We start from the raw sequence: 72,089 nt of genomic DNA, 5'->3' as shown, positions 1-72,089 counted from the left end.
AGAGTCAGAAGAAGTCTTGGTCTGAAGCTAAGAAGGGACATGGTGGTGGTGTTCCGAAGTCAGAAGCCTCCAACTCTGATGAGAAGAAACATCAGAAGGGAAATGAGAAGCTTGACAAGAAAAAGGTCAGTGAATCTCTTCCATACAAGAGAGTTTCTTTGAAGTGGGCATGCAACTTACAGAACGCTCAAGATATTGTCAAGATATCAATCCACAACAAATTATGTACACCACCACTATATATCTTTCTTGTAAAAACATTTGCATGTGTTAAGCATATAGCTAGTGTTCCTTCTAAGCTAGGATCAAACTCTTTTTTTTAGTATGATTGGACCCTATAGTGGGAGAACACGGTGAGCCAAACTTACTATTTCATATCTTATCAATTTATGTCGAGCGTCTTTAAAACTTTTATGGACCTTGCTTCTCTTATTCTTTATTGATAGAATAGAACAATAGAAAGATAAGCATGTGCTCCTAAGTGACTTCTGTAGTATAGAGAGCCACTCCAATTGCATGATCAATATTCGCCTTTGTACTGATGCACTTCTTTTATGATTAATGGATTAGGGTTCAGTTGCCTATTAATAAGACATCTCCACCCGAATGCCTTGATTTTGCAAGGTACTTTTGAACCCCAATTCAAAGCCAACACCTTATCGAATTCACCAACCGTACCAAAAGGAATGTAAACATAATCGTATCAATATTATTTGAAATTATTTTTATTAAACATATGGTATGAATAGTTATTTAATTAAAAATAATTATTTTGATTTAATTAGTGTTAATGGGGAGATTTTATTGAATAGTTACTGAAATTACCATTTTTTTAATAACCTCCCACAAATGATACGGTAAGTGATACCATAAATCAGATAACTGAACATGTCATTGGTTGTTAGTCACCGGCGGTTGCTCGTGCAAGGTTGTTAGTCACTAACCAACATTCAACTAATCCTTTTTAGAATTGTTCGATTGAATCTCTCAGCTAGACTATTTTGCTGAGGAGTACCTACAGTAGTCTCGAGCAAAATTGATTATACTTTTCAGAATTGATTCTACTTGAAACTAGAATTTGTAGTTTTTAATCAAACGTGATTTTTAAATGTGATTTTTATACTAGAAATTATTGTTCAACTCACTTTTGCAAAAATATAAATATACATTATAATTATTCTCTATAATTTTTCATGTTCTAAAAATATTAAATAATTTTTTATTTATTTTCAACATCAATAAAAATATCTCTCTTCAATGTAAATAACTAAACAATATAATAATTTAACTATCATCACCTATGTTATTTTGCATCCAATTTTGTTAATATTCATAGTAGAAAAGGTTTTTTCAATTGTTGCAGTTAATAATTATATTAGAGATAACTTTAAAATCAAATATGTCATTCGCACACTAATTTCAAACAAGCACTACAAACTCTAACAATACATTTTCTATTATTTTTTTTTAATAAACAATTTGGACCTAGCGGGTTTCGAACCTGACATCTTGAGAGGAGCACACTCTCAATCTCAAATTCAATAAGGTAACTATATCTTTTCTTTCTCATTACAACAATAAAAATAAATATATAAATTTATTAAGATTAAAATTTTAAAAAAAGAAATAGTTTTAAAAAAATCAATTATTAAGAAGAAAATATTAAGAGTGACGCTTTGCAATGAGAAAGAGTAAATATTTGTTTGTGCTTTGAAATAATAAGAGAGAATTAATAACGGAAAAAGAAAGTGGGTTACTAATTATTTATTAAATTGAATTAATTGAAGATTTTATGGTTCCACTATCATTTAGACCATTTCTTACTATCCATTCAATAACACACGTTCTCTCCATTTATATACTATATAGTATAACCTCTCATTAATTATTAACTGTAAGCATCTTGGTAACTAAGGGCCCACCCCACTCCTATTTTCTTTCTCCACTCACACCACTCTAGTATCTACAACCATACAACCATTCACTTCAAACGTATGTATAAATAATTATTCCATATTTTAGGATTAGTTTTCTTCTATTCACATCACTTTTTGTTTCTACAGGTAATACCATTTTCACCCAATTTTTTGGTACTATAGAAACACAACAAAAAATTATGCATGTGTTTTTTCTACTCAGGTATGGTCAAAGATAAAAATTCAAAGCGGCAACGAGAAGACGATGACGGATCAATTACGTCACGCTCCAACCGAAACAAAAAGTTGTTGTATAAAGGAAGTCCTTTGGTCATATTGGATAGGTATTCATCTTATTTCTTATAATGTGTTTACAATAAATTTATAAATGATGAATGCAATATATTTTATTTAATGGGAGCACATGCATATAAGATTAATGTATGACTTCCAATATTATTCTATTTTTTTAATATATATTTTAGTACTACATGTAAATTTATTAATAACTTTGAAATTTTTATTACAGGTTGATGAAGGGACAAGGCTGAAGATAGCATTGGACTTGATATTGCATCCTTCCAACAACTTGAATGAGGAAATTTTGAGTCTGGCAAAGGAAACAAGAAAAGTTGAAGAATGCAATAAAAGTTGATTAAATTTTATTAGCTTTGAACTAATTGATTTTATTATTCATAATCCTAGTTATATTCATCCGCTAGAGTTCTTATTTAATGGTTTTGTTATCCGAATTATTTTTTTTACCCTTTCTAATTATATAATATTTTGTTTTAATATTTTTCCTCTAAATTAACTTTTATAGATAGATTAAATTGAATTATTATTTTCAATTAATTAGCATTAATTAAGGGGTCTTATTGAACCATAATAATCAAATTACATTAAATTCATTAATTCATCGTAAGGATACAGGAATACAACATCCAAGTGAATTTCATATAAAATGCAAATCATTCAAACTTCACAAAACAAATATTATTTTATAATTTTAATTTAAGGTTATTCATTGTTGATATTTAAATTTATTACAAGAATGTGGAAAAACTTCATATAAAATGGAACCAGGGCAAGTAATTTAAATTTAGTATAGTAATGAACTCTAAAACATATGAAATATATCAATTTAATATATATTTTAAATTAAAAAATAATGTTATTTTTTAGCATCTTAATAGCATCAGTAAAATTTACTAATTTTCCATACTTTATCAACTACTTAATAAAAAAAGTACTTATTATATTTATATAATTTTAAAAATAAAATTAAAAAACAAATATTATTTTATAATTTTAATTTAAGGTTATTCATTATTGATATTTAAATTTTAAATTTATTACAAGAATATATTTTATTCATCTTTTTAAGACCAAGAGTGAGTAGATAACATATAAGGATTCAAAATTGTATCTATAATGTTAAGTTAAGATATTTCACATCAATTTTATTAAAAAAATATAAATATAAATTTTTGAAAATAAATCAGTAATTATTGATGTAGCGAAATATATAATTTTTTCAAGTAAAGGAATTAATTATAAATGCAGCTACTTAATATTAATTATAGTTTTTTTATATCAAAACCATATAATTATAAAATTCTAAAAATAAATCATTAATTATAGGCTTTTTATTTTGTTGAAAAGGCAAAAATAATTCATTACCAGTAGGCATAAGTTATGCCAAAAACAGTAGAAAAAACAACACAAAATAGCAAATAGCTAATACATCAGATTTCTTTCATAATACAGCACCACCACCAACACATTAAGAGATGTTTTATAACTATCAAATCTTTTTATGAAAGTATAGTTCAACTGATATTTTAAAAGTGGAATATTTCATTGTTTAAGCTAATTTCAAAGCTAGTTGATACTATACACCATTATCGATAACTAACTGAACCATGCCAATTCAAACAACTCTAATGCTCAAAACTTTTAATAAATGTCTTTGCCAATCAAAACAAGTATGCCAATACATTTCGGTAAATTCAAAAATATATAGAAGAAATCAGATAAATTATACTGACCAACTACGTTTCCCAAAATAAAATAAATCACATCACAAAAACAGCTCCTGCAATTACTATTGAAATAGGATCCTCCATTACATCCGGTTGAAATCACAAAAACACTCAGTAGAAGAAGCCAAGGACCTTGCCACCAACATTCTTCCTCCTAGCCTCTTCGTGATCCATGATGCCAGCAGAAGTGGTCAAAACGATGTAACCAAACTGCATATATTTTTGAATTACCAAAAGGTAAGGGATAACAGAAGAAACCATACACAACATAAAACACCAAACGTCCAAGTTCTCAATTAAAAAGACAGTCTGAGCTCAATTGAAAACATAGTGTGAGTTCAAATGAAAAGACAGTCTACAATTCAACACGAGAAACAAAAACATCAACCTTGATACCCAAGCCACCCACCAATCAAATGAATAATACTTCTACAATCTAGAAAATCTGATTAGACAAATACAACAAATAACTCAAGTAAGACAACTAACAAGAAAAAGAGAAATCGCTTCTGCCAGCCTCCAATCAACCTCAGCTACTCAGCAAAACAAAACAAAAAACAAATAGAGGATACAACAAAACAAAACAAAAAACATCATTTTGGATACCTGTCTCACCGATTGCGATTTGTGGGTTTGGAATCTTCATTTTCACCTTTGTTTCTAGTGAACTTTGCAGAATGTTCCATCTCCTTCAATGTGCCCATAAACTAACATAAATAGAGGATACAAATTAGAGAGAAAACGTATTTGACGACCAAAAAATACATAATTAATAACAAGATTGTGTTTACTCACATGCGTACTATGTGGAATATTATGTGATCTGTTATATAAAAGAGAATTTGAATGTGATGTGAAGTTGTCTACTAATGGAAATTGAGGGAAAATTGATGCCCTTTGATTTGGAACGAATTGGGGGAAAATCAATGAACTTTGATTTGGAATAAATTGAGGGCGAACCAATGCACCTTGATTTGGAACAAATTGGGGAAAGATTGATACACTTTGATTCGAAACCCCATTATAATGAGTACCATATCCCACACCATTGTGCCACGTTGCATTAAAACTTTCCATTTTGATAGGAGAGTCATGTCCCATAACATTCTGAAATAAATAAGAACATGCACATAAAGGTAAATATATTATTATACCTTTAAAAACATCTATTCCCATAAAATTTCAAAAACTAACTCCTTATAATTTCAGTATTCAAAGCGTGATTCGGAGTGACAAAAGCACTTACAGTTGGACGAGTTTGTCCATTTGTATCCGCCATGTTTACCTTTGGTCCACTAGATTTCTCTTTTTCAACCTAATAACATATAATAAACTTTTCAGCAACATGTAATGGATATAACTTACTTAGATTCAATTAAAAGGTAAACAAATTAACAATGTCACTTCACTTGTTTAGAAGTTATTTTATTGATAGAGTCTTGTGTTGAAAAAGCAACATTGACACCTTTTCCCTTTTGTTTACTACCACGAGCGTTATCTACACCCTGCACTAACAAATTGAATTGAAATTGAATACAATATAACATGAACATATAAAACTAGATAACAATGGTGAGTGTAAACATGCCTTGTTTTTATTTGAGACTTTTAGGGAGTCTATGTCGTCATTGATACTATGACCTATGGACACCTAAGTGTAAACCAAATATATATATATATATATATATATATATATATATATATATATATATATATATATATATATATAAATACAAGAATATAATATTAAAGAATTTTTGAAGTATATAAATTAATTAAAATTAATTAAAATAAACCACAATAATTAACTTACATTAAAATTCATTGATTCATCAATAGATTGGTCGGATGAAACCTTATCGTCAACCTGATGTAAATCATCACGTGCAGCTAGTACCGGGCACTTCCGTTTTGTGTGATCTGGTAGTTTACAATGAGAACACTGTCTTGACTTCCATGACTTTTTTTCTTTACGAATAGCACCTTTTGTCTTCCACAATTTTTTTTTCTTATGAGGGGCACCTTTTGTTTTAGCCTCTACAGGATCACCAATAACCGATGGATTAGACTTTCGTTTATCATTTACTTCATGACGCTTCTTTATATTTTCACATAATTTGTAAACTCCTTCTAGAGCCTCTTTATATGAACCCGAATCTTTACAAGAAACATCACACAAAGTGTTGAATGCAGCAGACATTGCGCCTCTACGAAACATGAACAACTTTTCAGAATCACTTTCTTCAGAAAACACCGACGCAATGTGATCATCCTTGGCTGATTTAGTCCATCTCTTACAAATCAAACTTTTTGGAAACATATTCATATGCTCATGCCTCATGGCACAAATAATGTGAGAGCACGGAATTCCTAAACGTTCAAACAGTCGACAATCACATAAAAATACAGTCTCCGTCTTCTCAAGAGAAACTGAAAATTCAGAATTTGGATTGCAAAATCTATTCATCTTCAATGTCACGTTATTACCAATCTCAATTCTGTCAATGATATTCAATGCAGCTGCACCTTCTATCTCATTTTTAACATCCCTAAATTTTTTACATGTAAATATCTCTGATGCTCCAGTCTCAATTCCTTCTAAAGCACTTGTCAACACGGGTTCATAATAGAACGACTTAAAATCAGACAATAATTCGTTATGTCTGTATTCTTTCAAAGCTCTTTCAAAATTATGCATGAAATCCACAAGACTGTTTTTATTGTCCACATACCCCTGGATAAATGAATTGATACCTTCACACATTGATGTAGTTCTTATACCACAAAAAAGTGTGTCTCGCATGTACGCACTCGACCACATTTTCTTTATTTCATAAGTTTTCTTAACCCATTTGTTCTCTGATAGACCATTATCATCAATAATCCTCTTCCACACATCTTCAAATGTCTCGGGGGTATAGTTAGCATATATCAATGACTTAAACTCTTCTAGGAACTTTGAATTCTTGACATTCTCAATAGCATTTTGATGTAAATGCCATAAACAGAGGCGATGTGACGCATTTGGAAATTCAACTCTAATAGCTTCCCGCATCGCACCATCTCCGTCAGTAACAAATACATTTGGACATTTATGGAACATTGCTTCAGAAAAGGCATTTAAAACCCACTTATATGTCTCTGTCTTTTCGTCTGAAATTAAAGCACACCCAAATATTGTAGTTTCACCATGATGATTGTACCCACAAAAAATAACAAAGGGTTTGTTGTACCTGTTCTTTTTGTAGGTCGTGTCAAATGCAACCACATCACCAAAACATTCAAAGTCAAATCGGCTAGTTCCATCTGACCAAAATAAATTTTGTAGACGGCCATCCTCTGTTGTGGTAAACTTCGAAAAAAACATCGGATCATTGTCGGCTTTAGCTTGTAAATAAGACAAAGCAGCAAAAGCATCTCCATTTTCTCTTTTAGCCTTGGCTCCATTACTAAAATAATTATATAGGTCCTTCTTGATAAATCCCAAATCTTCATGACCACCTTTCTGACCCAACATAAAACCCAAAATATGACATGTTCTAACACCACATGTATGCAAGCCATCAACAAGCGCTTTATCAGCTTCACTCAGTCGACGATACTTAGGAATAAAATGAACAAACCGCTGTGGAGTTAACTTATGATTATGAGCGGATTCAAATGCAACAACTCTCCAACTTCTAGTCACTACATCATATGCCACACGTAACCGAGCAAGACAACCTGTTCGAGTGATTGGCCTTGGCCCCCTATGTCGATCCACCCTTAACATATGTTTCTTATGTCTTTTCCCCTCTCTATTACAAACTAATTGGCGCATAATAATATTTTTTTTGAAATCACGGTCAATCTCATCTCTTCTTACCGCAAACCCATGATATTCTGCATATGTTTCATAAAACTCACAAGCTTTTTTCTCTGATTCAAATTTCATATCTCTTATATCATCATCTGAGATTTCACCTATATCTTTGTAATCATCCAAATCCTCTTTTCCTTCTTCATTATCCACATAACTACCATTGTTCCTCCCGACATCATCAGCATCTTCACCATTATCCATGCTTGCTACACAATTTATAATCTTTATGAATTGAATGTCTACTTTACAATCGTTACTCCTACCGCATTTATTGTCTGCACCACATGAAAAAGTAATAACCTTAAGTGTTGGTATGCCAAAAGAAATCACAAAACCAAAACAAACAAAAAGCAAAGTGCATAGAATATAAAAACAAATAAGTAGCAGGTGTGGAGAAAAAACTAAATGACTCATTTGTTTTCAAGTTCTGACCTTGATAATTTGTTGCTTTCTTACGGTGTTTTAATGCAAAAGCACGAAGGGAATGAATATAAAGTAACACTAACAAACCTATCACCAAACCAACAACAACGCAATACATATATGAGACAACCATGGATATTTGGGATTTCGTTTTTTAAGATTTGATTCAGTTTAAGATTTAATCCCTTTTAAGAAGATACGGTTTGAGATTGATCACATGACAACAATTAAGCATAATTTAGGACCATAAGATTAAAACAAAATCAATAGTTGTGAATTGGAGTAACACTTTTAATTTACTCTTGGAGTACATATATATATATATATATATATATATATATATATATATATATATATATATATATATATATATATATATATATATATATATATATATATATATTAGAATGAGCAAATACTCTCTTGTGGAGAAGACTAAGATTATTCACGCTACCATTGTTCCTCTCTTGTAAAAAGTAACAATTTATTTTTATTTATATCTTACAATTGATAAAATATGTTTTTTGTTAGCAAGATAACAAAGAAGTAGCAGAGACAAACTAGTGTTAGATACAAGAAGTCCCACTAATTGTAAAGGAAGATATGCTTTGAGCCAAAATTGCATTGCCATATAATATGCAAACAAGTGAACAACTAATCCTGAAACTCTTGCATTATGATGTTTCATGTCTTAAATATACAATAGTGCACTAAATCATCAAATGGTTTTTCTTCTTTTTTTAAATGAAAAAAAGACATGTTATTTTAGCATAAAAAATATAATATTTTTCTTGCTTGTATTGCGATCCTATTCCTATATTTCTCTCCACATCTATGCGTTGCTTGTTTTCGAGAATGACACTAGTAACTACTAACATGATAGGTTGAGTGCATGTTGGAATTTGGTTTGTTCTGTTTTTCTTTTCTGAACAAGTATTTGGTTTTGCCTTTGTACAACACTATTTCCTGACTGTCGACCGATACATGAAATTCTGTGGCTGATACGGAATATCATACTAAATTTTCAGTATGCTAAGTTTGTTAAGCCTGCCTTCGATGATTTTATTCTTCCATCCAAAAAGTATGCTGACATAATCATACCTCGTGGGGGAGATAATCGTGTAGCAATTGACTTGATCGTTCAACATATCCGCACTAAGCTTGGCCAACATAACCTCTGTAAGATATATCCAAATTTACATGTGATACAATCTACTTTCAATTTGATATATATGAGAGTGTATTGGACTGAACCCTCCCGAATTAGATCGGTCTTGTTATTAGAACTTCTGGCGGATCCATAACAGCCACCCTACCTAGAATCACCATAATGAACACCTTTCGCTAATAAGTTGTTCTATCATTTCCCTTTTTAGAAATACAGATTTACCTTTATGAAAAATCTAGTTACCAGATTTTGTTCCCATCTAGTATGACTATGAATAATGATTCATATATCACTTTCAAGTAGTTGTTTCATAAATAACGTTGAATAAAAGAAAGGTTCCAAACTTTCAATCTCGATTACGTGTGAAAATCGCAGAGAAGAAAATTATTGAAAGTGATAGATCATAGATGTAATTATAAAAGAAGAAAAGTTTCAATATATATTAGAAAATTTTGTCACTAGTGTTCAATGACACTGTTTCTCCGCGTCATTACATGGAAAGATAAAAAAAAAAGACATCCTAATAATACATGTTCAAGAATAATTGTTAGACAGTTCCATTTCATTTGAGTTTCTTGTGTAAAATTACACACTCAACAATAATTCATAAAAAAATATGATTCCAAATATCCCAACTAACAGCTTCTTAAATCACCCTTTATTATGGAGATTTACAGGATTCATATCAAGTATAACTGGACTACTCTCTTACGCACTAAGCTCCTCTTTCAAACGTCTATTTGGAGACTGGAATTTACTGAAGATTTTTCTCTACGTAATTGTAAGTTTCATCACGTGTAGCTTTGTGTTACTCCCAAAGAAATTCCAACTATCAAGGAGTCTAATATTAAAAGCTCACATAGCGTTTTTGGTTCTGATGCTAACTTCTGTTTACTCATGTTTCTATGACAAAAAAGTGAATGGAAAATCAGATGTATTAGGTTTGATTTCATGTGTTGCTTTTGCTTTGATGTCGTTAAGTTTGTCAAGACAAATTGACATTGGATTTGAGGTTGATTGGCTTAATTTTTTTCTTGGATGTCTTATGGTGCAGCTTATGAATTTTAATTTTAATTTTAATTTGATGTTTGCTTTTATTGAAGTAAAGGTGGTGGATTGATGCAGGAGTTGAAGCTAATCGTGTAGAAGGTGTTCTGTACATAGTGTATTCGAATTATGATTCTGAGTCAGAGATTTTGCTCCATCTGAAAAAGGAAGAGGATCGTGAGAAGATTAAGAATTTGGAGGTGGGTTTTATGGCCGTCATTATGCTTTGGTTCCTGAAGGAGTTTGGTTGCGTGCTCTTAAACGGCGAGTGTCGACTCTCTGCCTCTATTTCTTTTCAATAGGTTATAGTTATGACTTTTAGGTACTGTTATATTGAAACTATGAAGCAAAAAATTGAGGTCTTAATTGTTTATTATGCATTTAGTTGTACATTTTTTATTTTGTTGATGCACCGGTCTTTATGGGTGTGTATCTGCGCTACATTTAAGTGATGTGCCTGGTGTGACTAGTGTGTTTATGCAAACAGATGATTTCTCTAACTTAGTTATGATATAATTATTTGTTTACAATTCTATATTAAGTGGTTCTAGTCTTACATGGCTGTGCATAGAAAGGTAATCAAGTGTAAAACTAGTCACGGAACAGTAGGATTCCCTGTTTGTTAGGACTTTAAGATTATACTGCTTGGTGTGTATGTCCGTCTTTAATGCCAGTTTAATACTAAATACATCCATCATCAGGTTTAGTCACCCATGGTGTTACATGTTGTGCATAGGAAGATGTTGAAAGTGAATGTTTTCTACGCACTTTAATTGCCTAGTTTATTATTCTAAGATATTTTAATTGGATAAGTGTTCGGGTAAAAAATCATTTATGTTATCTGCAAGAGAATTGTCAATGACATGGAGCAATGACCAATATACAGGAGCTGGATACCAACCAAAGTATCAAGGTAAACTAAACTATTTTGATTTCAAGTTTAATTGTTTAAGATGATCATGAGATTGAACCAAAGTATAACATATTGATCACGATGACTAATAAGAAGGGTAGAACTCTAACATACCCTGGCGTATCAGTTTGATGTGAATACTCTTTTAGGTGGCTAAGTATCATATGAGGCACGGTTGGTATATTAATGTTTAACATTGATCTTATTACTATTTGAATATATTCCCTATATAAAATAAGTTTTTATATGAGACACGTCTATATTAATGTATATAACTTTACGGTTTCGACTCAATTACGGGTTCTACTAAAGTTTGATTACTGGCTTACTATGCTACAACACTCGTTAGTATTATTACTGAGTCGACTCGTTGTTAACAAGAAATTTATATGGCTTGCAATTCTAGCTCACGTGTTCACACATAACAAAATTCACTCACAGAAATCTTTTGCAGTTTTACACACAAAAACACAAACATATGGTATACATTATAAAGATGGTGCTAGAAGGACACACAAAAACACAAACATATGGTATACATTTTAAAGATGGTGCTAGAAGGAAAACCTTGAGAACAAGGTGAAGTACGTCAGATATAGAGAGAAGGCTATTGACTTTGTTTGCTTGGGAATATGGACCAATGCTGCTTGTGCTTTTTTGGTTTCAACAGCTTCCTTAACTCCTATTCCTAAAATCAATCACAACCAACAAACACAAAACAAAACCATTAACACTGTTATAAATTTGTTTTATTTATCAAAAAAATTGCAACTTTCTAGGGTTTTGGAAGAAGCATTGAAGAGAAAATGATGAATACTTACTGGCATCAGAAGAAATGCTCAGACATGTAATCCACAAAGTGCAATTCGATAAAGAAGAGGTGTGGTGGAAGGTTGTGTCGCTGGTAACTGCGATAGATTCTCTTCTGACGTTCAATGAAGTGTGATTGCGGAGATGTGTCGCCGTAACTGCGAGAGATTCCCTTATGGTGTTCAGTGATGTGGGGTTGCGGAGAAATTTAGCAAAAGAGGAAGAAGAAAGCCAGTCGACGGCGGTTGTGGAGAATAGGAGAATAGTCTGCTTGAAAATAATCCAAATTAAGAAGAAGAAAAAATAAAGAAACCGAAATTGGTTGGGTAATATTATAATTTCATAAATTTAATAGTATAATATTTATTAATATAATAATTATTTATAATAAAAATAATATTAATAACATTAATTAAGTGGACCTATCAAAATTGGACATGTCAAGAGGGTACTGGTACCCAATAAAATTGGATGGGTACAGGAGTGCTCACCTTCAATAAATTCCACAATGTCCACCTCTGAATATACATCCAATAACAAACGTCGTTTACCGTCAAAATATTATAATTACACGTCACAAATAAAAAACTCACTCATAAACAAATTAATAATAATATATACAACAGAAAAATATTTTCCTTTTCATTTCTTCCCTTAAATAGTTAACAAAATTATTGCACTTCAATACAAAACCAATTATAATTAAAAATAAAACTCCAAACAAGAATAAAATGAAAAAGAAAAAAAAAAAGTAAGAGACAAGGACAAAGTAAGACCCACCAAAACAACCAGAAAAAAACAAACACAAAACCGCAGAAACAACAATCATCCAAGCGCGTGTGCACCACTCCCAAATCATCACGTCTAAACCTTCGCACGTGTCAGTTCCATTCCATCTCTCACCTTCAAAAATGTCCCCCACGCGCCAATGCTAATCGCGTGAAAAAGCTAAGTCTCTCTTCACTCTCATTCGCTTTGCCATTTCAGTCTCACTTCTCTTTAACAATGCTTCTCACAAATTCTGAATCATAGAAAAAAAAAACTCTTCAACTTCACGAAGATGAAACAAAACACAGAAACATAACGTTAAAGTTAACGGTTACCGTTTACGGTTAAGTTTGTATAATAATGGCGGCTAGTACTAATACGACGCCGTCTATCGTAGACACGAATTCGTCAGAGGAAGCAACAGCGAAAGCTATTCAGAAACGTTACGAAGGTTTAGTTACGGTTCGTAACAAAGCGATTAAAGGAAAAGGTGCATGGTATTGGTCACACCTTGAACCGTTACTCGTTCATAACAACGAAACGGGACTCCCCAAAGCCGTTAAGTTACGGTGTTTTCTATGCGACGCCGTTTTCTCCGCGTCAAATCCTTCACGAACAGCTTCCGAACATTTGAAACGCGGAACTTGCCCTAATTTCAATTCCGCAGCAAAACCTATTTCATCTGTTTCGCCGGAAACCGGTCCCGGTGCCGGTACCGGTGCTATTGTTGTAGTTTCATCTCCGCCGTCTTCTTCTGTTCACCGTCGTAAGAGAAGCTCGCCTCCTCCTCTGCCGCCGGTGATGCAGCAGTATGGTGCGGATCCGTTACGGGTTGTTTCGGGTTTGTTGCCGCAGCCGCAGCAACAGCATTTGGTGTTGTCTGGTGGGAAAGATGATTTGGGAGCTTTGGCTATGTTGGAGGATAGTGTGAAGAAGCTGAAGAGTCCTAAAACTTCACCTGGTGTTGTTCTTGATAAGACGCAAGTTGATAGTGCGATTGATTATTTAGCGGATTGGGTTTATGAATCGTGTGGTTCTGTTTCTTTTTCGAGTTTGGAGCATCCGAAGTTTCGAGCTTTTCTTACACAGGTTGGTTTGCCACCTGTTTTTCCTAGAGAGTTTGTTGGGTCGAGGTTGGATTCCAAGTTTGAGGAAGTGAAATCTGAATCAGAAGCGAGGATTCGAGATGCTATGTTTTTTCAAATTGCTTCGGATGGATGGAAGATGAAGGATTATGAGAGTGATCAGAAATTGGTGAATTTGACTGTGAATCTTCCGAATGGGACAAGTTTGTATAGAAGAGCTGTTTTTGTGAATGGTTCTGTTCCTTCGAACTATGCTGAGGATGTTTTGTGGGAGACAATTAGTGGCATTTGTGGGAATCTTGTTCAGAATTGTGTTGGGATAGTTGCGGACAAGTTCAAATCAAAGGCATTGAGAAACTTGGAGAATCAGAATCATTGGATGGTTAATCTCTCTTGTCAGTATCAAGGTTTCAATAGTTTGATCAAGGATTTTACGAAAGAGTTTCCTTTGTTTCGTACCGTGGCCGAGAATTGTATCAAGCTGGCGAGTTTCGTCAATTACAATTCCGTAATTAGAAACAGTTTTCACAAGTTTCAAATGCAGGAGTACGGTCACACTTGGTTGCTTCGAGTTTTTCCAATGAGGGAATTTGAGGATTTTAATTTTGAACCTGTTTATGTAATGATTGAGGATACATTGAGTTCGGTTCGCGCTTTACAGTTGGTTCTCCTCGACGAGTCCTTCAAGATGGTATCCATGGAAGACAGGAATGCTATAGAAATCGGTGAAATGATTCGCGATGTCCGTTTTTGGAATGATTTAGAAGCTGTACATGGTTTGGTTAAACTGGTGAAAGACATGGCTAAGGAGATTGAAACAGAAAAGCCATTAGTTGGACAATGTCTTTTACTATGGAATGAGTTAAGAACAAAAGTGAAAGATTGGTGTTCGAAATTCAACATTGCAGAAGGAGCGATCGAAAAGTTAATCGAAAGACGGTTTAGGAAAAACTACCACCCTGCTTGGGCTGCTTCATACATTCTTGACCCTCTTTACCTAATAAGAGACACAAGTGGAAAGTATCTTCCACCATTTAAGCACTTAACACCAGAACAAGAGAAAGACGTCGATAGGCTCATAACTAGGCTTGTTTCAAGAGACGAGGCACACATTGTTCTAATGGAACTCATGAAATGGAGAACAGAAGGGCTCGACCCGGTTTACGCACAAGCCGTACAAATGAAGGAACGAGATCCTATTACCGGGAAAATGAGGATTGTTAATCCGCAAAGTAGTAGACTTGTTTGGGAAACTTATTTAACCGAATTCAAATCGTTAGGAAGAGTCGCTGTGAGGTTGATTTTCCTTCATGCAACATGTTGTGGATTCAAATGTAGTTGGTCATTATGGAAATGGATTTGTTCTCATGGTCACTACAAGACTTCACTTGATAAGGTTCAGAAGTTGATTTTTGTTGCAGCGCATTCTAAATTGGAAAGAAGAGATTTTTCAAGTGATGAAGATAAGGATGCGGAGTTTTTCACCTTCGCAAATGGTGAGGATGATGTGTTGAATGATGTTCTTGTTGATAGTTCATCAGTGTAACAATTTTTTTTTTATTATTTAGTTAATTTCATCAGGTAGGAATTTTAAATTTTTTAGAATTTATTTTTGAATTCTTTTCACTATCCTTTTTTCTTTCCTGCCACATGATTTTGAGAATTTCCTCACCTTTGTTTGTAACACTAGAAGAAGAAAAAAAAGTGCATAACAAAATGGTGTTTACTGAATGGTGAAGGATGTTGTAGAAATTCTATTCTCTAGTAATTTGTTCAGATAATAGAATAGAATCTTCTGAATTATCTATCTGTTGTTACATTTGTAAATTCTGGAAAGGTGTTATGCTTTCAATCACATACATAAATTGAAGTCTGTTTAATTCAAAGGCAAAATCAGCTTTTTGTCTCTTAAGTCAAAGGGGAGTGTGGTACTAAAGACCCTCTTCTAAGTTACTTTTTGGTCACTTAATTACTCACATTGTTGATTCTTTTAAGCATTCACTTTGTGTCCAGATTTGCAGTATAATAATGTGAACAATGCAATCTGATAAGTAACAATTTGTTACTGATGAACAAATTCATATGAAACATTATCATAAACATCTTAACCAACTTAAAAACCAAAAATAATTGAGCGTAATCATACGTGTCCATGTGTAATCATATGCGTTAGTGTCGTGTTTGTGTCTACGGTTAAAATAGATAGAGACATGACATAGGTTAAGTCACTCTTGTTGAAGTTGTACTCCAATTATGTAACCACTGGATTCTTTGATTCTACCTAGGAACACAATAGTGTTAAACAGCAACCATGTACTTGTCAAGAGCTTCACTGTTTAGATGTTGAAAAAACATAAAGAGACTGTCATTGAATACTTGAATTATTGGTATTTGGTAGAATTTTTTTGGCCATTATCACCAGGAGTTAACCGAAAGAATCCAAGAAAGGAATTGATTCAATTATATAAATTATTTTATAAATAAGATATATTATTATCAATTAAAAAGTTTAATCTCTCAAATAAAGAAAATTTAATGAAACGATAATATTTTTTTCTTCAATAAACTTAATAGTGATTGAATTTGAAGTTAATTTTGTTTTTTTACTAAGAAGTTAAAATTTTAGTTAAGCTAAAAAAACTCTATCATCTTATTTAAATTTTGTGCGTAAACATATTGGTATAATACAAATAATTAAAATTTTGAAATAGCTATAAAATCTGATAAAACTAAATGTCTAAAACTAGATATACGGTGCATAACATTTGAAGTCTTTTATTGAATAAACCTGCAAAATCTTTTTGAGCATTGAAGAGTCTTTAGTGGTCAAGCATAGGGTTTGATTTCAAAGGGACAAGTCTACCTCCTAAATCTAGCTATTGTTCTAGTCTCTCAACTTTCAAATCACAAAAAAACAAAACATGTTTTTACTTTCTCATTTTCTTTTCATTGCGTGGTTTAGTTTTTGGAAGAATCTGATTTTAAAATGTTTAGCTAGATAAAAGTAGAATTGATTTTCTTTTCAGAATTGATTCTATTTGAATTTAAAATTTATAGTTTTTGGTGTTAGAATTGATTTTGGATGATTTTTACACTAAAATTTATTGTTCAACTCACTTTTACATTAATGTATTCAAACATAAATCAATTCTGCTAAATTCAATTATGATAAAATCAATTCTATCAAACTCAATTCTAATAAAATCAATTCTGTCAACCGTCAATTCAAACACACTCTAAGAGAATATAAATCCAACATTTTTCACATAATTTCATTTACAATTTTTTTTTAAATTTGATCTAGCATTTTCTAAAGTTAAAAAATCAAAATATTATTTCCATCTTAAAATATATTCTCTTTAGTTTGCTCTTCATTATCTCTGTATTGCAATGTTTTTTATTATATAAATTTTTATCCCTTTATTAATAATTTAAAATAAATATAAATTTACATAATATTTTAAATATTGATTTGACGACAATATTATTAGGTAAAAGATCGATGTTCTAACCAAAAAATTATTAGTTGAACTATATAGCTGACTCAAATAATATTTAATATAATTTTGAAAGAGAAATATTAGTTTATCGATTTTTTGAAATTTTGATCTATTCACACCGATTTTTTCAAATTTATTTGCATGATCGATGTATTATTCTTTCGGTTTCCAAATCAACCGATTTCAACATGATCAATGGTTGTTAAAAATTACTATTGGATACATAAAAAATTTTAGATGAACCAAAACATAGGAAAATTGTCGGCATGATGAAGCAGCAAAGAAGTTGCCAAGAGGTGAGAAGTGATTCTTTGATAAAAGAATTTTAACAAACTTGCTTCTTTTTCGGTTTTCTCTTTATAAAATGCTTGTCCCTACTTTACATATAGTTGTGGGGTTGAAACAAATACTTATTAAATTGATTTGTGTTTACTAAAGCCTAAAGTGCCATACTTAAAGTCTTAAACTGTTTTCAAAGTAACTGTTTGTTGATACTGAAAGGGCTCATAACAGTTTATTGTAAAGTTAAAGTTAAATTAGCACTGATTTTTATATATATGTATTATTTAAACGACAACATGGTTGGTTGTTCATTCATTTGAAATAACATCATATCAAAAACTGTTTGGTCAATGAGATTGTTGGCTTACCAGCTACGTTTTATAGTAGGGGTTGAATCTAGCATTATTAAGTAAATTCAAATACGTTAGTGAAATCTTGATGCAATAAAGTAAGTTTCCAATAAGACCAATATGGATGAACTTCTGAAGTTAACACTCAAATAATAAGTAAGTTAATGAGTGAGTTATAATTAAAATACATTATAAATATTGCGTAGGACTTCTTATATTCGATGACCGGTTAGAAATCCTCTTGCTTTGTGGTTACAATTATCAGATGATATTCAATGATGAATATGTATGTGATATAGACCGAGTATGAGTCTCAGGCCATAATTGTATTGTATCATTAACGTCTTATAATTTAGGATTGAAGATTGGACTTTTCTGTTAATCGTCATCTGATCGACCCAAAACAAAAACTTATATAATATAAAACACAAATAATCAGATACATCAATTATACAATAAATAAATGATCAAAGAGCCTAGGATGTACACATTGCCCTCCATATGCTTAGATTGCAAGTCAACCTCATATTTGGGTTTAAAACAAAGATTAAGAGCATAAATATTTGTAATAATTGATGATAATGCAGTTTTGTATATTTTCCTGAATAGTAAAAAACAAAGGCTAATTGATAGTGTACTCATTATGTTCATATGTGGCAATTATGCTTTCATTGATAATGGCAAAGAATGGACCCTCTTTTCTTTTGAGAGAGAGATGATTTGAGTTATCATCATTTACCCTCATGGGCACAACATTTACTCATTATGGAAAAGCTACCACTATTCCATTTTCACTCATTCTTTTACTAAAAGTTTCTTCACAAGAGAATTTAAAACTCCCTCTATGCCAATATTATGATTATAGTGATAATCAATATATACACCCACGTAGGTATTTGAAAAACGAATCTCTTTTTGATGGTTTTGAAATTGAGACACCCACCAGTTGATAATGCAAACAGTGAAAAGGTGAAAAGATAAGAGTAAAAAATGGTTACTTTAGGCGAATGAAATGAGTAAAAAAGTAGTATGATTGAATTTCAGTATATTGTTGTACTATGATGATGATGATGATCAACCCCTCGTTGGGCCTTGTAATTACTCATTTAGTGGACACACATAAATCATTGTCGGCAAAGTCCTACAAAAAGCTTACCACCACTGCTTCATTCTCTCTCTCTCTCTCATGACATGTTATTGCATGCAATTCAGATGATTTTGGTCATTCCATACTAGTTTAGTGACAGTAATTCACATTTTTTTTTTAAATTGAATAAATGAGATGTGGCAGATTTAAACTTATGCATTTGTATTTTATATCTTTATATAGTTATAATTGAACTAACTTAATGAAATAAGCATTTGATTTTTAATCAGTTTATATTTCAATTTCACATAACATGTTTAAAACTATTTTCATCGCGAATAAGGTAAAATACTATCATATATAAAAGGATATTGGTGTCTTATTTTTGTACATTATCAATGTCAGAGAATTTATGCCATATCATGTCTCATTGTACGTGTAAGAGTTGGTGTTTCATAGTTCTAAAATTAGTTTTATGTGGTTTTGGGGCTCAATCTTAAGTTTTACAAGATTATACATTAAGAGATAGTGAGATATATATTATGAAACTTGATTTCGATAGAACTTTATATGGTCTTAGTGTTATGTTTGTAGATTTTGATCCTGACAGTTTTACTAGTAAGGACATCGTCCTTCTTAAAACATAACATATATTGGCTGAGTTTCTTTTTTAATATAAGTGTTCATGACATAGATGTAAAGTTTGACATAACTACAAAATAGAAAGCAATTTTTAGTTGTTTGCATGTGGTATATGCTCAACATTTTCAGTAACGTAATGTATCATCTTTAAATACCGGCTTATGATTCCCTTATTTTCTGTTGATGGAGTTTGCCTTGTTGGTCTCAAGGCGTGCTTGGATATATTTTGGGAACACGTCATTCATTGTAAGGAGCTCCCAGAATTCAAATACAGACATGAATATGTTAGAGATTTCATATTTGAGATATTTTGGCGTGTCAGGATATTTGTGAAAAAAAGAGGTGTCTTTGAATTATTTGTCCGACCCACAAGATGGGAGATCGAGACTTAGGCCAATAGATGTTTTTGTGTACATGTGGGTAGAAAAGAAACATGCATTTATAGACTTGACTGAGAGTTTTTCACTTGAGGAACTAAGGACTAGAAGTTTTACTGTGGGACAAACACCTCTCAAAATTGATTCAAGTAAAATAGTTAAGTATGAGAAAGCGTATTCTTACAATCAACATGATTTCATACCATTTATTTTTTATACTTCTGATTTTATAGTATAAAAAACAAGAAACAGTGAATCTTTTAGAGAGAATACAAATAATCATTCATATCAATGTTGTGTCATCTAAAACAGTGTATATATTTTTTAAGAGAATTAATTTTATTATTAAAAAAAATTAAGACACAACTTATTACAAGTTGGCTATGATATGATATATGAATATCAACATGAGAGCTAAATATTAGATTAACAAAAACATATTATTAACTTGTTATCATAGTATTTGTATTTCAATTACCAAAGTAGTGATTTGAAGATGAGAAGTTTATATGTCATTTTCTTGGCGTCCGAGAAGAGCATATTAAGGCATTGATGCTGTTGACAGAAAGAAGAATACCGTTGTGACTTATGCTTCAAGATGGGTACCCACACAACACTAGAAGAACTCATCTACTTCACTTTATTACTCTTTAGTTTAAGTTTTTGTAATCATTCCACTGCAGCCTTTGTTTCGTTATTTTCGCAAAATTTTATGACATCCCAAGTTTCAAACTCTGTCTCACCCTTTTTCATTTTGCTTTTCTCTTTCACTACTTGGAATTATTCTTTCCCATCTACTAACTGCTCACTTTGAATTCTTTGTATATTAATTAAGAAAACTCAACAAATTAAGCAGCCATCAAATGTCTTTTCCTTTTATTTGAAAATGGCATTCATGGACTTTCTTCACATGTCAACTTAAAGATATTAACCAAATGTTCTAAAATATAGACAATTTGATGTAATTTGATGGATTGATGAAGTAACTTCCACATTATTAGTCGTGATATGCTAGCGGAGTGCTCTTAGGATACTGGATTTGGGCCTTAGTTCAATAATAGTGAATTCGTTTATTGTTTAAAGTTGTTTATGGACCAGTCTGTTAGAAGAGAATGGTAGTTATAAAAGGACATAATTTGCTAGCGAGAAGGCATGAAATATGATTTCTGTTAGGAATCTTTTAGGTAAGGCGGGGAAAGAATCATCTCTCCTTTAAAGAGCACTTGCTTTGAGATTGTATAAAAGGATATCGACTAGTGCGCGGACACGGAGTAGAGATACAAACGATTTTCATATTACAATTGATTTGCATCAAGGTTCAATCTTAAGTTACTATATTTTTACCTTAATTGTAGATGTATTCATGGAACACATCCTAGAGCTATCACATAGATACATTCTTTTTGCACATGATATAGTCCTACTTTGAGAGGTTGAAGACTTGGAGACAAGTTTTAAAAATGCATGATTTTTGCCTACACAGAAGTAAAACGGAGTATATGGAACGTAACTTCAACAAAACAAGAAGTGTTTCTAACATAGAGATGAAATGTGGAGACAATATCATCTCTCAAGTCATACGATTTAAGTATCTTAGGTATGTAATACAAAATGACGGAAAAATATAATGTGATTTAAGCCATCGAATTCAAGTCGGGTAGCTGAAATAGAGGAGATTTTCAGGAGTTTTATGTGACACACAGATACTGCTCAAGCTAAAGGAAACTTTTATTGGACTTCAATAAGAACTGCGATGTTGTACGAGATCAAATATTAGACGATTAAGAATCAACATGAGAATAAAGTAAGGGTAGCAAAGATGAGAATGTTATGTTGGATAAGTGGTAAGAATAGACCTGATAAGATTATAATTGAAAATATTAGAGAGGGTGTTGGGTGAAAGTGCAGTCACGGTATCATATGGTATCACTTATGTGTTTTGATGTTTTTGTCAATTTGATATAGATATCTTAGTACTTGCGTGTTTGTAGTTTGTTTCTATTATCGTGAGCTTGTACTTCATTTCATACTTTATTTGTAATCTCTTCGGCTATTGAGTTGTTGTATCACTAAGAACCCTCTTTACTCAATTAATAAGAACGTTTGATCCTTCATAGTATGTCTTTTTTAAGCTAGATAGTTGCTACTTTGTAATTTCATTCAGCGTAGCTTGAATCACAAATTAGAATCAGAAGCTGTATGAAAAATAGGATTTACCTTTAGAGTATTTAATTCGAATAAAAAATTAAAAAATGATTAGAAACACGACCTCGTGTGATTCGAATCAAGTGTAAAAATTGATTTGAATCCTCTATTTTCTTGAAGCTATATTTTGACTCTGTCCAAATTGATTTGAATTACATTTTTTACTTGATCTAAATCAAAGCTTCAAGACACATTTTTTATCCTTGATTTAAATAGTTGTTTCTTTGATGAAAGCAACAAGTGAGTGAAACCTATGGAGAAACCCATAGAGATAAAAAGTGATTTTGTCATATATTCTTAGTGTGTCTATATCCATCACCATGATTCTTTCTCTTCTTCACTAAAAAAAACTTATTGATTATGAATTCATGTCAAATTTATTCTCTTTTTTGTTGCATGTTGTTCTTATGAAATTTATTGTTGTGTTGAGTGATTTAGAGAGGGGTTGATTAGTCTTGATGTGTTGTTCATGATTAATATCTTGTGTCCATATTCACCCCCTAGACCTCTTTGTGTCCATATTCTCACCTAACAATTGGTATCATAGCGGGACTTTTGATCAAAGTCTTGCAACTCCAAAGGTTGAGGATATTGTTTTTTCGATTCTAAACGAGTTTTTCTAATTATTTGAAAGCTTATGCAATTCAATGATAAAAAATAAACAATATCATGGATCAAACGCTCTTATTTAATTGAGCAAGAAGGGTTCTTAATGATACAATGACATAATAGTTGAAGAGATTACAATACAAATGAAATAAGAATAGAGTATTAGCACATAATTATTAAATGAAAAGCAAATTACAAATACGCAAGTAATAAAACAACTACATTCAAATTGACAAAAGCATCAAAACAAATAAGTGATATCATATGATAACGTGACTTCACTTTCAATCTTTAGATTAAAGATTTGGATAAAAGCATAATCTTGGATAGAATATTATGGAGAAATTTTATCCATGTCGTTGATCCCACTTAGTGGTATAAGGCTTGGTTGTTGTTGTTGTATTATCTATAATAGTTTTTAATTCAATCAATAATACATTCTATTTATCTTTATTTCAAATCCCTAACAATGGTCCAACCTACTGGATAATCGAGGATGAGTCACCATACATGTTACTCAAGAAGATTGAGGGAGAAGAAATATTGAAAGCAAGAATTATTGAGAGAATTGATACAATTTAAGCGAGAATGGAAAGATATTGGAATAATATGTTAATTGCTAAGGACAAATATGACAAAGCATTTAGGGCACATTCTCTCAAAGAACCTTAGCTCTGGTTGGAGTGTGTTTCCGATAACAAATGCATGAAAGAGCATTACAGAGCGAAGTTCCAAAGAGATGTGAAGACGAAAAAGGTAGAAGCGGTAGAGAAGAAGCAAGCAAGTTCAAATATTGGTTAGCCCAAGCCACCGAATATAAGCATATATGTGGACGAAGAGAGGATATCAATATTTCTAAAATAAAGACAGAGGCAGAGGTAAATGGCTATCCAAGAACTCCATGATGTGTAGCTATTGTAGAAAAACCAACCTCACGGTTGAAAATTTCTACTTCAAAGATGGATGTCCCTTGAGTTATATGACCAAAAATCAACCAACACCTAATGACAATGTTGAGAATAAGAAATATCATTATCACACACTTAAAGGGGGCTCACAATTCATTACCAAGAAAGAATATCAATATCTTGTCAACCTATTGAAATATCTTAACATGATGTCTTTCACACTCACATAGTTAGCAATGGCAACTTGGTTAGGGAGACATCACATGTGATCTCTAACATATCCAGAACATGTAATCTCTTCCATAATTATGCATTGTGGATTTTAGATTTAGGAGAAGAATATCATGTGTGTCCTTTTATTAGGTCTTTTCACACATTTATAGAATTAATCTTGCCCCTGTTACTTTTCCCAGTGGTCATAAAAGTATTACATATTATGATGGCATCATACTTTTCACCAAGAATCTATATTTGCACAATGTCCATTAAATTTATCAATTTCAATTTAATTTAATATCTATCATAAAATTTACAAACACATTGAAAAGGAACACACATTCAATATATTTCAATTTTACATTGTTATTTTGTTTTCCTATATTTTGTATCGCAAGCATTGCAATTGTTGTATTGTTCAAGTATCCGTTAGAGTATTTTTATTTGAGTTATTTTCTGCCTAATATGCTTTACCAGTGTTATTATTACTATTATCATTTATGCCATTTATGTTTTTGTTACTTTACCGATTCCATGTTTGAGTAGATAGATTTAGAGTCTAAGACATGAGGATTATCATACCAACATACCTCTGGCAAGTTTTCTAATGACGATTACAACAAAAATGTATGTTTGTTTCTATATTTATGTTTTTAAAAGTACTTGCTTGCTACGAAAGTAGGAACATTTGGATATCGATTGTATGTTGAAAGGGTATAATTGATATCTGACTTAGAAATTTGAATGGTTGATTCGGAGGCGACGAAAATGTCTCAGAGTCATCTGAGAAAAATCTATCTTTTAAATAGGTGAACTTTTACAAGTTTTAAACAAACGAGATACACTATGAAAGCAGGTAACACACTGGTTTATAATATGGTAATGCACCGACGAAAAATAGGCATTACTTCTAATTTATATTGTTTCTACGAACAAAAATTCTTGTTATAATCTGAATTGAAATTCACATGAGTAAATTAAATGGTATGAATCATAGTCTTCAATTCTTCTTTTTAATTATTAAGAAATCTGAAAAATTCTATTTTTCTCGTGGTCAAAATCCAATTATTCTATCGCTTTAGCTAAACATAGGTTCAAAAAAACCTCTGTAGTTAGAATTGGTCGATATTGGCGTACGCTTGTGTTGTATCAGGCAATGGGTATTGAACTTCAAGCACCCAATTTTATTCAAACTTGGACTATAACTAAATTTCCATTAACAAAAAATTCATTGGATGCAAATGGTTTTTTAAAATCAAACATAATAGTGATGCATCCATAGAGAGATATAAGTACAAACTTGTAGCTAAAGATTTTAACCAAATCATAGACATATATTACTTTGAAACCTATTCCCTTGTAGCTAAACTTACTACTCTTAGGCTTTTACTTGCCCTTGCATCTATTAATAATTGGTTTAGACACCAATTGGATGTGCATAATTTTTTCCTTCTTCATAATTTAAATGAAGAGGTTTATATGATTTTACCTCTTGGAATTACTTCTAATTTAGTCAATCATGTTTACAAACTACATAAATTTATTTATGCGCTTAACAATCTAGTAGGCAATAGTTCTCAAAACTATCATCTGCCCTTAATTCTAAAGGATACTCTCACTCCAAACCTGATCATTCTATCTTTACTAAGGCTTCTTCTAATTCTTTCATGTTCGTCTGTATCTATATGGATGATATTCTAATCGCAGGTACTAATAGACAAACAAGCATATTACTCTGGCAGTTTCTGCATTCTACATTCAAAATCAAGGATTTGAGTCTACCTAAATATTTCTTCAAGATCACGCTTAAGAATCTACATGTGTCAAAAAAATACTCTAGATGTCTTGTCAAAAACATGATTATTATATGCTAAACCTTATTATACACCAACGACCAAGGGCGCAAAATTTAGTCATTCAATTGAAACTCCTCTTCCAAACTCCTCGCCTTAGAAGGCTAATTGGAAAACTAGTATATCTTACTAATAATAGACCATATATCAATTATGTAATGCAACAATTGAGTCGACATATGCAAAATCCAATAGATTACCATCATGAGGTAGCTATATATGTTCTAAAATACCTTAAGTCTACACCTTCCATTGACATTTTAATGTCATCCTCATCTATCATTCTTCTTAAAAGGCTTCTGCGTTTTTCTTGGCACTTTATTCATATCAAGGAAATTAAAAAAAATAAAAGGGTTAAATATACGATGCCCCCTGCCACTAGAGCGAGTTTCGATTTTACCCCCCTAAAGTTTTTTTTTTGTAAACCGCCCCCTATAAAACAAAGATTCTGTTTTCAGAAGCCCCTATCCCTTGTAAGCAAAAACCATGGATTTGAACCTGGTACCTGCATGTTACCATCATGCATCTCCCACCAACTAAACTGTTTCATCTTATTGATTTTTTTCGTTTCAAACTCAATTTAATATATATTATTTACGTTTTAACTATTTTTATAAACTAACCCTAATTAACGTTTTATATAGTATATAATTATAAACTAACCCCAATTTAATATATATTGTTAGTTTATAAAATTTTGTTACTTTATAAAATGAATAAAATGTAGTTTATAAAAATGTTTGTTTTTAAATGATATTCAAAAATTTATTTATTTGTTAATTTATAAAAAAATATATAGATTAACGTTAATATAAAAAAATTTAGTATAAAACAAAATAAATGTTGTTAACGTTAATATAAATTTTTTTTAACATATATATAAAACAAAAAAAAATGTTAACAGTTTTTATTCAAAAAAAAATGTTAACATATATAAATTAGCAAAAAATAGTTAGTTAAAAATGAATAAATGTAGTTTATAAAAATGTTTGTTTATAAAATGTTAATTTATAAAATTTTGTTACTTTATAAAATGAACAAAATGTAGTTTATAAAAATGTTTGTTTATAAAATCTTAATTTATAAAATTTTGTTGCTTTATAAAATGAATAAAATGTAGTTTATAAAAATGTTTGTTTTTAAATGATATTCAAAAATTTATTTATTTGTTAATTTATAAAAAAATATATAGATTAACGTTAATATAAAAAAATTTAGTATAAAACAAAATAAATGTTGTTAACGTTAATATAAATTTTTTTTAACATATATATAAAACAAAAAAAAATGTTAACAGTTTTTATTCAAAAAAGATGTTAACATATATAAATTAGCAAAAAATAGTTAGTTAAAAATGAATAAATGTAGTTTATAAAAATGTTTGTTTAGAAAATGTTAATTTATAAAATTTTGTTACTTTATAAAATGAATAAAATGTAGTTTATAAAAATGTTTGTTTATAAAATGTTAATTTATAAAATTTTGTTGCTTTATAAAATGAATAAAATGTAGTTTATAAAAATGTTTGTTTTTAAATGATATTCAAAATTTATTTATTTGTTAATTTATAAAAAAATATATTAATTAACGTTAATATAAAAAAAAAATAGTATAAAACAAAATAAATGATGTTAACGTTAATATAAAAAAAATTTAACATATATATAAAACAAAAAAAATGTTAACAGTTTTTATTAAAAAAAATGTTAACATATATAAATTAACAAAAAAAGATTAATAAGATTAATAAGACAAAAATTTAACATATATATAAAACAAAAAAAATAGTAATTAATATGTACAGTTTTTATTCAGTTAAAAGATTAATAAGAAAGGTAAATAAAAAACATTTGGTATCAACAAAAAAGTGTAGCTCAGTTGGTTGTGATATTGTTCATTAACATACTAGTAGGCAAAATGTTTAATTGATTTTTGCTTATTAAACATCTTATACAATAAGTAAGCAAGTCCAGTCAGCCAAACAAGGAATTCAAATGTCCAGTCAGCCAAAGAAGGGATAGGGGCTTCTGAAAACAGAATCTTTGTTTTATAGGGGGCGGTTTAAAAAAAAAAACTAAAACATTGAAATGGTCTACTACTTAGTAAAAAAAACAATTATTGCAAAACTTATTTCATCTCTTACAATTTATTCCTTTCAACAGCCGACACACATTTTAACTAAGGCTCTTGATCCCACTTTTTTTTATTCTTTAGTTTCAAAACTTGACCTCGTTAATATCTGCACTCCTAAGAAAAGATATTAGGTCATAGCAGTCAGTTAGCTATGGGCCCGTTTATTTTAACTTTTTTTAAAAATAACTTTTATAGTGTTACATAACTTTTTAAAAAAAAAAATAGAAAAAATTTCATAAAAGTTTCATAAAGCCACGTCATTTATAATTTAAAGATGCATTAAAAAACATCTTAACAAACTTGTATATAATTATTCTTTCTTGGGAATAATGTTAGTGTTTTCTTTATATTATTATTTAGGGTAATGCTAACTTGTGCCCTAAGGACACAAGTTAAGAACCAATTAAAAAAGAATATTTTGGAAATTGTACACTGATTTTAATAAATATATAAAATTAATTTTTTTATTGATTTTTTCAAAACATCAAAGTTCCTTAAATCATGATTTTGATGCTATGCTATCTACTTATGTTGTGGTTGGAGAAGACAATTTCACCTCACACCTAAAGTAAAATGTTGTATGGATGTTTTACCAAACTAAAGTAGTTGGGAGACATTTTTTATTTGTAGCACCTTTATCCATTAGATATTTAATCAAATCTTTTAGCTATGTATTTATATCAAGAAAAATATTCTGGTGACACATGATTATATTTTACTCATTTAATTTTTGTTTTTAAAATACATTTGAACAATATTATGCTTGAAATCTTTATTGGTTATTTAGGGGCCTGTTTGTTTTTATTTTCTTAAAAAATCATTTTTATAGTGTTATATAATTTTATGTACAAAAAATTGAAAAGAAACTTTATATAAATACGTCAAATAAAAATTTAGTTTGATTAGTTATTTTTAAAATGTTATTTTAAATATTTTATCAATTTATTAAAAAAATTAATATTAAAATTTAAAAAAAAACACTTAATTTTGAAGTTATTTTAAATAGTTTTGCATAAAAAATTATTTTTAAAATAAAACTTTTAAAAAATTACGATTCTGACTATGTTTTGATCTTGATAATTTATGTTTACGTTATAAGATGTCAAAATTAAGTTTTTCAATTTAAAAAAATATATATAAAAAAAATTAAATATTTTTAAAAATGATTTTACAAATTCAAAATTTAAAATACAAAAAAATTTATTATTTTTTAAAGCTAAAACAAACCGCTCTATAGTTAAACAATTTTTATTGGTGACTTGCTTGTATTCGATGTTCATTCTCTTTACGAGGGTAATAATCACATTTTTAGACGATAGGCTACAATCTAGAGGGAGGTGAATAAATAGCAAATTGCACTATCAACGTTTTCACAATTTGTTAGTAAAAGTAAAAGGAGAGAGATAAAGAAGGGATTAAGATAATAAAAATTAACATTAGCTTTCACTTGACTGAATCCAAATTGCGCAATCTTGTCAAAAACTCCCAAATCAATCCTTGATCTTGAAAGAAAACTTTAAACGGATTTATCTTAAAACCCTAAAGAATTATCAACCCAATAAACACAACGAAAAACATATTAGAGACTTTTACACGTTTTTTAATATGTGTCGACCTGAGCCAATTCTGGTTTTTGAAAGCTTACAACATGCATCGACATGTGGCTCGTATGTTAATCTATAGAGGTTGACATATATCATGTATGTGTCGATCTGAAATATGTATGTGTTGACCTATTGAGTAAATATACAATGTGTCGAAATATGCATGTATCTACCTAAAAGTTTCAGAGTTATTCTTTTTTGTAAAACCAACCTATTGAGTATATATGGATGACTTTTTCATAAAAAACATTTGATTTTTAACCTGTAAGATATCTCTAACATACTTTTAAGTTTACTAAAGAAAAGAGACACAATTTTCATCTGGGTAAAAACTTACACTATTAATTATTCATCTGTTACAATTTTCACACCCTATTTTTATTAATTTTATCTGTGATTTCGTCTGAAAATCAACTATTAAATTGGAGGAGTACCAAAAAAAAATAGGGGTTGAGCCCGGCACGTGTCCGGACTCGCTGGGCCTTGGAATCGCCTCTATCATTCCATATACATAAATGTTTAGTCTTAATTTTAGAAAATTTCTTTACCCACCTCCTTATGGGGGTCACCCCCAGCGAAAACCCAAAATTGCCCCTGCTTCGGAGATGCATCTCCGAAGTTATTTTTTTTTTTGAATTTTTTTTTACTTCGGAAATGCATCTCCGAAAACACCAAAAAAAGTGGTGTTTTCGGAGATACATTTCCGAAGTCAAAAAAAATTCAAAACCGTGAATATTTTCGGAAGTTCAATTCCGAAAATATTGCTGCATATACAAATTTCCCTCCTTCACTATTTCATCATTTTTCTCCAAAACTTCCCCAAACCCTCTCCAAAACCCAATCAATCTCCATCCATTTTTCGTCCTAAAATCAAGTTTCAAACCGTTGATCACGTTAAAGGGAGCATAGAAAGCTACAATTTCAAGTAAACATCACTCATTTATTCCCCTATTTCACTACATTGATTGATGAATTTTATGCTGAAACTGATATGGTTCGGAAGTTCATTTCCGAAATATATTACCTAACAAATTTCGGAAATGAACTTCCGAAATATGCCCTGGCAGTAAAATAAAAAACTGTTTTGGCCAACTTTTGCTAATTTTTTCATTTGTTAGGTATGGTGCATCCGGACAACATTGTGCAAGACGATGACGCAGTAGTTCCAATAGCTGTCAGCGTTAATAACGATCCGGTTATCGACGTTAATCCTATGATCAATGCGGTTGATGTTCGGCAAGAATTTACAAATGATCGGAGCTTCGGTAGTCGCGAACAATTGATTGAGTGGGTTCGGAACGAAGCTAGTAAACTTGGATTTGGAATTGTTATTTTAAGGTCAGACAACGGAAATAGTAGGCGGAAAGCTTTCGTTGTTTTGAATTGCAAACGAGGTGGGAGTTATGTACAATCAAACCGGGTGCTAAAACACGACGACACGGGATCGAGAAAGTGCGGGTGTCCTTTTAAGTTGCGTGCTACTCGGAGGGTTGATGATTTGTGGCGGTTAACCGTAATTTGTGGAATTCATAATCATGCCTTGGATGTCAAGTTACACAGACATCCAATGGCGTGTCGTTTGTCCCGCGAAGAGAGGAATGTGATATCGGACTTAACGATAGTCAAAGTGGCGCCTCGCAACATACTTGCCGATTTGAAGCGTAAGAAACCGGATAGTGTTTCAAATATCAAACAAGTTTACAATGAACAACACAATCTCAAAGTTTTGAATATGGGCCCTCGGTCGGAAATGCAACAACTTTTGAAACTACTAGGCGATAACAAATATGTTTCAAGCTTCCGAACCTCCGAGGACAAAGTTACGGTGCGTGATATGTTTTGGACTCATCCCGAAAGTATCAAATTATTCAACACATTTCCAACCGTTCTAGTCATGGATTCGACGTACAAGACAAACAAATATAGGCTTCCTCTTCTAGAGATAGTTGGTGTGACCTCGACGGACAAGACTTATTCGGTCGGGTTTGCTTTTTTGGAGTGTGAAAAAGAAGACAACTTTACATGGGCCTTGGGAATTTGCAAGTCTTTGTTAGTTGATCAAGAGGTTATGCCAAACGTCATTGTCACCGACCGGGACAATGCTTTGATGAATGCGGTCGATACCGTCTTCCCGACATCTACCGCGTTACTTTGCCGGTATCACATAACTTGCAACGTGAGAAGTAAGTTGAAACCCACGGTTCGGACAAAAGATAGGCCGGATGAAAATGGTAAAGTTATCAAAGTCGGTGTTGTGGTTGATAGGATAATGGCGGCATGGAGGGAAATTTTGGATGCATACTCCGAAGAGGTGTATACCGAGAAATTGGTACACTTTAGGTCTTTGTGTGGTTCCATTAAGACATTTTGTCATTACGTCGAATCCACCATTCTTGACAAAGTTAGAGAAAAAGTCGTGTGCGCTTGGACAAATCGAGTTAGACATCTTGGTTGCACCACGACTAACCGAGTTGAAGCCGCACATGTGGTCTTCAAGAGGTGGTTGGGTGATAGCAAGGGAGATTTGTGTCGGGGATGGGACACCGTCAACCAAATGCTCCAAAATCAACACAATGAAATTCAAACATCATTCGGTCGGAGCAAGACGGTTATGGAACACCGGTATAAGGGCCAAATTCTATTCTCCCAATTGATTTACAACATATCCCGAACGGGTTTGAATTTTTTGTTTCATGAAGCTAAGCGGTCGGAGACCACGGGGCCGGATAGTTCATTATGTGGGTGCACCATTAGAAAGACATACGACCTTCCATGTGCTTGTATACTTGCAAAAAAGAAGATGTTGAATTCACCAATACGCATGGATGAGGTAGCCGGCCATTGGAAGAAGCTTCGTTTTGATGATTTTGACCCGCCGAAAGAAAATGACTCCAAAATCACCATCTCCGACGAGTTGGAAGTGATAATGGAGAAGTTTGCTAAAGCGGATGACACAACGAAAATGCATATAAAAGAACAATTACGAAAAATCGCATTTCCAGAGACCACCGATTTGAAACCGCCATCTCAACCGGTTAAGACGAAAGGTGCACCGAAAAAGTCCAAAATTACACAAGATGACACGTCAACAAAACGATCTCCTTCCTACTTTGAACATGTTGATGCATCGTTCCCGGATTCACCGGCACCGAAGTCCAAGTGTAGTGGTAACAAAGGTGCCCGTATTTCGAAGCCACCTCGCACACCGCCGATAAAAAAATCACCCATTGTCTACATTGATGAGATGCCACTTTTTATGCACAAATATATCGATAACATCGTTGATGTTGGAGGCGACGGCAATTGTGGATATCGGGTCGTTGCGGGTTTGCTCGGTAAAGGGGAAAATAATCACACTTTAGTCTGACGGGAACTTATTGCGGAGTTGACTTCGTATCGGAACATCTACGGCCGACTATATGAAAATCAAGAAAACTTTGCGAAAATTCATGATTCACTTGTTCCATCACTTACCGGTATCGCTCCGGTTTCAAAGTGGATGTCATTCCCCGATATGGGTCATCTAATAGCAAGTGCATATGATATTGTATGCGTTGATTTGACGAGGTTTGGACTAAGTGAGACTTTCTTACCACTTCATAGTCGACCGCCATTGGACGCGTCAGGCCGGATCATATGCATCGGGTATCTACAATCGCGGCACTTCGTCCAAGTGTTTTTGAAACCGGGGTGTCCTATACCAGCTACTTCTTGTCAATGGACGGCACATCGTTCAAATGAGGCGGAGACTTGGCCGGATCCTTTCGTTTCAAGAATGGCGGAGTTTGAAGAAATGATGAGCCAAGAGCGCGAGCAAAATAGAGAGCGGTCGAAGAACATACCTATTTTGGACTTAGGATCCACCGATTGGTTCGGTGAATTTTAGTTTGTTCCGGATTGTTTTTTGTTTGTAATGACCATTTTTGTATGTATTGTTGTTTATCATGTAAAATCGGACCGATTCAATACATATATAATATAAGTATGTTTTATGTCATCTTTGTCTAATTTATGTTTATTGTGAATTCCATTTGTTCAATTTACACAACACACTAAGCAATCAACAAAATGCAAAATTTTGTTCTGTTTCTGCATAATTCGGAAATGAACTTCCGAAATATGCTAGTCTGCCTCCAATTTTCGGAAGTTCATTTCCGAAAAGTCCCCTGAGGCAGGATAAGGTTTGTTGGGCCATCATTGCTCCAATAAGTCTATAAATACAACACACTCTTCTTCATCCTCTTCACACCACAAAACACAAATGACACAAACCTACCCCCACCTAGCATTCGTCTACTTTGAAACCGGCTACCCGATGTCGTTCCAATTTCGCTTCTCGCGCGACACGCCGTTTGCGGAGTTGATAACGTCGCTCAACACGCTTTTGCACTATCCCGAGAATCGAAAGGTTGTCAAGCTCGAGTACCACTCGCCATCGCTTAACGACGAGGGAGACATTAAGTTCACACCTTTTGAGATCAAGAACGACGAAGATTTAGCGGTTTTGTGGACAACGTTCGACCGATTTTCTTCGAAGGGCCCGATCGAGTTGGACGCGAAACTTCAAAGATCGGCGGACGACGTTATCAAAATGTTGACTCATCCCCACCTACCCGTGTTTAACAATATGTAACTTTAATCTTATGTAATGTGATCGATGTAATCTTCACCCGATTAAATAAAGCGAATCGTTCTTGTTTTTCATCTTTCTTCTGTCCAGACAATATTTCGGAAGTACATTTCCGAATTCCTCCAAGGGGTGAATTCGGAGATGAACTTCCGAAAACACCACATTTTCTGAAAAATAACTTTATTTCGGAGATGCATCTCCAAAATCAATATTTTATATTAAAAAAACACTTTTTCGGAGATACATTTCCGAAAACACTTTTTTTTCAAAAAAAGTACGTTTTCGGAAATGAACTTCCGAAACTAGGGGTATTGTGATAAATTCACCAGAGGTGACCAAGAAAGTTAGGAGGTGGGTGAAGAAATTTTCTAATTTTAATATCATTCAAAACATTTAAAGAATTGTGTGTTAGTAGTACACTCACACACGTCATACTAGTACATGATAGATGATTCTCATATTTAAATTTGTATTCGGTGGAATTAAGTTGTGTTGCTGTGATTTTGTCAAAATTATATTTTAAACTTCATAATTCTGTCGACCAGAAAACATCAAAGTTCATACATAGTAAAATTTGAGATTTGTGACCTTTAAAACTAAAATTTTTAAGTTTTTAAGTTTTTAAGTTACCAAGGGATGAGATTTTTTATCAATTATTGTGGCTTCCTAGTGTTATGTTCTCTGAATTATACTATAGGGTTGTTGGTCTTCAAATAATTCATTTATTTTGTTGGCAAAGAAACCAAAGTAGACTTTGCAAAATAAGTCGGACTACTTTTGACCAGACTAAATAGCAAAAATATTTTAAATTTTTAGAATAGCAAAAACATTATAAATCAAAAGTAGTTGGACTACTCACATCATAAAGTTCCATGTCTCAATTGAATTGTGAGTCCTATATTATGAACTAAAAATGCTCTTTCACATACCATGACCAATATGGACCACCCTAGTGTTTAACCCTTTACTAGGTCCTTGCCGTTCATAGTAAAAAATTCAACATTAATTAATAACCTTAAATAAAAATGCTTACCTTTTGAAAAGATATATACAGTTTGAACAATTTGTTTGCACTGTTGTTTCACATGGCAGTATGGTACATTATTATATTGTACCTTCCCAGTCCAGTGAGAAATTTAGCTGTCTTAAACGCGACTCAAAAAAGTCTATGCTCTTTATGTACTATTTTCAACCAACCTCAGGCTCAACATGGTTTATTTTACACGTCTTTGTTTGATTATCTATACTCTATTTATATGTGGTCCTTCCCCCATTGCTCTCACATATATATAACATTAGATTATGGTACGATTTCTCTTTCCACGTTGTCAGAATTAATTATTTGTTCCTTTTAACCTTTTTTAGTTCTAGCTACTAGCTGGTGTTTTCAGAATATGGGCTATCTAAATTTGCACTTCAATGTATTTCTTACATTTGAGCAAGCCAATGACAAAAATATGTCTTTTCAATTTTATAAATTTGGTAAATGCAAGGAATAAAGGTCCAAATTTAGAGAATCCATAAATTACAGTGTTCTCTCACGATCTAGAATTTCTTTACAGACTAAGTACAGAAGGTAAACTCCTATTTGAAATGGTTCATGTTGGACTCAACCAAAAACAATTTGAATGATTTCTTTGCAATGGTAAAATCCAAATTCATATATAGACATATAGTATTTTCAAAAAAAAAAAAAAAAAATCAATAAAGAAAATAAAGATGTCTCGCATCAACAAAACTACAAAAGTATGGATATTTCTTGACAATACACGCGTACATATGAAATTTAGATAGCGTGACACCACATTCAAAATTTTGAGATTTATGTTTTGAAATGATTAATTAATCACAATAATAATGGTCTTAATACACGGACAACGTATTTTTAGTCTTGGGCAGTATCATATCTCGAGGTCAGTTAAATTAGTGGAAATGTTATATATTGGGAGACTCTAGTGTTAAAAGACTTGTGTGAATGATATCACGGCTTGTAGGTTCAATGTTTTGAATTGAAAAACCCATCTAAGGATTCTTGAAGTGAACTTGTGAGTTTTAACGACATAACAACTCTAATCATTCTGCCCATACTTCCTTTTCAATAGATTATTATGTTCATAAAATAAGTGGCAAAATATAAATCAACCCATACTATTTAATACCCAGTTCATACTATGTCATCGATTCAGTACAAATTCAGCAGTACATTTTTCTCTCTTACAATGAAGTGTTGTTTTACTCATTCTCATTTACCATAATACTTTTCAGAAAGTAAATTCTCTCTAATCAATGAAGAATTCCTAGCATATGCACAGTATGGTATTCAGTGGCCCGGTAGAACCACAGTTCAAATGTCCAAAGAATTTGTTATATTCAGATGAATAATCTTTATGATTACAACATATATTTGACAAGCAGACCATCATCCAGTTTCCAATTCCATAACATCATATCTGGAGATCGTCCAATGAGAGTTCTTGAGGCATTGTTAGCATCTTCAATTTCTACAAAAGAAGAAAATAGTATGCAAGGGTAGTTATGGAGATTTGCAATATAAGGAATTAGATTTGACTATAGAAATGAAACACTTCAATACCGTGATAAATTGTGCAGGGTCATCGAGACTTGACGAGCCCAGAATAACTTCCCTCTTCAGCTTATTAGTAAGCTTGTGGCAAATCCTAAGCTGTTGATCAAGACAATGTATCAGATTAGTAAAGCTGGGAGGAAAAGGATTAAATATGATAATCTCTCTCAATCAAAACATTATTCAAACCTCAGATCTAGTCGCTCCACCAACAATGAATATAAATATTCTTTGCCCCATCTTCTTGAAATCACTGGATGTATGTTTAAGCACCGAATCGCTATATGCCAGCATCAAAAGATGAAAATTAAATGTGAGAAGGTTTGGGAATGACAGATCCTAGTCGACAGTTCGACCAGATACTTAGCAGTCCTTTAAAAACTATCTACCTAATAGCAAAATTATGCATGTAACACAACTCAGAAGTTAAGAGGACAATGAGAAGGACATGAAAATGGAAGAGAACAGGGTTTGTTAATGAAGGGAAAAATATAAACTGCTGTAATTAGGAGCAATTATCATGTTTAAATGACTAGTATCGTGAAGGAAAGAAAGTAAAACCTTGAATATCCATCATCGGAGCCCCGAGGCCGGGCCCAAGTTGGAGTTCTCCTTGATCTAAGTGAATGAGCAGGAGGATTTTGAGTTGCGGGTCCCGCATATGGTGTACCATGGAAAGATGGGCTTGGATCATTTAGACATGGATAATCTTCATTTGATAGTTCATTTTTGCTAACTTTTTCAACAAGTTCCTGGTGATGGATAATCAAATCATCATAAGAGGCTCAATTAGCTTTATAAACTAAATGTTATGATGTGGAAATATGGTATTCCTTCCTTTTATTATACAACAGTGGTTTAATTAATTTGCTTCTGTATCTTATTTTATGCACTGCAGAACAATTGTGAGTCAGTGATATAATATTATAATCACATTCAAACATGCATCCGATCAGACATACATCCAAATATTGATTTACAAGAACTTCCAATCAAACATGCATGTTAACCAGCATTATTTACAACATGAATTGTAATTGTTATCTTCAAACAACCTATCTCTGGTTCTTCAGAAATTAGATCAAACAATAAGTTCATCCTTTATGGAAATGAATAAGGAAGCAGATGCTATCCTTCCCATCAAGTTTTCATAAAATTAATACATATTTTATGTAGGAAAATTGTGTTAATTTGATGTGTACCTCAATTATGGGATAAAAGCGTGATAGCTGCCACGTCTCTTCTTCTGCACGATTTTTCCTTACTGCACGCTTTTTCTGGTAGTTGAACATTTCTCAAATACAACATACTGAAAATTCATATATTTAAAAATTAAACTATGAACCTACCTTGTGCATATCAAACTTAAGAGCAAAGCCACTGGTTGAAGTTTTTTTGGCATCAGGTTCTCCCCCAAGCACTCTCAAATTATTTATAGCAATCGCGTCATCATTTGTCAATTTTGCCACCTGAAAGACATTTAAAAGGTTGCAAAATTCTATAGCACCATCACAGTTGTTAGGAAATGGATAAAAGTATATTTAATCTTATCAAATGAAGTGAAGAACTGAAAGTTATAATTTAGTAGTCACAAGCCAAAAGAAACTACACCTTCATCAAATTAAGACCCTTTTCACCCTCAAATTTTTCAGGATATATGGCTGCCAGAATCATTAACAATCGCAACTTGTTTTCACGGGATGTATCCTGCATAAAAAACGTGAGTGAATTTTAACTAATGAAAATGCAAAAGTTTTTGTCGTAATTTCACAACCCATTTAGTTTGATAAAAAGATATTATTCCACCTGCTTACTAGGTGCAAGGTACATTTTCATTTCCCATCTCAGAATTACTTACTTCTTTCGTAGTCAGAAACTTGATTACATCTTTCATTCCTGCGTCTCCAAAAACAAGATCCTGCTCTAGTTGCCCAAGTTCCCGAAGTCCTGACTCCCTGATAATTCTGTTAACTTTTCCTGCGATCTAGAAGGAGAACCTCGTCATTAATATTTACAAAACCTATAATCATACATAAACAGCAACGCGATCTTAATAAATTTAATTAACTTACTAAGATAACCTTAACCAATCAACTGCTGAACAAAGAACTTTCCCAATACACAGTATAGTTCTGTCACCCACTAGCTAAAATAATGATAAAAGCAATTGTTTTTTGTTTTATTGCAATTTGTAACTAAGAATTGCTATAACTTCTAAAGTAAAGTTGCTGATGTTATAATAAGCCTTAGGGAATCAATGGTGTTATATCCCTCCCTTTCTTTATTGTCAACAAAATATTCCCTCTGTAAAAAAATACTAGGGCGATTATTCAGTGTCACCTTCCATTTTTTCCTTTTAAAGGGAGATGGCAATAAGGAACTAAAATACAGGTAGATCTAATTAAACTACATATAGCTAAAATATGGTATTGCTAGGGATTACAAAAAGAAAACTATATTTTTAAAGGGATAATGTAATTAAAATATGGTATTGCTAGGTATTACAGCAATTTTTTTCCTTATGAAAGTTTCTATTCTTTCCCTTGCCTTTTTCTCTAAAATCCCTATATCTTAAACAACAGTGTGAGAGGTTTGCTTCCACGTGAATATAGAACACTTCTTTTCCATATTAAGAAAACTGAATAATATATTTAAGGTATGAATGAATAATGCACAGGCACTTATCTGTTTATATACACTAGTGTAACCTAATGGGCCAAATACAAGTTACTACTAATAATTATTTTTTAAAAAAGTACATTATTTACAACAACTAAATAATTATTCCGGGTATCAAGAACTAACCTCTACATGGAGGGAGAGCTTGTCGATTTGTTCACTGTATTGTGGAAGTGCTTGAACCATCTTCTGTAAGTCCCTTGTTGACATTTCACCACTACCCCTATAAATGGAACACAGAGTTGGGTCGGGTTGATAGTATTAACCAGATGAATGAATGAACATAATCATCAAATACATATCTAGACTTAAGTTCAAAAAAGACCAAACTATTTCAATAATAAAAAAAGCATGCCTCCGATTTGTATTAAAATCAGGGAAGAACTTGATCATTTAACACAACCAAAGAAAGATATATAAACCCAAACTTGTACATCCATGAAACAACTTTAACTTTTAGGAAAATGGGGCTTGACATAACCTTTGTGACCAAGTGATTAAGAGTTTAATCCTGATGTGGCCTCCCATTCTTCTAAATAACAATTGAATGTCAATAATACTAGATAGATTGGTTCTGAACGTTATTCACACTTTAAGCCTAAAGCCGTTTTGTATGAAGAGATGCATTAATATACATGAATGATAAAACTAGTGTTGGACATTCACCTAACAACTCAAAGTTTTTAAGAAAGTTGGTTTTGACAGTTATTAAAATTAAACAGTACAGACATTTCCAAGAGAAATGAGTCACTATAAGAAAAAAATAACTCAGAAAGTTAGTCGCACTTAAGTATGAAACACAGACTCCGACACAGACAACGGAACACGACACGAACACTTAAACACCAATAATGTCAAAAATATAAGATGCCAACACCGCTACATATATGATAGTATTTGAACTTCATTCATTCATCTACTATTAAAAGAGATATTCTAATCAAAATTAATGTTTTTAATTCTTCATTGATAACATTTCCTCGATACATATTTAAGCATTTTAGATGTGCGTGTGATTTGTCCAAAAAAATGTTATAGTGTTGGAAGCAAAGAGAAAAACATTTGTCTGAATTTTCCGACACGAGTTGTATGAGTATCATAAGGATTTCAAACATCAATTTAAAGAGTGTTGAAGCAAAGAAAAACAGAACTTTTGGGGGGACACTTGTCTGACTTTTCCAACATTTGTCTAACTTTTCGCGACACGTCTACTCCCAGAGGTGTGCATGCTTCATAGGCACTTAATCATCGGCCTACTTACTTTTCAACTGTGTTTTCCTCTCTCCAATAACGATTCATTATAAAGAACTCATAACTTTTGTAAAACAATCTAGTACTAAATAGTGCTAGTGTTCATATATCAGTAAAAGAAATGAAATTTAAAATAATACATGTAAGCCATGCACAATACATATCCATATTGTTAGATAAAACTACTTTTGAGGGTAATTTTAAAACTACTTTCGAAATGTAGTTCTGTGACTAGAAGGTGGCCATTCAAGTCTCGGAATCAGCCTCTTGCAAATACACGATAGATCTGACCCTTCCTTTGACGCTACCATGGTGAAAGCTTTATGGCACCAGGTTACCCTTTTTTGGCAATATTGTAATGTCACCCCCAGGATGAGTGTATGAATGGATGTTTGAAAAATGACAGGAATTTCTCCCAGAAATTCCATTTAAAATGTTAAGAGGAGCCAGGGGCTACTTTTAGAGGGAAGATAAAAAAAGTTCAAACTGGTCAACTTACATATTCACAGGTCACAAACATCATAGAAAAACAACATCCAAATATCAGCCTAGGGTGGTTAGTACTAGAGGTGTGGCTGAATCATTAATACAGCGAGTACAGAATAAAAATCCTGTCAGATTGCAAAGTCATTGATGAAAAACTTCCAGAAAATTATAACTCACCTTGAACCATGTTGGATCTGTGCAGCTTTATTCTTTGAAATGAAGTTGGTCATTTTCTCATGCAACCGTTCACTAGCCTGGAAGGCCATCAAAATCATTAGGCGTTCATGATGCATAACTAATAAAAAGTAAACATGATTCACATAGTAGATTCTAAAGCCTAAACAATAAATACTAAACAGAAATATCAGAACATACATCGGCAATATGTGCATAACGAAGTTCAAGCCATATAGGATCATGATCTTCCAACAGAACCTCTTTTCTTTCAGGTTGACCACCATTCTTGCCAGGAATCTAGAGAAAAAGTAGAATTGTGTTAATATCAAGTGGGCACAATTTTAGAGGGAAAAAAGAGAAATTGTGTAATACCTCGTGAACATATTTATTTCCCTCCATATTCAACAAATCATGGCACATTGCATCATAAGTCCATTCGTGTATCAAAGGAGCAATCTATAACATCCATAGTAGAACCCCCATTGTAAGCAATATGATACAGATTATTGAAATAAATCTACAAGCCCGTGAGCAAGAAAATAGAGATTAGAAACCTGATCGATAGTTCTATCAATGATAAGCAGCTCGCATGTCTCAGTCTGAGGAAAATTAGGTATACTTTTTTTATATTTCATAAGAGAGTCCCAGACACCAGCAGCAAGCTTTGTAGGAATAAGATCATGAAAAGTAGTCATTGTGTTTGCATCTAGTGACCGGGCAGCATGAAAGCGAACAAACGGAAATTCCTAGAGAAAATTACATGATTCAGAACATTAACATATATATAGGAAACTATTAAAAAATTTAAATTCCTATGGCGGAGAGTCAAAGAGCATTGACTACATACTCTTAATGAAGCAAAAACGGAAGCAACTCGAGTAGCCATCACATTCAAACATGCAACCGCTTTTTTATTGTTCTCCTCGTCCCCGTATAGCTCTTCTAAAGCTCTCTCATTGTTTGTAATGAAACCCTGAGTTAACCGGACAAAATGACAACGCCAAATAACTAGATAATCATAAGAATGAGAAAATACACTATAAAAAACTTCCTAGTGAACACATTTAAAGGTTAATAAATTTGCTTAAATGATGAAATAATCTCTATAAGCCAATTTCAAGAATTTTGAGCTCAATGTATAGCTACATTAATATTAATGTCTTTGAGAGAGACGCTATTAGAATAAAATACAAGAATGATTAAAATATCCAATTTGCACAAATCATTGGATGTTCAATCCATTTCCATGATTGTTCCATTTTTAATGCATGAAAAATACTCCATTATAAATCCTCGACAAGTCTCTAATTTAGCAGATTCAGTCAAAGGCATAATTGTTTGCAACATTTATTCAGAGTATACTGGAATTTGAATCTGAAGAACAAACTTTGTATCTGGAGAAATGTTTTTTCAACAGCTAATAGATTCTAATAAGTTATTATAACTGAAACAATTGACCTGAGCTAATGGCTAAGTACATTAATATTGTATATGTGGAAGTGGAGTGGACAAATACTAGGTGCATGTCTACACTTAATAAGTTTTGAAATTTTCTAATACTGCTTATTAACTAATGAAAGGGAAGAAAGTAATCTCATTCGTATGAGCAAAGATATAAAGAGTGGAAGGCAAGATAAATGAAGTACAACCACATACCACATACCTGACTGTCGATGGCAAAATATTCTAAATTCATCTGCCATGCACAGTGAAAGGAAAAAATCACAATAAGCAACATATGAAATTGTTTTCGACGAATATTCAATTTAAAATATAGTTCATAAATATTTAAAAAACAAAAACAAAACTTCACCTCTCTTAATGCACCAATGCGAGGCAAAACCAGTGTATCTTTCTTAATCTCCAACACCAATTCTTTGGCAATAGGTGAACTGAAGAAAACAAATGCTCTACAAAAACACAGAATATAACAGGCTTGAAAACCAATAAGAAGTGAAGGTGAAATTGCAAAAAAAAAAAGTACGAAGAACACATACTTCCTGTATAAAGGTTTTCTTCCAGACATATCTGACAAAAACATTATTACACTGCCAACACAAAGAACAGGAAAAATCAATAAGAAACAATTCCATAAAACCCAGTGGGAATAGGTTAACTAAAACCATTTTCAAAGCAGCTAAATGAAACTATCATACAGACACAAATTTATAATATTCAAAATATGCATTATTAGAAGAGAGATAGTGATAGAGACTGTCAAATGTATTGAAAGAATACCCCAAACTTTATTTTCCCTAATTTGTCAGACCAATCCCCTTCCTTCTAATCCCTTATAACTAACTAACAGAATAGTTGTTCTTATTCTAACTAAATGATACAGTACATCCAAACATAAGTAAAGGAAGAGTCACAAAAGATGAGAAAATTCTTTGAACAGTTCCATATGAATAATGATATAACTGAAAACTGTCAAACAATATAATTCTTTCTTTTATTTTCCCGGTAGCCATCAGATAGGGACTATTGTCCAAGCACATGGGGAATTCTCCCATAGAAGCTACTCCCACTGTTCTTTTTTGGTTGTCGCATTTGCAGAAAAAGCATATTCTTATTTATTTTTCGTTTTCACAATTCAATGCAATATTAATCATTATTTTGTCAATATTACCCTTAGTTATTTATTGCACTGAGAGAAAGGTATGAAATCGTAAAATATTATATGATTAAAGCCATTAAAGGTAAAAGATGAGTAATTGTATCAAAAGTGACAATTTATCAGTTGTATTGGTACGTGTAAAAAGCCAAAAATGACAGTTAAAAATAAACATAGGGAGTAGTTATCAAGGGGGGGAAACCAAGTCTCGGTTAAATACTCTATTGAGCATATCTTGTACTACTTGATGTGACTACTTAGCCACTTAGGTGCCCCATGATACTCAAGTCCCTATCATAGCAATCCCCTTGAGAGCCGCCATCCAGACTATTGCAATTTACAACACTTTGCTCGGTCTTTCCAACCAACCCCTGTAGATAGCCTTTTTGAGGCACAGGCAACTACTCCCTTCGTTTCTTTACACACGTCCCTTTTTGAATTTTTAAACATAGCAGGGCAGCCAATAAATTTTGTTACTTTTAGTACTTTAATTTCCTTTTTTCCTCTAATACCCTTAATCATTTATTATTTCATTTCATCTATCTCTTGTCATTAAATAACTAAGGATATTATTGACAAAAATATAATTAATGATGCGTTGAACTTTGAAAACGACAAATAACTAGAAACTTCTATTTTTGAAAATGCAACTGTAAAAAGGAGCGTAGTATTAGTTCTGATACCATTTGAAACTTCTATTTTTGAAAATGCAACTGTAAAAAGGAGCGGAGTATTTGTTCTGATACCATTTGATAAGTACCCAAGCACTTCGAGAAACCTCCCTTAAAAGTTAACTATCAACAGGGAACTACCAAGCCACTTAAATACTCCATAGAGCATCTCATACTATTCAATGTAGGACTTAGGCACCCCATAACACCCAACTCCTCATCAGCATGAACACTCTTAGAGCAAGTCTGTTTATGATTAATTGGGGACAATCATTTTTAAGAAAAAATCATTTTTAATGTTTTAATCATGTTTGTGTAAGACTGTAAGCCTTTTTCAAAAATCATTTTGTTAAAAAATATCTTTTATGCTTAAAAAAGAAAAAACATTTTGAAAAGCTTTTGAAGGAAAAATAATCCAATAAGAGAGAGATGCAAAATCGCTTTTATAGTATTTGTAAACAGATACAAAATGGCTTCTCCTTTCCTTAAAAATCTCTGAAAAGAATTAATCTCCATTTTTATACTAAAATCACTTTTATTTTTATTTTAATTATAATCTATAAGCCAAAGAAACCAGGACAGGCCACAATAAAATCAGCATATACTAACAGTCTATGGGCATTCTCAATTAATTTTATGGTTATTCATTAAATATGCCAGACATAAGAAAGTATGTGTACTTCTCTCTGGTTGGCTGGATGAAGTATATAGCATCCATGGTGGGCAAAGGCTGCCTTCGCTTGTATATGTCTTCAACCACTACAAAAAGAAAAAGAAAATTTCATACCATACAAGAAATAGAACTAGTTGTGTAAAATACAGGTGTTTCATGAATAGTTTTCTTCTGCACTCGTTAAATCTAACATCTATGGTTTAAAATAAGTTTTTTTTTTAATATTGAATGATCAGATATTAAAACTTATACCTTGACAAAGATGTGTGATTAAAGCCTAAAATTTAACAAGTATGAGAAAAATAAAAGTTGTGATTGAATTAATAAAAGCTAAAAACTATTATCAAACCTCAAAATTAGCAGGCAGCTAATTACAGGCGGAAGAGATAAGACTGGAAAGAAATATCCCTATTCTTTGGAATTTAAAATTTGTATCACAGGGAATGGAAATAGAGAACACGTTAAACTTCCCTTTTAGATGTCCTGCAAGTTGGGGTGTAATACATGGGAATGACTTTTATTTAAAAATTGGCGTTTACTGTATTTCACTAAAAATTTAGTCCCCCCGTTTTCAAACATTTTATATTTCTATTTTCCTTTTAACTTGCTAATAAGATGTAAAACTACTGAAGTGAACTATTTTCATTAACACAGATTTTAGAAAGGAAAATAGAAAATGTTTTCTCAAAGTAAATAAGGCCTTAGTTAATTACATTTTTAAAAGGGTTGCATAGATGCTTGGAATTAGCCAATTAGAGTCCTTTACTTTTTCTTCACTTGTCCAGTTAAAGTTTGTCGGAACATAGGGATGGAAAATCTTTTCAAATTCCATTTGCTCCACTCCATTTTATTTTACATCTTTCATTACCATTACTATCTCACTAATAATTCCAAACATAGTAACCCAGTGCCACAAAGCTCCCCCCATGCAGGCAATCCACTGTGAGACAATTATAGACAGGCTTACATTGGATTTACAATAGGCTGATTCCATGACTTAACCAGGTGACATTTAAGTCACACTGCAGCAATTCCAACTGTTGCACCTAGCCAATTAGAGTCCTTTACTTTTTCTTCACTTGTCCAGTTAAAGTTTGTCGGAACATAGGGATGGAAAATCTTTTCAAATTCCATTTGCTCCACTCCATTTTATTTTACATCTTTCATTACCATTACTATCTCACTACAAACATAGTAACCCAGTGCCACAAAGCTCCCCCCATGCAGGCAATCCACTGTGAGTAGAGGTGGCAAAATGGATGGATTGGATGGATATGGATTGTTAATGGATGGATCAAAACAATCCATTAATCCATTAACAATCCACTAAAATTCTCTTTAAAAAATCCAATCCAATCCATCCGTTAATGAAAAAAATCCATCCAATCCATCCATTAATACTTTTTAATGGATGGATATCCGTCCATCCATAAAATTAATTAAAATATATTATTTAATTTTTTTCAATAATATGTTTTATTTATAAAATTTTATAAAAATGATTTTTTTTAATTTCTCAATATATATATATATATATATATATATATATATATATAATTGATTGATAACTTTGTTGATAAAACAAAATTATTTATATCACTACAGCAAATAATTGACAATAAAATTTGCAATAACATGTTTTTTTTTGACAGATTTGCAATAACATGTTAATATGTTAATTTCGCAACAACAATAGCTTTAGAATTTACCGTATAAAATGGTTGGAGAAGTAAATGAATTAGAAATGTTTTTCTTCTCATTTTCGAAAGTGCTACCATTTTTAGTCATCTTTGAAGCCATTGCTGAATCCACAATTTTTAGTAAGTGTGATAGTTCAATGAAATCACCTGATTGTTTTTCTTGAAAGGGAGGGGATAGAGATATATATTTTTTCAATTTTTAAAATAAAATATTTTTAAAAAAAGATAAAATAATTTTTATGAAATTTTATAATTTAAAATTTTATGCAAAATATAAAAAAAATATATATATATAATAAGATACAATCCATTGGATTTATAAAATGAGATAGATGGATTGGATCCATCCATATAGTAAAATGGATGGATTATATCCAATCCATTAGCTAATTTTTTGTTTGGTGGATGGATTGGATGGATTAATTAGTGGATGGATTGGATGGATAATCCCTTAATGGATTTTATTGCCACCCCTAACTGTGAGACAATTATAGACAGGCTTACATTGGATTTACAATAGGCTGATTCCATGACTTAACCAGGTGACATTTAAGTCACACTGCAGCAATTCCAACTGTTGCACCTAGCCCCCCCCCCCTTCCAATGACTTCTAAAAAATACAATTTAGAAACAACTGAAATCAATCCTTCAGAATTCATAGTTCAATCAGTTGTTACTTGAAAACAATGATGAGCTGATAACTATTAATCCAAGTTCTATCAATCAAAGACTTGTAAGCTATGAATATCCATATAAGCAATTGGTGAGTGAGAAGTGGAGTTAAGGTTGGCCTGGTGATTCGATGTTGGGGTGGAGGATTTAAGGAGAGGAATCATGAGGAGGTTGAGGGCTCTACTCCCACCTACAACATAACACTAACATATACAAATGTACTAATTTGTCATGTCAAAAAAAACAGAAGCCAGAAGCAGAGCCTTGGAGCAAAAGCTAGAGTTGCCATAGCGAGTCACAAAATCACCCTTTCACAAATGCAACATAAAACTACCTATAATAGACATAATGGATCCAACCCTTCAAATTACCCTCTTAGGAGCTTTATAACACCATGTTGCCCTATTGGTGAGAAGCCAAAATTATCCCAGACTTCAAAAGTGGTATAAGAAGGACTTGACTACTTCACTACATATCCTACAATAATTACTACATTCAACTCTTATGTTTCATCAAGTTATAACAGGTCAACGGAACCAGGATTTTTCATTTTTCTCAACTTTTTTATTGGGTAGATTTTTTATCTTTAGTTTGGTCAAGGGGAGGGCAAAAGGAATGTACATAACTTATCTTTGTTTATCTTTAGAGTGGCACCTAACTCATCCTTACAAAACCGGCTTGTAAGGTAAGGGGTGCCACTCTATATAAACCTTTTGCGGGCTCTATCTTTAACCAATGTGGGACCTGAGTTTTTCCCAATACACCCCCTCACGCCCAACACTATTGGACTTGGTGCATGAATATAAATAGTGGGTGGCACGAATTATTTATATGTGGGACTTAGTTTTTCTAATAGTACATAACTTATCTTTGTTTATTTTTAAACAATTTTTTTGGAGTATATGTTAGGTCCCTTTACATTTGAATATATGAAAAGAAATGAACAAGCATGGCATAAAACCCAAATTAAAGAAAAATAATGGATAGTTTTTTAATGTATGTGGATAAAAGAAAAAAGTCTACTAAAAAATTCATCTTGTGATTCTTACATGAAACACCTTCGTCAGTGATATCCGCCATCTTGCAAGAGTGAGACATTATCTTAACAGTAAGTTTGTCCATTATTAGTACCTGCAGGCAAGAAAACCATGAACAAAGACAAGATTGTAAACAAAAGAAGTACCATGCTTTTGAAGTTATGACTTATAGATAAAAGAAGGAGAGGAGAAATAGTAAGGACTTTGAATATGATAATGGTGTAATATTCTTGATAATGATTTGATACTAACTTAATACAAATTACCACTATTATAGGGATACAAAAGACTAAACACTACCCTCTATTTATACGAATACAAGACTCCTAGTCCTAAATATCCTAAATAAATCAGGAAACAAATCATGATAATAATTAAGCAATATAAAAAATAAACTTAAGAGATAACCTAAGATACTCTGAGATTATAAACGGATAATAGGAGATAGGATAAACTATGAACCTCTTATATAATACCAAAGATATGTGATATTTAATACATTCTAGCAATGCCTTCAATGATTTTTAAGATTAAGCAGGTTTATTGAAAAAGAAATGGATGTGTGTGCATGGAGTGGAAGTAAAAAGCATTCTCTTTGTCAAGAACTGTGAAAAACAAAACTTAAGTTGTTCGGTGAAGAATAGTGAATGGTTAATATATTAACACCACCCGCACAAGACCTCTATGGACTTAAAGCATAGATATCAACATGCCCACCCTTATGTTGAAATTCAACTTAATGGCATCTTATACTTCTTAAATCTTTTAAGATTCACAAAGGTAAGGTAAATAGGATTCATCCACCACCCCCCTAATGGATACTGGTGAAGTTCAAATAAATGAGGCATAATTCATTCAACTAATGGCATCTTATACCTTCCATGTAGATTTTGAATCCCCTGTTTTCGCTGACCTGAGCATTTCATGTAATAATCCTATAGAAGAATTCAGAACATAGAAGTTAAATGAGATTATGAGAGCAGAATGCAATTGGTCATAATTTAAGCAATTTAGTATTAAAATTTCAAAAGGAAGAAAAACAAAATTTGCATAAAGAATCAATCTTTGTGATTTGTGAGGGAACTATCCACTTCAACTATTCAAAACATGTGTGATCTAGTTTAGCTGCGCCTGATATTGAAAAGAGCATACAGTGCTATATTGGATTAGGAGCAGTCATTTCATTAATATTGTAATTTTCCTTATTTTGTTTGTGGGAGACAAATGTAGAAATAGTTAAGAATAAAAGAGATGAAATGCTCAAAAGGAAGATCCGACTTTGAAATACACATTAACTACATAAAATGCTCAGTTATTAATTATGGTCCATGAACTACAAGAAACTTCTTGTTACTTTGTGTTAGCAGGTTTTTTTCATTTCAGGAAGTGTTCCGAATTCAATCATCAGAGCCTCCTAATTAATTTTTAGCACTGACTCTATTGAATCTCAGGATGCACACCTAAAAACGATAATGAATTTATAAAATCATTAATGGTGTGAAAAGAACATGTTTGACAATATTTATAAAATGATATTGAGTTTATACCATTTATCAACCATAAGAAAGCCTAAACCATAAAAAAAGTCTTATTTAAATATAAAAAATTTCTTATAAAAAAACACATTATTATTCATAAATAACTCCAGTATTCTGTCAAAGTTCCACCTTTTATTTTAATTTTTAGCCGTAAAGCATTACTGCTTCAAACGTCTAATTTTCGAAGGGGAGATTGCTTTCTGATCAAAGTTGCTTGCTCAAATGAATAAGCAATTTCAATCAACCTTGGCTCTAAACCTTTCAAACCTCCAAAGTAAATTCCAAATGGTATACCCTTTTCATATCCTGTTGGAACAATCACTCCAGGAAAACCTCCAACAGCTAGTATGTTACTAAAGGATGAAAAAGGTGTTAGCAGAGCATCAAGTTTCTTTCTTTTCATGAGTTTCTCTAATCCATTTTGTGACTATCTTGTCATGTTTAATAATAATCCTGTCGATGATAGCTTTGTTATGCATAGCCAATCTCAAGCACGGATAAAAGGAGAGTGTTTTGTTAGGCAGGCGACAGCTAGTGTACAACTTTGTCAAATCTCTATGACATGGATCAAATAGAAACATGGTATTTGATAGAACATTAGGGCTTAATTTGATCTATGTAGCCAACCCACTTAGTGGGATAAGGCTTGGTTGTTCATGTTGTTGTTGTTGACTCTATTGAACATATTTGTTATGAAATCTAAAAAAAAAAATTACATGGGAGAGCAAGGATTTTCAAAGTAGACTAGCAGGAATAAAGAAAGTGGGCAATACAGTTGGGAATTGGAACTGTGCTTCTAGGTGTGCATGCATCCCGAAGAAGTCTTTAGTCCAAACTCTAATTATAGAGAGGAATATGGGCATGTAACGAATTCAAGCAAAAGGAATTCAGAACATACAACCAATATAAAGTGTCAAAAAATTTGGAGTTTCAAAGAGATGGAAAACTCCTGAAACACGCCAGCTGCAAACGGTTCCTATATTTAACATCATCAAAGAAGTGTATAACAAGATACATTACTCTAACACACTGTCTAATTCAGAAAGATGTCCATTGCAATATATCCTCAGATAACTTCTCCATTCGAGATGGCAGAACATCGTATCCAACCGATTAGAATTAACCAAATATTACTCGCAGATTTAATATAGCAGATGAAGAAAATATTCAATAGTGAAACAGCGAAGAAGAAGAAGAAATTATCCTGAACTAGAAAAGAGAAGATACTAAATCTTGCAAATTCCTTAGAAGATTCTAACCGGCATTACTTAAACTTTTCTGCTCAGTTACCCCTTTAAGCAATCAAATCCGTTGTTTAGCATTACACAGAGCCATGCCGGAGCCACTGTTGTCGTCACGGCTCGCGTTTTGAGACACTTGCATGACTCAATTTTCACGTATCTTGTAGTTTAACTAATAAAACTCCGAAACCAAACAAAAATTACAAGCGCCAAAACACAGATTAAATTAGTGTCCCCTAAAATCAGAACCAATGTGTGAAGAGCAAAGTGAAGTTAACAATGCCGAATTCAAAATCAAACCATGAGCATACACCGTATAGAATTCACTAACAACTAGAAGCAACAAAAGAAAATCAAGAATCAGAACAATTAAAGAAAAAGGAACTTACTCTCGCGACTAATTTGTTTGAGGTTTTTGTATTCGCCGCCATAAGAGGATGAATCAGAACCCGACATGGTGAAATCTAACCCTAAAACGAGAAGCAGAACGAAATCGGCGACGATCGGAAACCTAATTCAAGCTTGGAACAGAAAAAGAAACGAAATAGAATGGGTTTGTGAGAATTGAATCAGTTAAGGAGGTTAGTAGAAGAAAAGGTTGAGATTACGAAACGGGAATAAAAAAGGAAAATGAGGAAGAGTTAGTTTAAAGAGAAGAGAATGGTTTTTACCGGTAGTTGAAGGAAGCATGACGTGTTGAAAGGTAATAATGGTTGAAGAAATTTCCCAGAAGCGTAGTGGACCGATTGAGGACGAGGTCCTGAGCCGGCAACCCATGTCGTTGAACCGCTAGTGGGCTCCACCCTCTAACGCCAACGCATTTCTACGTCTATCTTCTGTTAACTTTCTCTTCTCTACCTAACTTTTTTTTGTTACTCTGTTATTGGTTTTAGGTTTTTTTTATTTTATTTAATTTGTATTTTTTTTTTGCTCTGTTATTGGTTTTAGTTTTTTTGTTGTTTATTTATTTAATTTGTATTTTTTTCTAGAAAATGAATATGACTGCTTATCATCGTTTAACTTTTCAAATTGAAAATGAAAGTTCTTTTTTTTAATGGTAGACTGGTTACAGGTGTACGTATATTGACAAAAATTCAACAAAACGTGTTTTCAATAATTTTTAGAAGATTCGTAAGAAAAAAAATTATGGTGCATAGTAGGATTCGTAAAATATGCATGGTGCCTTAAAATTTATTTTTGAAAAAGTAAGTCAATGCGCGTGAATCAGTTCATTTAATTTTCATTTTTTAAATTATTAGTACGAAATATATTTATAGATGAATTCAAAACTTCTTTTTTATTTATTATTGAAAATTCAAAACTCATTTTGATATCAATTGTTATGATACAATTAATTATTTGTAAACCATATAACTCCCAACCACAAAGAACATCAACAAAATGAGTCTTAAAAGCACCTTGACACTCTAAAATGTAATCTCATACACCATTTTATATGAGATTTGTAATAAAACACACAAGCAATTGAAACCACAATCTAAATTAGTAACATTGATATACCTTTATTCACGACATCGAAATTTTGATAGCTTCAAATAAATCAATTAAGGACATTGGATACTAGTCCTCTACGAATATTTTGCGCCAATCCTTTCATAGCAGCGACTCGATTAGAGCTCTACGTAGTTAGAAAATGCAATAACAAACCACTCAAGATTCATATCAACATAGCTGAAATTCAACAGCGGTTTGAAACTCCAAGTCGAAACTAGGGGTGGCAAAACAAGCCGCCCGTCCCGCCCGCCGCCCGCCCCGCCCGCCGCCCGCCCCGCCTTATGCCCGCCAAAAAACGAGCGGGATGGGCATGCCCGCCAAGTAAAATGGGCATCAAAATCATGGTCGCCCCGCCAAGATGGCGGGTTGGCAGGCGGCGGGCTTACCCGCCTATTTTTATTTATATTTTTTTAATAGATTAATATGTTTTTTTTTACCTTTTAATTAAACTTTTCACTTATTTTAAAACAATTTTTTATAAAAGTAATTTTTTAACAAATTTACTCTAAGAAATATTGCATATATTTATAAATAAATGTATAAAATAAACCATCAAGAATTGCAATTACTAAAATTAACTAAAAAACGAGTGAGTTTTGGAGGAAAAGCGGGTTTTGGCGAGCGGCGGGCTTTGGTGGGGCGGGTATGGCGGGCGACGGGTTTTGGCGGGGAGGACTTTGGCGAGCGGCGAGCCTAAAATCCCAATCCAACCCGCCAATTTTTGGCGAGTGCGCGGGCGGCCCGGCGGGCCCCGGCCCGTTTTGCCACCCCTAGTCGAAACACTTGACCATAAAACACGTATAAAAGACAACAAGATAGAGCTTTAGACGCCAAGCTTGCTCAGTCCTCCAGGATGATGAGACACATCTAAGATTACCACTCGGTTGTCAATAGAAAAACATTTGTTCTTCCATCTTCTAAACCTCGATTTCCTTATCTTTATCACTTGGTTCCAAGTTTCTTTCCGGTTTGAACGTGTCCTGATTTGAAGCCTAAGATAATTGAGTGACACATGTCTTATTCTACAATGTAAAAAAAGTAAAATAGAATTAATATTTATCAATTCAATTTTCTACAAAGGAACCTGTTAACCATTTATACATGGCAATTGACAATGTAACAAACTTAAAGGGAAATTCTTTAATTGATTTCACAATAAATACAATAAGGAAAAGTATAATAAACTAATTACATAATAAATTCGAATTTAACACCCACTTAAACTAAAGTGTATGCCATTAAGTTCAAGTTTGGATACCATAAATGAAAATATGAAGTCGTGTGATTTGGTGAAAATATCAACTACCTGGTTTACTAGGTCATTCGGTTGAAGTTGTACAATGTGCTTTTGAGCTTTGTTACCACTACTACAAATAATATATTTAACCTCAGACGTAAAGGGATTTAACCTCATTTACAGATGAGAGGTAACAAAGGGCATACTTTACCCCTCGATTTTTGAATAATTGAGGGAATAGTTGAAATGGTCATTGGTTTGATCCCCAACAATAACTTGTTTATAATTTCAAAACTAGCGCAACATACGTCTTAGTTTATGACCATAACCGAGGAGAAAAATAAATGCTTTATATATATATATATATATATATATATATATATATATATATATATATATATATATATATATATATATATATATATATATATATATATATATATACAAATTACATTGTTTAAACATAATATTAATAAACTAATTTGCTTACAAACTACATTATTTACAAAGAATATTACATTGTTTGTGTAACACCCTAAAACCCCAACTATTTATTTTTAAAAGATAAACATTTTTTTCTCAAAAAGGTGTTACACATACTCAACATGCATACTATTTAAAGTTAAAGACATAAAACATGGTAGCGGAATTTAACATAAATGATACTTTAAATTATCTCTTCAAAATAAAGTACTTGATTATAGCTCAAAAAATTCTAAAAACTTCAAATCAAAACATTATGAAATGACTCGTTCCTAGATGTTACAGATCAGAGCAACCAAAAACTAAAATAACGGAAAGCCACAAATAAAACGAAGAAAAGTCTCAACATCATCTTCCAACTTACGACAGTTATTGCTCCTTGTGAGTATATGTAAACAAAAACCTATAGCACTTATATCATTTACCTAATATGTATACACGACATCCAACTCGTTTGATATCTTCACAGCGAAATCACAATTAAAACTATACAAAAACATATAGCACTCGTATCATTTAGTCTTATAAACTCCATTTAAACTTTTTATAGCATAAACAAAAGGAGTTGTATTATCCAACTCTCAACACTTGGAGACCTCCACGAAATAAAATTAGAAAAACTCCAACAAAAAAAAACCAAACAAATAAAAAGCAAACATTCTCAAGCCGATGTTACATAATCAAAGCAAAACCCTACTAATAAAATGACAAGCTAATGGAAGTCTCTCCAAGAGCTATCTTCCACTTACTTCAGTCAATGTTACTCTTGAGTATTTGCATGATGCCCATGTAAAGACAACATTCAAACAGGAGGAGCGAGAAATCATATTCAACAATAACAGGCATATACTGCAAGGTAATCTATTAACACATAGCATATTCTACACAATTTCAAACATAGTATAACAAATACATTCTCATACCCAACTCACCAATCAATCTCAACTCAACAAATATAACTCCACAATGTACATATAACTCGTTATGCAATGCAACTCAACCATGCAACTCAACCATGCAACTCTATGGATATGCATATGATACCAACTCAACATTTGGTTCTCTCAAAACCCGGGTTCCCTCTCTGAGCTTAGGACAAGCTAACGGTCTCTCTCTAAACTAGAAACTTGCCTCTTGACACAAATCAACATGAATGTACAAACATGTTAACAAAATTTCAATGAGTTAAGACCCCTCATTGATCCTAACATAATGCATTGACAACTTAAGTAACACCTCTCTCTAGATTACATCTCAACCACAATCACAAAACGTATAATATCAAATTAATAATGCAACTCAAGTATACTATAATTCATCCCAGTCATATAATATCTCAAACATGCAACAATACATAGACATAAACATAACACAAGTAATCCATGTTCATAATACATCCATATTTCACACTCACTCTTAACACACTCAACATAGCAACAGTACTCAAGCGCATATATCAACTCAAAAAACTATTAACTCACATATATGTAACTCACCATTAACTCAACAACACATCAATTACACTCATCATGTATAAAACATCAATTCATACGCATTAACTCAACAACACATCAATCACACCATTAAGATGTTGTGGAGATCTTATTGCATTTGGTTCTAAACAAACATTTCCAATTCAAAATCTTCAACTTTTCTCTTATACAAATTTTGAAATGACTTCTCAACATTTTTTTCCTTCTTTCTCTCTCCCGTTTCTTCATCTCTCTTCCTCTTCTTCTTTCACTCTGACAATAAGTTAAATATTCAAAAATATTTTCTTCCTTTCTCTCTCTCTCTCGTTGCTTTTCCTCTTCTTCCTTCTTCCATTTTTTAAGCTAGAAAAGAGAAACAATTGATGATTTGTGACATAGATTTTCAAATTGTAATGATACTTGCAAGGATCTTCCACATAAGTTAGATCTTCCAAAAACAAATCCAGATCTGCTATAAACAACCTCATTAACGAAACCCTAGCCAAAACTGAAAGAACTCGATCCAAAATATGTCAGTTCGTATCTTCTCGAAGCTACAGTTCTTGATCTTCAAGGTTTTAGAACTTTCAATCATGAATCTCTTATTAAGGAAGAACAAGGTGATGCATTGTTTAAGATGTTTTGAAACGGGGTGAAATAGTATGCCAATTTCTCTATATTTCTCTTTAATGAATGTTTTTAAAAACTTCTTTTTATGCACATTTACATTTCTCTGTGTTCTTCAACATATTTACATTTATTGACCTTGTTTCGGTATTTTAATGTTGGATTTTTTCTGAAAACCTCTTATCTAAAATCTTTTGAAAAAATACTCATTTTGGTCCCTTAAATATACCCTTGGATCCATATTGGTCCCTTAATTTTTTTCGTGTCACTTTGGTCCCTTGACTTTCAAAAAAATTCATCTTATTCCTTTTTGTCTAATTAGAGACGAAAAAACTTTGAAATTCGTCACTAATTAGGTAAAAAAGACTAATGGAATGTTTTGAAAGTTAAGGGACCAATATGAACATAAGGGTATAGTTAAGAAAGCAAAAGGATATTTTGCCAAATCTTTTTCATTTGATACATGTTATTTCATTGACTATGATGCATATCCCTTTAATACAGGTTATTTCTACCTTGTTGTGATTTCCTGCGCACAAATGGCTATCCTTCTTGTGAATGAAAAGTCTCATGGTTGCAAGATTTTATTTACTATGGAGATACCGAGATTAATTATAAGTTAAAATACTATTTTAATATGATTCTATTTTGACTAAAATTGAAAGTTTTTTCGATTTACGTGGTTGCTGCATTCGCAACATGTTGTCATTGTGAACTTGATTTTTTTCAATTTCATAAGTGCTTATTTTGTGTTGTTAGAGTTGTGTTGAGTGTGTTTTTGTTTATGACATGGATGGTGTCACTAGTACAAAAACTACTTTTTAAATTGGGTAAAAATGACTTTTTAAATCGGTTAATGCTCCGATTTAATACTGACCGATTTAGAAAGTTTTTCATTTTTAAATCGGTTATAATCTGATTTAAAATATTTTATTAAATCGGTTAATATGATTTAAAAATATTTATATAAATCGGTTTGACACATTTAAAAATAATCCAAAAAGTATCGCAGTTTTTTAAATCTATATGATCCGATTTAAAATCTCAAATTTAAATCGACTCACGTGATTTAGTAAAGTTATTTTAAATCAATTAATCTGATTTAAAATCACAATTTTGTTTTTTTTAACTAATTATCATTCTGAATAATACAATACATTCTGATTAATCGACTCTGTTTTTAAATCGACTCAGTGTTTTAATTCTTGTTTCTTCGACAATATTGTACAATACATTCTGAATAAAACAAAATTTCATCACAATCAAATACTAATCCAGTACTTCATACACAATTATTAATACAAATAGTACCATGGAACAATGTTTTAAATAAATTCCATCAATTTTAAAATATTCAAGAAATGATGTCACAAACATTACCACAAACAAAATAACTCTTGCCAAAACCTAATTAAAATAGTATCAAAACACTAGCTAGTCTAAGCAAAACTAAACAAACTATGACGCCTACAAAGAAGCACAAAAACAAATGGCATCGGCCTATGATTGCCATTTTTTACCTAACCAAGTTACTTCAAATGGATTCTAAAATAAAATTTGCACAACGTTCTTGAACATTCGTAACTTCATCATCATGAAATGGCGTTGAATCTTCAAATATCTGAATAAATATTAAAAAAATATTAGAATATTGTACTAACATTAAAGAAGACAATTGACACATAATTAAAAAAATGTGTTACATACTTGATTCCATGTATTAACAATCCCAGCTGATACAATATTCAACATATGTATCATAACATAATAGCCACACTCAAAATGGAAAGATTGTCTTTGGCACTACAATACATAAATTATAGTAAGTAAATACCATATCCTTTAATATACTTTTCACTCAAACGGTTAGAATTCATCCAACTACGATCCCTAATTACTTCTGGAAAAAATACATACACAAATAGTAAGTTAAAGAGCTTAGTTAGTCTAATGTAATTAAAGAAGAGTATATATATATATATATATATATATATATATAGTTTCTCTACAGTGTTCTGCAAAATGGCTACAAGTCTAGATTAGCTAATAAACTATTAGAACTTACTGCATGAGATTATTAGAACTAACAATTTGAATAAACTCAAGCTGATAGAGTAAACATATACAAACTCACATATACTTTCTCAAAACAGGGACATATAGAGATTATTAGAACTAACAATATGAATAAACTCAAGTTGATAGAGTAAACATATACAAACTCACATATACTTTCTCAAAACAGGGACATATAGAATACACTTATAATAAGGCTATTATAGAACATGATATCTAATGGGACATATTCTATACACTTATAATAATAGAGAGAATGAGAAGAAGTGGTATTGCAACTCTTTGCTCTGTTTCTAAAACTGCTATTATGTAAAGCAATGCCTACATGCCTTTATATAAGCTTTAGAGTATATAAATTTAGTGGCTAAGAAACTATAAGACTTAGTAGTTAAGAGACTTAATAATGAAGAAAAATTGAGGCGGTGATGTAATGGTTTTTTTTAACATGTAAGCTTAACTCATTGCTTTAGACACATCATCAATCTTCTAAATTCTTCTCGTAAGTATTTAGTTAATTCGGTAATTTTCTCAATAACTCTACACACCAATTGATTTAATTTCAACAGAACATGACATGCATTCAAACTTCTATAACAATATCAACAATAAAGAAAACAAAGAAAGTTCTATCCATTCAATCAAAATCAAATCAAAAAAATTAAACAAAGTCATTCAATAAATTAAAATTAACCATTCGAGCTTCCTAAATCAACAAAGCATAAGGTAGTTATTTTTTAGATATACATTTTCACTTTTGTATATTAGTAGTAATTTTTAATTTGAACATCACAATAATGAGCTGAGCTGGTCAACTTATGTAATTAGACACTAAGAGCATTAGTTGAATAATATTTTGCATTTAGAAAAGACCTTTCCCTTTGTTTGATTTTCTATGTGGGACTTGTCTCTTAATTATAAAATTATAAATATGGCTATATGAAGGTTATGATTTTGTTTGAGGCATCACTGAATAGGATAATATTTAACTTCAAAGTCTTTCCAATATAGATATATCTTAAAGATAATTTTAAAGTACGTGTGTCTTAACTTCAAAATACTAAAAGATATGTCTTAAAGATGAATTTTACACACTGTCATTTCTAATACTTATGTAACAAGCAATCTTCTAGATACCAAAGACATAATAGTTGGTAATCAAATAGTAGGTAGTAGTTGGTACCCTATGGGAGCTACCAAATGTAATTATTTTTTTTCTTGAAAACTCAAGTTGAATCATATTGATAAAAAAATGTTGAAGTTGGGAGTCCAAGAGTATAATATTGATGAATTTAAGTAAAACTATACAAATGAAAAAATTCATCCTTACATCTAATGACTACATCTTATTTATAGAGAGCCAATTACTAACTATTTCTTAAATTTTGTTATTGTCCAATGATTATAAAATGTTTCTTTTCGTGTTGTTCTTCTTAAATTGCCTTTTTTATAATTAAAAAAGAGACCGAATTTGAGTTAAGGAAGCTAGTTTTTAAAATGAAAAAAGAAACATGGAAAAACACTCAACTAAATTTATGATGGAGTGAAGGAAATAACCTCCAAATTTTAAACTTTAGAAAAAGACTTGTGAGGAGATTGATTTTTTAAATTTGGGTTTTAATTTGGTTGTTTAACATGTAAGTAGTTCCTGCGTTGGTTTCTAAAATCACACCAAACTTTAGTACATCTCATAAATCCAATTTAAGCTTCACAGAAGCCAACAAAGAGCATTCACTTCTTTTAGAAACCAACAGAGCATTCATTTCTTTCAGAAACTAACAACTATTATGTCATTTAATAAAAGCTTTCACAAATATGATCAGAGTTAACATTAAAATATATATTTTCAAAAGAAAAAACAGGTTCTTGTTTCCTTACCTTGCAATCCAATTAAAGGTTACAAACATTGAATTGGAAGAGCATAGTCTGAGGAGCAATTTTGACAAACAAATACCTCTTTCCCTTTTTACTCCCAATTCCCCACAGAAAAGATTTTGTCTCTAACCCACATCTCAAAAAGTTTACATTCTGATATATAAAGTTATTTCAAATTATAAGTTGCTTTAATAATCATTTTTTAATAATCCATAACATATTTTACCTTAAACTACCAACCAACAGCATTCAGACTATGTAAAAAACAACTTTGAAACTCACTTTTAACCTAAATTCAACAACAGTTTAAACACATTCAATAGTTATATGAAGTAATAATCTTAGTAGCTTCAAATAACATGTACCAAATTATTAGTTACTTAAACCATTGATGAAACACAGCACAACCACCAGAGTATTATTTGCCCTACAATTCCTGACGGTTGGCCACAAATCGTTTCGTACATAAAGTGTAATTTCCATTTCAACAACTAGCTAGGACAATTCCCATTAAATAGAATCTTTATCAATTCCTATCAAAACCCCACTCATCTCCTAACAAAATCGAGCAGAAAGTTAACACCAATCCAAAACCAAAAACTCAACTAGATAATTAAACTCAAAACTCAAAGAAATCCAAAATTCAAATTCCTAATACCCCACTTATCTTTCTTGACAAAAACAGTAGAAAACCAGTTCAAAAATAAACTTAAAATCCAATTCAAGACCAAAATATGAACCAACCTTGGAATATCTGAACAGAAGCAGGGTTGGAGAATATGAATGTCGACGGAAACGGTAGCAGTGTGTGTCGTCGCAGAGAGGGAAAGTGAGAAGACAATAGATAGTTTGTTTCTCCGTGAGAGAGAAATTGAAGAGAAAACTTGTTTAAGGTTTATTTCGCCGCCGAGAGAGGAGAAAGATGAAACGTTTTTAGGGTTCTTTTGTCACCGAGAAAGAGAAGTGAAAGGGTTTAGAGAGGGGACGTGTGATGGGCCTTTTGTAAAAAAAGAGGGAATAATTATGTTTTCGCAGAGAAGAGAGGGAATAATAGATGCATTGGGCTTTGTCTCTTAACTAGTTTTTTTAATTATAAAAAATTCTTTTTAAATCAGATTAACTGATTTAAATATTATTCACTTTAATATATATCACGTGTCCTAATTTTTTCAAATTTTTAAATCAAGTGGAAAGCATATGATTTAAAATGTTTGATTTAAAATGTGTTTTTTGCACTAGTGTGTTGTTGATGTTTGTAGGTGATGATGATGAACATTATGGAAGATAAATGCTAGATGTTATGAAAATGGTGAATTGGTGATGAAAAGGTGAATCAGATAGAGGTTTAAGAAGCTGGTTGTTATGGACTGTTAATGTGGTTCTTTGTTTGTAAACAATGATATTTTAACTTGATGCATTGCCTTTTTTACTGAATTGTCTATTTCGATTGCAAGGTGATGCATAGTGTGCATTTTGTTTCTAACTGTCTCGCAATCTCATAACGAGGAGCAACCAATAGCGAAGAATGACATTGAAAATGACATTGCAACTTCTGAAAAACCCATCTTTAATTTCTTATTATTATTGTAAAAAAGGGTTCTTTCTTAAAATTAATTTTTCAGTTAGTTTTGGTATTGGGTTGATTAGGGTTAATCTGAATGTAATTTGTACATTTGTTTTTGTTTCCACTGCTAACACTAATGTAATTTGGCTATGCATGCACAAATGGAGATTCTAGTTGCTTGTATAATATAATTGTTTTTATTTGCACTTCAACATTACAGTACTAATTGAATTGGATTTCTTTTTGCACCTGTTGTGTTGACGCGGTTGATATGTAGCAGTTATATATTGTAGCACTTTATCTTTGAACTTATGTGTTTGGAGTTACTTCCCTACAATGCAAGCTGCAACAAGTAGGGGACGATTGTGACCGCCAAATATCTCAAGTGCAAACTCTAAGTACTGAAATAGTCAAGTTTAAATATTCTTCAGAAAAGTATGGGTCTGAATTGAACAACTTGACCATGAAAACATGGGAATTTGAGGTTAATTATTTTTTCAGTTAGTTTTGGTATTGGGTTGATTAGGGTTAATCTAAATTTAATTTGTACATTTGTTGTTGTTTCCACTGCTAACACTAATATAATTTGGCTATGCATGCACAGGTGGAGACTCTAGTTACTTGTATAACACAATTGTTTTTATTTGTACTTCAACATTACAGTACTAATTGAATTGGATTTCTTTTTGCACCTGTTGTGTTGACGTGGCTGATGTGTAGCAATTATATATTGTAACACTTTATCTTTGAACTTATGTGTTTGGAGTTACTTCCCTACCATGCAAGCTGCAACAAGTAAGGGACGATTGTGACCGCCAAAAATCTCAAGTGCAAACTTTAAGTACTGAAATAGTCAAGTTTAAATATTCTTCAGAAAAGTATGGTTCTGAATTGAACAACTTGACCATGAAAACATGGGAATTTGAGGTTAATTTTTACCACGTTTCATTTTAATAACATCCATTTGCTATTATAGAGACATGAATAGGGGGGAAAATGGGTCCGTTTTGTCCGCATTTTTTTGCGGGGCGGGCCTAGATTTTAAGCTCACAATCTTTAATATGTCCGTCTGTTTTTTTTTTTGTGGGCACGAGTATTTACACGAAATTTTACATTTTTAGGCCTAAAAGGTGTAAAGCCTGCAGGTATTACCTGCCCCAGCCTCATTTTTTTTGCGGAACGACTCAAGGTTTTAGACCCGCAGTCTTAATTATGTCCGCCTCTCCCCGTTTTTTGCGGGCTTTTATGAGGCGGGCCTAAACGGGGCGAGCATGCCCGTTTTCCACCTTAGACACGAATGATGTTATACTTTTTATGCGTAGACAAAATCTACTTTTCAATATAATTATATCATGGAATTACAAGAGAAGCTAACGATTGTGGAGAACAAACTCGAGGTAATGCGACATCAATTTAAGAAAAAAAATCGTCTTGTCAAACTTTATGATAAAATGGTTTTTCTTTTTCATTCAGGTTTGCGATATATCTGCTATTGAGACAAGAACAAAATTCAAAGGGAGTTTCTTGCGAAATATTTGTGCAGACAAAGAGGATTTGGTCGTTGTTTTTGTTCTTCTGATTGATGTATGTTTGTTTTGAGTAAAGATAAGAACTTTTTGATATCATGGATTTAGTTTTAAGCATAATAATTTTGACCTTGCTTGATTTACAGGGTTACTTTGTTCTCCTCTCGTGGATATCGGTTTATTTCAAAAGCGTAACTACATGGCAATCTTAATTAATAAAGGATACCCGACAACATTTGTCCCTAAATTGATGTAGGTAGTCAAATTGTAGCTACAACGGGGCTAGATGGAACTTTTTCCTGGCAGAATTTGAATAAACTTTTTTTTTCCGATTCACAAAAGACAATAGTGGAAGCAATTATAGACCAAAATAGAACGAAGTTGATATTACCGGTGGATACGATTTTTTATTGATGTTGATTTTAGTAATGTACTGTGTATAATTGCAGACAATTGGATTTATTGGACCAACTTTAATCTGCTTGAAGTGTGCTAATATTACACCAACAATTGATGCTTCAGTACTCTTACCTACAGCTTTGAGCTTAAGCTCTTTCAGCCAAGTTGAATTTATGCTTAACATACAAGTAAGTCTTGCACACACAAAAATCGGCATATTATATTATTCTCTAAAACTATAAAATTTATATTTACGACATATTCATGAACTAATACATATATCAGTAAGGCCTTAACTTCACAGGCTCATGTCTTTTACATTTTTACATGATCTGGATATTGCTCCTCAGTATGCAAGGATTCTATATGGTAAGAACTTTAACAAATATGTTTTGAATATCTTCTCTTTTTACTATTTTCTGTAATTGAATGGAAATAACTTTTTGTGTAATTAAGTATGTGTTCTTACAACATGGTTCTTGTTTTAACATTGATGAAACTATTACAGGAATATCAAATTCAACTAGAACTTTAGCAGCTACCATAAGCACAATTGGAATTGGTTATTTTGTATAATGGTTGGGATCATTTCAAGCATTCCTAACTATAACAACATGTCGTTATGTTTCGAAGCTTCTAATGCAGACCATGAAATAATCTCCATGTCACATCCATAATATGCAAATTAACATTGAAATTAATATTAACAACCTTACGTACACTAATAATTCTTGCATATGCAAAGCTCAGGATTCAAATTTGAAAATAATATGTTTCTTTTATCCTTAATATGTGGAGCTGTTGTGATCTGTCATACATTTTGTTGCAGTTTGGGTTTAGTGCGAGCGTGTGTTGGATTATTGAATATGGTTTTACCATTTTATACCATTTTAGAAGCATCATATTTAAACTGGCTCTGGTGGTTCTCATGTTGTTTTCTTAGCTAGCTACTTCCCAAGAGTATAAGCGGATGATGCATGGAAGAATCATCAGTTCTATTGTTGATTCTTCTTGAAAGCAAGCTTTGATGATGACCATGCAAACAAGGGAGCAACATATCTGTAGGGACAAGGCCAACAATAACATTTGCATTGCTCGGGTAATTTACTTTATGTTATATTCTCTGACCAAAACTAATTTTGACTGAATTGATTTTATAAGATTTATTTTAGTTGAAGTGAGCGAGTTTAAGGCAAAGTAATTTATGTTTGAATTACAAAATCTTGTTTGTATCATATGAATGTCACTTTTAATAAATTTTAGAATTTATTATATGTTAATTAAGAAGCTAGTAATATTAAGTTTTAAGTATAATAGATTTTGGTTTAGGATTTTATTTAATTCAGGTTGGTTTTGTATGAGGATGACCATGCAAACAAGGGAGCAACATATTTGTAGGGACAAGGCCAACAACAACATTTGCATTGCTCGGGTAACTTACTTTATGTTGTATTATCTGACTAAAATTAATTTTGACTGAATTGATTTTATAAGATTGATCTTAGTTGAAGTGAGTTTAATGTAAAGTAATTTATATTTGGATCACAAAATCTTATTTGTCTCATATGAATGTTACTTTTAATAAATTTTAGAATTTATTATATGTTAATTAAGAAGTTAGAAATATTAGATTTTAAGTAGAATAGATTTGGTCGAGGATTTTATTTGATTCTTGTAGGTTTTGTTTAGGCATTTCTTACAAACATGGTTTCTATGTATGCTTCATATCATGGGTATGAGGGTTCATGGTCTTGTCGGAGTGTTTGCTCTTACATTAAAGAAACTCATTGGATTAAAGAAACTTCTTTTTTTGTTTTATGCACTCTGGTTCCTAGGGGAATGGGGCCCTAGTAATTCAGAGTTCGCGCAGAGAGGTTATGACACTGGCTAAGTATTATTCCCACTAGGAATTAAACTCGATATTCTTCGAACCTTCGTCTTTAGAAGTTGACAGGGGCGGATCTACAGCCCAGCGAGCCCGGGCATGCGTCTGGGCTCAACGCCTCCTTTCGTTGTATACTCCTCCCACCTAATAGTTAATTTTTAGACAACACCAGAGACAAAATTTATAATTTTTAGACAAAACTAATGACAAAATTAGTAAAAACAGAGGGAAAATTTTTTAGACAAAATCAATGGCAAATTTTTTAGACAAAATCAAGGATAAAAATTAATAGAAATTGAATATAAAATTAATAAAAACAATGTGTAAAATTTTTGCCGAGGCTCTCTGAAATTTCAGGTATCGCCAATGAAAGTTGATAATCTTAGTTTCTTTAACACTGTGAAGATTAATATTTAAATTTTACTATTTTAATGGTTACTTATCATATTCTTATTATAAACTTATATTATCAGCACATTACGACCACTCTTAAATTAACTTTAAAATTAATGATAATTGAAGTTAAACATCTTAATAAATTGTGATTACTGTTACCGTATAAAAATCATTTATCCTGAATGTTTATATTATTTATATGAGTTAAATCCTACATTATAAATTTGACTTTGTTAAACTTTTTTACAGTGGTATTTATAAGTTAAAATTCAAATTTTATATTTTAAATAAATTGTTACATACACCATCTAATTGATAAAGTTGAACTTTACGGACAAAGGCGGTGTATAGTTGGGCCCATTTCGTTATTTCGAACTATATAAACAAAGCCCATCAAATTTTCATATATAACAGATGATCCTAGAAACTTCTATGAGAAACAATTGCAGAATTGTGAAAGCGAATTACTTGATCACACTCTGAGGCTTCGCTTCGTTCTCTTCCATTGCTTCTGAGGTACTTATCTTTCTCTCAATTCTCAATCGTTTTTACCAGAGCTTCGAATTTCGATCATGATGATCTCGTTTCGGTTTTTCGTTTCGTGCTGATTTTTTAATGTTTTCGCCGATAGTTGTGTTTAACTCGATTAGTTCAATTGATGTTTAGTTTATCGATTCTGTGTTTGATTATTGCTGAATGTGCTCTGATTTGCTTAGATCGTTCAATGAATTATGATGATTCTGTTATAGTTTGAAACGGAAATTTCGCTTCCGAAGTTTAGAAGTATTTAATGTTTTTGAAGGAATAGCAGATCGTAATTTATTTGGAAGATTTTAAGTAGGGTTTATTCATGTTGAATTGTTCTATAAATTTGTGTTTGGATTGGATCCTTTATTACTGATTTATGGCTATGAAGCACAGCCAAACACTTAAGTGACACTAACACTTCTGATTAGGTTTTATTTATTATTATTTTCTTAAAATTATTAGCCGGTTTCAGACACTTTTTTCAGATATGTCAGTACTAAATAGTTTTATGTAACTAACTTATTTGGAAGATAGGGCTTGTTTATATTGAATTGCTCTTTAAAATTGTGTTGAACTGAATCGTTGATACATTATTGTGGTTATTAATATTACTGTTTGTATGATGGTTTATATGTTGGATAAATAAATCCAGCGTCACCCTTAGGGATTCGAATGGGCTTAACATCCCAACCCATGGCGCCTAGAGAGAGCTTACAAACCTCGCTTTAGGTGCAGCCCCTGAGGACTCATACTATAAGGAAATAAAGTTGCGCCCTCACTAACAGCAATTGCTTTTAGCGCAGTGGTAAGCGCTTGATCCTACAAGTGGTATCAGAGCATGGTCATGGGTTCGAATCCCCCCGGCTGACACTGGGGGGGAGATTGTTGGATAAATAAATCCAGCGTCACCCTTAGGGATTCGAATGGGCTTAACATCCCAACCCATGGCGCCTAGAGAGAGCTTACAAACCTCGCTTTAGGTGCAGCCCCTGAGGACTCATACTATAAGGAAATAAAGTTGCGCCCTCACTAACAGCAATTGCTTTTAGCGCAGTGGTAAGCGCTTGATCCTACATTATACATTATTAATATTACTGTTGTGTAACTAAATTGTTTTGAACTGAATCGGTTATTAATATTACTGTTTGTATATGGTTTATACATTATTGCTGTTGTGATTATGTTATGTTAAATGAGTTTTGTACTTTCAGTGATTACTGTACTACGAGTTTGAATAGCAGAATGCAAGGACGCGGTGGGCCTGGTGGCAGAGATCCTTTAGCTGACTTTGGTGGTTTTGGAGGCTTCGGACCTTCTAGGAGTTTGATGTCAAGTGTGTTTGGAGGAAGGGACCCATTTGACGATCCTTTCTTCACCAGCCCTTTTGGAGGGATGTTCCAGTCAAGTATTATGAGTGGTCTATCTGGGTTTCCTTTTTCCCGGGAAATGCAACGGCCTGGTTTTCCTTTTGCTTCGGAAATGCAGCAGCCTGATTTTCCTTTTGCGCAGAATATGCAGATGCCTGGTTTTCCTTTTGCACCGAATATGTTGTCATCTGGGTTTCCTTTTGGCCCAGAGATGAATCCATCTGTGTTTCATGAGAATCAAGCTCGTGCTCCGGAGCCTAGTAGTCGAAGGGGCCCAATCATTCAGCAATTGGACTCTGATGATGAAAATGAGGATGAGACTGAAGAAAAGAAAGAAAATCCAAAACGGCATAGAAGGTCAAGCGTTGAACCCTCTGTAGAACATCCAGATGATGAACATGAAGGTATTGTGTGTTTAGCATTAACCATTGGGTGCTCACGCTTTTGCTCTATCTCTAAAAAATTGTAGTTTACATATTGCTTATTCTAATATTTATTGGGGATGGGGTTTCATGCTTCAGGGAAGAAGATCAGACATTTGCAGGGTAGAAATGAGTTCAACAATTTCAATGCAACTGAGCTTCAGCCTCAAACACAGAGCTTCTGCTTTCAGAGCTCAACAGTCAGCTATGGTGGTCCAAATGGAACATATTATACTTCTTCAAAGACCAAGAGGACTGGAAGTGACGGAGTAAGCTTTTATGCAGATTTAAAGCTGGACTGAATCCAGGATTTTCATAATGTTATTTTCTGATTCTATCTTCACTGTGTTAGGTGACACTTGAGGAGAGCAAGGAGGCTGATAGCTCCACAAGGCAAGCTTCCCACAGGATTTCTAGAGGCCTGCATGACAAGGTATCCTCTTTGGTGGCAATATTATATTTGGTTGGTTTGGTTTTGGGATACCAATCACTGTGTTTCTTTAGTGATTTTTACCATGTCCTTAATTTCATTTATTTAACTTTTTTCTTATGTTTAATAGGGGCACACCCTCTCAAGAAAGCTTAATCCAGATGGTAAAGTGGATACTATGCAGACTTTACACAACATTGATGAAGGTTTGTTAGCTTATACTTCGTTTTTTTGCTGTGTGATACATTAACTACTGTAGGTTCTATGCCCTTGTATGACAGCATTACTGAAATTTCTGCATCGGTTTTTGCAGATGAACTTGCTGGCTTTGAAGAAGAATGGAAAGGAAAGGGTCAAAAGTATTTGCCTGGATGGAGCGGGAGTATTGGGAGTATTGGTGAGTAACTGATAATTTAAGGAATGTGGATGTGGATGATTACTTTCTAGAAAATATCTCTACAATTTATTAAATATTTTTGATAGTTTTACTTTTATATTCCCATGCAAAAAGTTTCCATGAAGTCTGTTTGTGTTATTAGCATATTTTCTAAGATAGTGATAGATTCGGTGTATTATACCTTTAAGTCTGTTTGTGTTATTAGCATATTTTCTAAGATAGTGATAAATTTGGTGTATTATAATGCGAATTTACTTGAATGCTTAAAATACAAGGAAATAAAATAATTGTGCAGAGTTATGCTATATCATATGCTACAAAAATCAGTACACGTGAAATGCCATGCAGTTTTGCAATTTTTCAGCCAACAATTTCCTTAACAAAAGAAAGACCCCCATGTTACAATGTATTTATGGACACATTCGTAGCACTGTTTTTCTGATTTTGTGTGACATTGTAAGGAACTTTTCAACCCTCCCATTTAAGCCACTCTATCAATTTTATTCAACTACCACTTATTTTCATACATCTATTTGTATGTTAATTCTAACTTGCAGTCTCGCACACATAATAGCATGTTCCCACATATTGCATTTATGGAGTAAATTGGCTTTCTCATGGGCTGTATTCTGATGTACATGGTTGTGAATTCATTATGTTATTGGAAACATTATTTTGTTATGGTTTTCTTTATGATGTATCGAAAACTACAAACTTCACTCATGTGATATTCCTATCTCATGCACTTTATTATTGAATATTTGGAAGTAAGGAAACAGTGATGGAGATGTACCTTGCATTCGATGGTAAAGAGAGTATGGCTCAGTATGCCTGTTGTGTTTACAGTTTTTTTTAACCAATAACTGTTCGTGCAGTTATTGTTAAATGATAAATTGTGATTAGTGAATAATAATTTACTCTTAAGATTTGTTTTTCCAATTTTCTTTTCAAATTTTCTGCCTCACTGTTTTTCATATTTTTACATGAAAAGGCAGAAAAAACATTGTAGAATTCAAATTTATTAGTGAATAATAATGTACTCATAAGATTTGTTTTACCAAATTTATTTTCAAATTTCCTGCCTCACTCTTTTTCATATTTTTACATGAAAAGGCAGCAAAACCACTGTAGAATTTTATGTGTAGAATTTTATGTGTAGAATTTTATGAAAAGTCATGAATAGTGTTTTATGAGATTGTTCTGTGCTAATATACCTCGTCTGTTGAATTTCATTTTTTTCTTCAAAATAGCAGTACACCATTTGTAAGTCATTTTAATATGTTCTTTTGTGTTGTAGGAGCTGGCCATAGTAGACAAGCTGAGCATGCTGGGCAGGGAGGTTTCCTTCTCCCTTCATCCGAGCATAGTCATCCCGTGGGCTCGTCCCAAGTTAGAGGCGAAGTGGGTTCTTCTCGTGCTTGGGAGAGAGTGAGGACAGATTCCAATGGTAGGGGTGCATACCACTCAGGAAGGCAGGGTCAAAATTAATTATCTGTTGTTGTAGTCAAATGTTGCAGTCAATTTGACAAGTACTTGAGTCTCATTCACCTTAAAACTGTCATGATATTTCTTATGTTACCTCTTGGGTTTCTCTTTCCCTCTCCATAGGTATATATGATAATTTTAGTAGTAGTTTCCTTGCCTTGATGGGAAAGATTAAGCCACTGAAAATGTCAGTGATGCCAGCGTCCGAGATTTGTACAATCTTAGTTCATACTGCATACAGTTGTTTAGACACATTATCTGTAGTGTATGAGATGTATATGTTATGTATATGTTGTCCTGTGCAATTTCAATACTTTATTCTTTTGTTGCGAGATTTTGCACATAGATGCAATCATGTAGAGGGAAAGGAAGCACCTGTCCTTCAAGCAGTCCTGAATTTCGAAGGATTTGTTCTTAAACAAAAAGGGCTGTATACGCAGTCAATATACATAGCTTATATATAACTTCTTAAATGGTAAGGCTTATTCGAACTTATTTCTATTTGTGAGACTGTTTGAGAGGATTTATGAAACAACTTAAGATGAGAGAATAGATCCATTCATGTGTAGAAACATTCTCGTTACTGATGAATTGCATACATTTATATCTTTTAGTGGGTGAATACATTTATATCTTTTAGTGGGTAAAATTG

At 32.2% G+C, this 72,089-nt stretch overlaps 4 protein-coding genes across 12 annotated transcripts; 2 read left to right on the top strand and 2 right to left on the bottom strand.

Annotated features, from left to right (window-relative positions):
- Positions 1–3,848: 3,848 nt before the first annotated feature.
- Positions 3,849–12,490, bottom strand: LOC131637384 (protein FAR1-RELATED SEQUENCE 5-like). Of its 5 annotated transcripts, none has more exons than XR_009294329.1 (9): positions 12,196–12,490; positions 11,942–12,062; positions 5,775–8,098; positions 5,550–5,612; positions 5,371–5,466; positions 5,208–5,276; positions 4,930–5,068; positions 4,568–4,668; positions 3,849–4,171 (listed from the first exon to the last, which is right to left on the bottom strand). XR_009294329.1 is itself a non-coding variant. In XM_058907977.1 (9 exons), the coding sequence occupies exons 3-8, from the start codon at positions 8,022–8,024 to the stop codon at positions 4,573–4,575; spliced, it is 2,886 nt and encodes a 961-aa protein (XP_058763960.1). In that variant the 5' UTR covers positions 8,025–8,098; positions 11,942–12,062; positions 12,196–12,490; the 3' UTR covers positions 3,849–4,171; positions 4,568–4,572. The 5 variants fall into 5 exon arrangements, 3 of the variants coding, with proteins under 3 accessions (XP_058763960.1, XP_058763969.1, XP_058763966.1); XM_058907977.1 differs by having other exon boundaries at positions 4,757–5,068; XM_058907986.1 differs by lacking the exon at positions 5,550–5,612 and having other exon boundaries at positions 4,757–5,068.
- Positions 12,491–13,131: 641 nt separating this feature from the next.
- On the top strand, positions 13,132–15,840 carry LOC131637373 (uncharacterized). Its single transcript, XM_058907971.1, has one exon. It carries the CDS (start codon positions 13,313–13,315, stop codon positions 15,581–15,583), a length of 2,271 nt encoding a protein of 756 aa, XP_058763954.1. The 5' UTR covers positions 13,132–13,312; the 3' UTR covers positions 15,584–15,840.
- A 20,727-nt stretch (positions 15,841–36,567) lies between these two features.
- LOC131637349 (SNARE-interacting protein KEULE-like) lies at positions 36,568–52,625 on the bottom strand. Of its 4 annotated transcripts, XM_058907959.1 has the most exons (22): positions 52,428–52,623; positions 52,146–52,277; positions 49,854–49,912; positions 48,990–49,071; positions 45,576–45,654; positions 43,608–43,658; positions 43,424–43,520; positions 43,274–43,306; positions 42,458–42,583; positions 42,165–42,356; positions 41,983–42,066; positions 41,809–41,907; positions 41,611–41,687; positions 39,823–39,919; positions 38,876–39,001; positions 38,629–38,724; positions 38,367–38,486; positions 38,220–38,294; positions 37,579–37,769; positions 37,207–37,297; positions 37,027–37,116; positions 36,568–36,934 (listed from the first exon to the last, which is right to left on the bottom strand). In XM_058907959.1, exons 2-22 carry the CDS (start codon positions 52,210–52,212, stop codon positions 36,878–36,880), a joined length of 1,989 nt encoding a protein of 662 aa, XP_058763942.1. In that variant the 5' UTR covers positions 52,213–52,277; positions 52,428–52,623; the 3' UTR covers positions 36,568–36,877. The 4 variants fall into 4 exon arrangements, with proteins under 4 accessions (XP_058763942.1, XP_058763931.1, XP_058763939.1 ...); XM_058907948.1 differs by having other exon boundaries at positions 43,274–43,520; positions 52,428–52,625; XM_058907956.1 differs by lacking the exon at positions 52,428–52,623 and having other exon boundaries at positions 43,274–43,520; positions 52,146–52,421.
- A 14,575-nt stretch (positions 52,626–67,200) lies between these two features.
- On the top strand, positions 67,201–71,748 carry LOC131637332 (uncharacterized). 2 transcript variants are annotated; one of them, XM_058907940.1, is made up of 7 exons: positions 67,201–67,324; positions 68,548–69,107; positions 69,225–69,394; positions 69,478–69,558; positions 69,686–69,761; positions 69,869–69,946; positions 71,253–71,748. In XM_058907940.1, exons 2-7 carry the CDS (start codon positions 68,579–68,581, stop codon positions 71,438–71,440), a joined length of 1,122 nt encoding a protein of 373 aa, XP_058763923.1. In that variant the 5' UTR covers positions 67,201–67,324; positions 68,548–68,578; the 3' UTR covers positions 71,441–71,748. The 2 variants fall into 2 exon arrangements, with proteins under 2 accessions (XP_058763923.1, XP_058763918.1); XM_058907935.1 differs by having other exon boundaries at positions 69,869–69,952; positions 71,250–71,748.
- Positions 71,749–72,089: the final 341 nt, after the last annotated feature.

Source organism: Vicia villosa, linkage group LG1, assembly GCF_029867415.1.
Source record: "Vicia villosa cultivar HV-30 ecotype Madison, WI linkage group LG1, Vvil1.0, whole genome shotgun sequence".
NCBI classification, from domain to species: domain Eukaryota; kingdom Viridiplantae; phylum Streptophyta; class Magnoliopsida; order Fabales; family Fabaceae; genus Vicia; species Vicia villosa.
This window is presented reverse-complemented; position numbering and strand designations above follow the sequence as displayed.

What these genes read in the sequence shown, in the direction of transcription:
- LOC131637373 (XM_058907971.1), top strand. Translation starts at nt 13,313, where the DNA reads ATGGCGGCTAGTACTAATACGACGCCGTCTATCGTAGACACGAATTCG.
- LOC131637332 (XM_058907935.1), top strand. Translation starts at nt 68,579, where the DNA reads ATGCAAGGACGCGGTGGGCCTGGTGGCAGAGATCCTTTAGCTGACTTT. An exon ending in AGAGGACTGGAAGTGACGGA is followed by an intron (nt 69,395 to 69,477) that starts GTAAGCTTTTAT and finishes TCACTGTGTTAG; the next exon opens with GTGACACTTGAGGAGAGCAA. An exon ending in CGGGAGTATTGGGAGTATTG is followed by an intron (nt 69,953 to 71,249) that starts GTGAGTAACTGA and finishes TTTGTGTTGTAG; the next exon opens with GAGCTGGCCATAGTAGACAA.
- LOC131637384 (XM_058907977.1), bottom strand. Translation starts at nt 8,024, where the DNA reads ATGGATAATGGTGAAGATGCTGATGATGTCGGGAGGAACAATGGTAGT. An exon ending in ATGAATCAATGAATTTTAAT is followed by an intron (nt 5,613 to 5,774) that starts GTAAGTTAATTA and finishes GTTTACACTTAG; the next exon opens with GTGTCCATAGGTCATAGTAT. An exon ending in ATAAAATAACTTCTAAACAA is followed by an intron (nt 5,277 to 5,370) that starts GTGAAGTGACAT and finishes ATATGTTATTAG; the next exon opens with GTTGAAAAAGAGAAATCTAG.
- LOC131637349 (XM_058907948.1), bottom strand. Translation starts at nt 52,212, where the DNA reads ATGTCGGGTTCTGATTCATCCTCTTATGGCGGCGAATACAAAAACCTC. An exon ending in AGAAAACCTTTATACAGGAA is followed by an intron (nt 43,521 to 43,607) that starts GTATGTGTTCTT and finishes GTGTTTTTGTAG; the next exon opens with AGCATTTGTTTTCTTCAGTT. An exon ending in AGTTTCTGACTACGAAAGAA is followed by an intron (nt 38,725 to 38,875) that starts GTAAGTAATTCT and finishes TTTTTTATGCAG; the next exon opens with GATACATCCCGTGAAAACAA.